This window comes from Hetaerina americana, unplaced genomic scaffold (genome assembly GCF_022747635.1).
Source record: "Hetaerina americana unplaced genomic scaffold, ioHetAmer1.1.p SCAF_11, whole genome shotgun sequence".
Taxonomy (NCBI): Eukaryota; Metazoa; Arthropoda; class Insecta; order Odonata; family Calopterygidae; genus Hetaerina; species Hetaerina americana.
The window spans coordinates 40,538,154-40,610,242 of record NW_027286181.1 but is presented as its reverse complement, the minus strand read 5'-3'; positions in this window follow the sequence as shown (position 1 = coordinate 40,610,242).

Genomic DNA, 72,089 nt, shown 5'->3' with positions numbered 1-72,089 from the left:
AGGGAAGGCCTGATTGGGATAGGTTGGCTAAGTGGAATGAAGGGTGGAAGCTGAGAAGCAATCCACTGATCCACCTTTATAAAAAACTGGGTATGAAATATTTCACTTGGCTAATAAAAACACATCTAAATTCAGGAAAATGCGTTATATGATTTGCAGTTGAGAAGATTTGATGTCTATATTATATGGTGCAAGAAATAACCTTTGATAATTAACTTATTTCGTGAACCAATACGAGTATCAAAAGTATCTTGCGGAACATGACAAAATTATAGAGGCTGCTAGGTCTGTTTTATATTATTCTATCTTATTGTGGAGATTATCTTGGGCATACAGGTGTGTATATGACGCCTTTGAGTGAAATATCACTATTATTTTGGATTAATTATTTAAAATAATGAAATAAGATTATCGTATAATGGTGAACGTCACCTACATTCATTTACGTAGTACTTACTGAAAAATAGTCCCCAGTGAGAGACCACACTAATTGAATTTCTGAGCATTTAAAAACTCTAATGGAATAATTAAAAGAACTGTTAATTTAATGCTACACCATATGCAAATGCAAGGTAACATCATCATTCGGTTTGATCAACATCGTTTTTGAAACGTTTAAATGTTTGATCTAACAAATTTGTTTAGGGTCGTGTTATTTTTTTACGTAAATATTTTTTTTATCCGTTTTTCATTTTGCTGAGACCGCGTGATCAACCAAAAATGAATAAATTCATGTTCGAGTGAGCGATCTTTTTCAAGCATATCTTTTGAAATTCATCTGCTGGGAGGCTGATGGAAGTGGGAACAAGCACGCTTCCGTCTGCTTCGTCGCTTTCTCGATTTCACCAGCGGCAGAGAACCCGCGTAAGGCTTCTGTTAAATGCTCCTCTCAACTATTCACCGAAAAATTAAAAAAAAGATTAAATCCGTCTGCCGAGATAGATAGACGTATCTACGTATGCTAAAGAGGATATGCATGCACGCATATAAATATAGGCATACGGTTATATTACTTTCACTAGGGCCTCAAAACACGATCGCGAAACCCCTGAATGTGAAAAGTAATAATCCCCAGATCAAAAATAACGCACAAAGTGATCCACTCAAGGGAAATTGCGGGCGCAAACACCAGAGCTGGTCAACTCTCTTCCATTAAAAGGGTGATGTTGACAACTTCATCTCTTCACCTCCCTTATCACTCCACCACCCTTGCTAAGTTTCCAGATAGGCGAACGAATAGACGCCAAGAGCCAACATGGAAAGGCTTGGGGTGTTCAGGATTCGGATGACAATGTGGCCAGAAAAAGTAGGGGTCTGGGTGTAAGAGTGGGTAAGTACAAAGGCGGGACGAGGATGAAAAAGGAAAGGAGTGAAAATGGAGTTAGATTTAGATTATTGGGGAGTGAGAGCAACTGGGAGTTAAATCAGGATGTAGATGAACTGACTAGCACTTACGCCCGCGTTGAAATTTCTCTTCCATTATGAAAATAACACATTCAGCCATCCTACAAAGCCTACAACAGTCCTTGTTTAAACCTCTCAGCTAGAGGGACCATTCATGATGAATCATAGTGAAACATGCGCTTACTCTTGCATTAATTAATTTTTGTTTCTAACGAACCAAACAAGCATCCTAGAAGAATCGTTCGTAATTATAGTGAATGCAAGTAGGAGATGAAATTATTCCTCACCATTGTAATTAAAGAACCGAATTAACAAATCTAGTAATTAAGAAACCTCAAATAAACTCATTAGTTTTAAACTATACTTCAAAGAGAGATCCAAAAAATCAATTGCAAGAGGAATATTCCTTCTCATAAAAATAGGAAAATAAGAGCAGGTTGATTCATAAATTTTGAAATGAAACTGATTTTTGGTGCAGAACATTTAACTCGCGAGACGAGTTACTGTGGATATCTTATAGAGAAATTGGTAAGAGAAGTCAAATGAATTTTCTTTCGTTCACAATCTCTTTCGTTTGGATGTTTACATTCAAGGTGGCGGCGTAAACTGCCAACAGCATACAATACTGCTTTCCGACATTATTAAATGATAGGGAATGAATTTGTTCAATGGAAAGACGTTCACTAAAATATTTTGCGTCGAATAATTTAAGCTGAACCGCGTTCTGCTTGAAAATCTATGAAGGGTGCCGAAATGAAAAATTTGTTCTTTGTACTATTTATTTGCCTATTTTTCTATAATAATATAGTTAACATGGACTGTGCGTGTGTGTGTGAGTATATATATATATATATATATATATATATATATATATATATATATATATATATATATATCTATATATATATATATATATATACATTCAAACACAAAATCCCGCCAAACGGCGAATAAATACTCATTTATAAAGAAACAGATATAAGGAAAAGGGATATATTGATTGTGTTTGTCCTTTATGTGTGTTCCTATCCCTTTTCCTTATATCTGTTTCTATATAAATGATGTCTGTTAGGAAAAAGTGTAAGGCAGGGTTAATTATTATTACCGGTGCTGTTCAACGTATATGTGGAGGAAATGATTAAAGAGGCATGGGAAGTATTGGAGGTAGGAATGAAAGCCGGAGTAGAATCCAAAAAATCAGTTAGGGTTGCTGATGACCAAGCTCTAGTTTGTCAGTCAGCCGAGGGACTGCAAGCATTGCCGAGTGAGTAGGAAATTCAGTGGAAAGATAAGATGTACGGCACAAACATTGTCATTGAAACAAGATGAGAGAGGTATATTAGAGGCTCTTGAAACGTGGTTGTGGAGAAGAACAGAGAAGGTTAACTGGACCGAAAGTAAAATAAATAAGGAAGTGCTAAGTACGGGGGAGTAGGAAATGAGATTGTTGGGAGAAATTCTAAGGAGACAGGAAAAATATATGAAGGGCGTATTGATCGGCAGTGGGATGCTGAAGACTGTGATGGAGGGGAGAATGTTATGGAAACGAGGAAAGTTTAGGAATAGGATAGGAATGCCGGACGGGATGAAGGGAGGAAAGATGTATACAAAGTTAAAGAGTGGCTTTTTTTATAGTTTGTTTTTGGGTAGTGTTTAATTAGAAGACACTTACTATTTATTTGGTAGTTGTGTCCATCCGAAACCTATATTAAATGGTAGATTACCTTATTATAAATTATGCATTCGCTATACTTGCATGCATAAACACTATATTTTTATGTACGAGTTCATGAACATGGACACAACTTTCTAACACAAACACACATACTCCCCCAAAGGTATTTTTTCTACTTTTTGTTTTACCTTACCATTTCCTTCGCCCAATATTCTACAAATACGTGCGCGTAGTTTAAATCGCTAAGTTTCCCACAATTATGTAAATATTTATTATACAAACGGAGATGAAACTCCAGGGCAATAACAATTACAGAAGTCTAATACCTATATATTTCAATTTAACAAAATTTGATGTTACAACCTTATTCGGGAGTGGTTTTTAGTTAATGAATTCATTGGGTAGTGAGCCGACGGCGAAGGGAATGAAGCAGGACGTCTCCGCTCGGCAATTCTGTAAGTAGGAAGTTAGAGGGAACGCCAACGGAATTTAATTTTGTTTCTCCACCCGTTCAAAAGGATATCACCTTACACTCTCTTGTATGCTTTAAGAGCGCACCTTGTTTGAGGTGAACCCTTGTATTTTGATGCCACAAATACAACATGGTGATGTCTTAATTGTTGTTACATGGGGAATGAGGGGATTGATGCAGCCATCAATAATTCGAATTGATATTTTAGCTAAGAAGCTTATTTTTCGATATATGGGTGTATAAAGACATTTAGGTAGACATTTGGTTATTAATTCAGTTTGCAATGGAAAACCATTAAAATTATCTAAAACTTGAATTAACACAAACCGTATTAGTAGAGAAATTGAAGAGATATATCTTGAGTTGTTAAATAAATACTTCGCCTAATTTAGCTCACATCTTTGAAGACGCTCACATCTAAGATAGGTAAATCATTGTTTAGTTGCACCACGTTATAATATTGTTTTAAAAAATGTTTTTCAATTCCTTTTAAGAAACTTATGTTGAGGTGAGAATAAAAGAGTGAAAAGATTTGCGTTCATTGGCCAAATTTTCATTCCTTTTCCTTAATAATTTTCCACTGTTCTAGACTTTGATTGATATCTAAAGGCCTGAAACTCGAATCTTCATGTCCATTGCTCATGATCTTACTTCCAAGTACGGCCGTAAAAAGTTTACATTTTTAAATTGTAATTATTACTAAATAGAAGGAATTTCCACTGATATCTAAGCACAAATTGTATGCTTCCGTAAGATATTGCAATGACTTTTAATTTCTTCACGTGATTATAATAATCAGAATAAGCATTTTTTTTGCATGAGAAATTAATCCGTCTCCCTAGGAGCCCGTCGGTGTGAATGATGCAAATGGAAATACAAACATTTGAACAATATACCAGTCTTCTTGGCAGTTTTGATTCATTTCTCATTTTCGCATTTCGATTCATTTCGCATTTATATATATACATATATATATATATATATATATATATATATATATATATATATATAACGATTGTCCGGAAAAACTCATACGAGCGGCACAATAATGGGCTGACACAACATAACACAAATAGAAAAGAATAGACACATATAAAAGAACACTTACACGGTAAATTGTTCGAGCTTTCGGCCCTCTCAGGGGCCTTCTTCAAGAGAGACTGAAAATATGCTATGGATCAGGAGAGGGGAAAGAGTTATCACTCTTTGATAACTCTTTCCCCTCTCCTGATCCATAGCATATTTTCAGTCTCTCTTGAAGAAGGCCCCTGAGAGGGCCGAAAGCTCGAACAATTTACCGTGTAAGTGTTCTTTTATATGTGTCTATTCTTTTCTATTTGTGTTATGTTGTGTCAGCCCATTATATATATATATATATATATATATATATATATATATATATATATATATATATATATATATATATATATAAACGTCTCATAACGCCCAAATAATACTCTTTGTTTACTGTCTGGCCTTCTGGCAAAAATTCATGATGCACTACACCGTTGTAATCCATGAAAACCGTCAGCATTGCCTTCTTTTTGACTGAAAACGACGTGGTTTTTTTGGTCTCGGCTCATTTGGTGAACGCCATTCACTTGCCTGATGTCTGGATTGCGTGTCGTACTCATAAACCCACGTCTCGTCTCCAGTAATGATCCTTTTGATGAATGTGGGATCGGATTCAGCCTCGCAAATCATGTCTTTTGCGACGTCAACACGGTCTCTTTTTTGCATGAAATTGAGGTCTTTTGGCACCAACTTTGCTGCTACACGACGGAAACCCAAATCATTAACCACAATGTCTTGGGCGGATCCATAGGCAATGTTCAAGTCCTCCGCTATTTCTCTGATGGTTAATTTGCGGTTATTGACCAACATTTCTTTTACTTTATCAATTTTTTCACCGACTTTCGATGTCGATGGTCTGCCACTGCGTTCATCATCTTCGATTGACTCACGACCACTTCTGAACCGCTCGTGCCACTGGTAAACGACCGTTTTTTTTAGAGAATCGTTGCCGAAACACTTTTCCAACATTTCCAACGTCCGTGCGCCACTAAATCCGTTTTTTACGCAAAATTTAATACAAGTTCGTTGTTGCAAATTTAAATCCATTTCTGAAATTGTAAAAAATCGCCAACACACAGAGAGATAGATGTACTCTTGGCTACGTAACTTTTGCAAATGTCAAGTTATGACACTAAGATTTAAAGGGAATATCAACAACAGATGTACCAATTTAACAAAAAAAACAGAACTCAAATCGGAACGATGGGAGCGCCACACGGTGGTTATTCCGGGAACTTTTTGATCAAGGTAGTATATGTTAGAGTTCTCAAGCGTTTGAGAGATCGCGTGCAACGTGTGCGAACAAATTTGACTCAGGGCGATGGCTTGATCCTTCACCATAACAATGCACCTACACATTCAGCATTGATTGTTCGCCAGTTTCTGGCAAAAAATTCAATCACCATCCTTGATCATTTTCCTTATTCGCCAGATCTCAACATCTGCAAATTTTTCATATTCTCAAAACGAAAAAATGTGATGAGTGGACATCATTGGGAATACATGGACACAATAAAGCAAGAACCGACGAGAAAACTAAAAATCCTAACTGCCGAGGACTTCCAAGGGTGCTTTAAACAGTGAAAAAGAAGATGAAATAAGTGGATAGCAACGAAAGGAGAGTAATTTGAAGGGGACAAATCGACGTAGACTAAATTGGGCAAAATAATGTTTTTATGGCCTCAGTTTGCGTATTTATTGGACAGACTTCGTATATCGACGCTAAATTCTCCATTCAACATTTCCTGTGCAAAAGAGTTAAATGTCAAAGGAACGCAATCTAAATATAAAAGCGAAGGGAATTAATGTGTACCTATTTTTAGAACAGCAACCTTAGTATAATAATAGCCGCGTTAATTTTTATTCAACGCTTTGAAAAAGTAAATTAATTTTTTCTTTATCATACTGGTATTACACATCAGGTGCAATGCTCAGGAAAGATTACAGATACAGACCATAAGTTTGATTTACTTCTTAATTTTGAGTTCATTTCATCTATATTGCGTATTTTGATTTTAAAATGATATTCAATATATTTAAATATAAGAAAATATATCGGAACAAATTACCTATAAAAAATAAGGCCTTATTTCTTTAAAATTTAGTCTAATATTTAGAACCACTAAGAGACTCCGAATACATTACTCAATTAGAAGATAAAATTTCTTAATTATATTCTTGTCGTTGGTGTTCTGCCGGTTAAAGTAGGGTTACACCGTTACAAAGATACAATACGCTGACAGCCGACACAACAATAAGCCCCTTTTCAGTTCCGCACACTTACTTCCTCCCTTCATTCAGTTAAACACACCAGTTCTATTCCTACTCTTTTCTCATTTGCCTAATGCTCTACCCTGTGTCACAAAATTGTGTAACAGAGATAAAAGGATTGTAATAATAGTGTAAATTAATTTGCATGAATTGTACAAAGTTTTAAACTTGAATGAAAAACTATGCCATGCACATTTTTATTAATTGTGTTTAAAATAGCACATACACGGTGCGGCAAACATGTATCATGAATTTTAAATTAAATTTTTTTTTCAACATATTATCCCAGTGCATGGACACAGTTTTTAAAACGTAAACGACATGAGTCCATTTCACAAAACGGAAAATTTCTGGAGACCTTAGTTATTGGGTTCTTTGTCACTCAATGTCCGATGTAGTTTGAAATTTCAAACTCACATGTGCACATTTTCCTTATCCATAACACCATCACCATGCTCTCATGCGCTTATGCGTCATTTAATGGAAGATGAATTTTTTAGCAAGCAAGTCAAGTCAAAAGCAGCAAAACTGATGATTACATGACGATGATTCTTCTATACCACGATACCATTCAAAATATTAAAAACCTCTCACGGTAGTGCAGGTTATCACGAAAATGGTGCGCTGTACGTTACATCCACCATAACAAGGATAATTTTAAATTTTTACCTAAACAATACACCAACATTTATACATCTCTTCAGAAATTCTCGTACCTACTAGAACTTTTATTTTAGGAAATCATAATCTTAATGGAGTCATGCTACGTTATTATGATGAGTTATAATGGTCAAACTTTTAATTTAAGGATAAGTGGCCGTTTCGGAATCTTTGTTATTAAACCTCAGAGGTACATTTTCTTAAAAAATACTGCCTATTGTGAGTAATACTATAGGAGATAATTTATGAGTTTTGAGTCAAGATTCTTTTTCTATTCTCGTATTTTTCTCAATTTGGAAGTATATATTTCATTCTCCCATTTCAACTACTGAGTGATTATTCCCTATTACCTACCCTTCGGTTACCTGTTTGCTTTGCGTAACACTAATGGGAGAATCTTTTCATCAAACTTTGCGGGAACAATAAAATAAGAAATTTCTCAAGAGCTTTCGAGGAGCAATGATGCAACGGTAGGCTTTTAGGTTGGCTCTAACTTCCTTTATCCACTTCTCTTGGTAAATTTTGGTACCAGAGATATTTATAATTCCTCGTGCGAGTTTTTTGAATAATACCGCAAAAGTGCTTTTCCATGGCTGTAGATACTAAGACGTCTATGGTGGAAGAAACTGGGAGTAACAGATTTGTCCTGTGAAAAATCAGGAGGAAGAGGAATATAAAATCGATTAAATGGTAATACATAAGAATTAACTAAGCTTTCATTGCATCTAATTGTTTTAAAGATTTAAAATGAATGATATTTGTCTCGCAAAATCGATAGACTATAAAAATTTGACAGATGTGATTAGATGTGGAAAACGTAGTGGAGAAACGGGAATAAATATATAAGGGTAAGGAGTAAGGCAGGGATACTCATTATTGCAACTGATATTTAATATCTACATTGAATCAATATGAGTAAACGTTGTACTGTTACTTTAATTTGTGTGATTTATTTAACAATTTTCATTAAAAAGAAGTCATTTTGAAAGGGTTAATTTATGCATACCCCATTGTATGGATGTACCTTTTCGGAGAATATATTTAAGCTCAATAAAGCAAGCATATATTACTTTAGGGTTGATCTATCATAAAGAAGGTACGTCTTGATGAAAGAAAAAAAATAAAAGTTTTCTGTTTGTAAACCATAGCCTATTTGTAATCCTTGAAGCGTCATATCCTTAAAATACGCGCACTCAATCGAGGTTTGAGTAAAATTAATATTGAATGTTAAACAGGTCAAAATACTTCTCTCAAAAATGTAAGTACTCAATTTTATAAACCTTTCTACAGTTTGAACTACAGTGTTTCTTTCAATTAGCCAAGAGAGTCAGGAAAAGGTTAATGACGGAATTCTAAATTGGGATTTCAAAGGTAAAGCACGTTTTGAGGGCACTGATAATGCTTTTACCATTTTACCGATCCATTCTGTTCTCTTTCTTGTGGGCACTTAATTGTACATTTTATTGAAATATTGCAGGCGCAAATACCAATACCTTAACCTGACCAAAACACTTAATTAAAGTAGCAAAAAACTGTGTTGCATTTTTAATCTGAGCAAATAAATTAATTAAAGCTAGGCGGCAATCGGCTTACCGAGAGATTTAGTTCTCCATAACTAATTGTTAATGGAATTCTATTCGATCAAGTTTTAATGAAATACCTTCCCCGGCCTCAAATCAAATTATGTAGGAAGGAGATACGCAAAAAAAATATTCGTCATTACTTTCCAATCAGACAGAAACCTTTACTATTTATGTTTCTTCGTTTGTTAAACCCGCCAAAGCACAAACCACCAAAAATTAAAAAAATGCTAGAAGGGATATTATATATAAATATAAATTTATTAATTTATTTATAATTTATTAATTTATTAATAAATTTATATATATATATATAAATAGGAGCAAATTTGGTCAAAAATTTGTAAAATAAGGGAGTTATTAATTGAAATGAAATTTATTAATGTGAATCAAAAATATAGTTCCACAAATTTTTCGCATGTAAAATTTAGAACATCGATTAGTTCCACTTTTTACAAGGGAATGGTGACGATTCTACCGTTATCTGGATCAATGAAATCGCGCGTAGGTTTAATAAAAGATAAATAATGAATATAGATTCTTTTACATCATAAATACATGTTTTTAGTATTTCAATTTCATTTTATATCGCCAGGAATAAACACTAATAAAAATATTAGTCTTAAAACAATTGAGAAGGGAGTTTGCTAGTTATTAATTTGTATTAGCTGTAAGTGTATGAAGAAAAACACAATTAATTTCAGAAATTAACTCTTCATCTTTATGAGCGAAAAAGTGAATTTCTTGTTACATCGAAATGGAGTTACTTTTCAAATGCTTAACCACATTTGACTCATTAATAAATGTGCAACTTAAAAAATAAATTGCAAAAACCATTTGTCTTTATTGTTTACTCTTTCATAACCATACAAAATTTACATTGCCTTAGAAATTATATTCAGAATAGTTTATGATGGAAAACATTTTCTCTGCTGCGTTAAAAACAAAAATTCTCGAATTGTTTTTACTGAAAAATATTTTTATAACAGTTGTCTGACCAATATTTATTTCTTCTATTAAATTAGTATAATATTACGATTTTTTGGACAATAGGTTTGCCCCAACATTATTCAAGGAATACGTTCTGGGAATGACAAGGTTACGACAAGACTAATAATAGAAAAGGTCATTCTATAAACAATCAAAATTCATAAATCACTACTTGAAAGAACTTATACTAACCAATAATATTTAATTTTCAACAATTCCATGTTTCCTTTGCCCGGGGTCGTTGAATGCACGCGCTGAATCTGCCGATATTTTTTAACTTCCATTTGAATGGATGCAAGATATTTCAAGAGCAGTAATATGGAAGGAATAGTCAAATAGAGAGCTCCCTGAAATTTGGATGTTTTGAAACTAAACTGTCTTGAAATGAATCACTGGTAAAAAGAATGACCCAAAAGTAAGAATTAAAAAGAAATCGATAATTAAAGAGGAAATAAAAGTTTTATAATGATAAAAAAGAGGGGTGTGTCTTCCATTACTGTTTATGAATTGAAATACCCCATATATAATTAAAAATATAATTACGATTCAACTATTATATGGAGTAACATGAGGAAAAAAGAAAACCATTCGGAGAACTTTTTATTAGTTAAAAGCGATAGTTAGATGTATCGTGGTATTTATATATACTACCTGTATGTGCGAATAACTAGAACACATACGTTATTTTCCCTCTTCTCTTAATCAGGAAAGAATAATATAAACATACTCTTAAATAATTTATTATCAATATTTTCCAAGGCCTGGGATCGTAATTATGTATGTTGCATGTTTTTAGGAATGAACGTGATAGCCTATATTGGATTACTTATATTTGATGTTGAACTTTAGATACTCACTGAACCAATTGTTTTGTTCATATACTCATTGAACGAATTTTACAGTGCAAAAATTATAATTCTGCAGATCGTAATCCAAGAATTTTAATGAAATTTCCACCACGGCATGACTGGAGCTTCTATAAAAATGGTACTTCTTAAATTCTTAAAAAAACTTTTTTATTTCACTGGAGGCCAGACATTTTGTTTAAACGTTATGGTAAATATGTAATTTTTTGATGATACTTTATTCATACTATATTCTGTCTTTGGATACGGTGGTCATAGTGGGCACACATTAATAGGGTAATCATCAGATCTATTCCTTTTGGCAATTCATCGAATAGCAGACCACTAACGAACCAATAGAAAATCTCCAATTTATGTTGCACCACGGTTTGATCTAAAAAGAAGAAACGCGGTACGGGCGGAAAAATAATTCCGCAGCCACACTCCAGACGACCGTGCGGAAACATTTTGCATTTAATAGCTCGAGAACTTCACTGGGTTCAGTAAGCATCTTCTTTCCAATTTCCTCCGGTTTTTTTTATTTCCTAACGACGGGGTAAAAGGTGACCTCACAAGGAGTCGTATAGAGCTAAACGGGCACTGAAGGAGGCAGCACGGTGGCAAAATACAAAAATAAATTCAGGCTCGATGATTTTTATTTCCTCGCTTGAAAGTGAGGAGGGGAGCACTTTTTTAGCCGTTCTTCTAAGGACAAGAGGAGGCATAAAAGCATGAAGCATGAGGAAATGAAAAAAAAGAGAAAGAGAGATAGAGAGATGAGGAGAGTGGGTGAGGAGTGGATAGAAAAAAAGACAAACATTCGCAAGAAGATCCGACCGAAACGCCGCTGAAGTGTCGGCGGAGAACCTGAGAACTAAGGAAGAGGAAAGAAAAGAGAGAGAGAAATGAGGTTGTGTGAGGGGTGGAAAAGAAGCGAAAAAACAAATGGAAAACGCAAAACCAAGTGCTCCACCGAGCCGCTCTCTCTTTCTCTGTCTGGCCATCGCGGGGAAAAAATTGCGCGGAAAAAGAGAAGAGCTTCACCTTTTTTTTTAATGATTCCAGGTGAACGGAATGTGAGTGGTGGTCGAAGGAAGGAAGGGTGGTCCCTTAAGTTCAAGCTCGGGAGAGAGAAGAAACGGAATGCGTTTAGAAAGGAAGAGGCTGAAGAAGAGCACGACGGAGGGAAAAACAATATTCTTCGACTCTCACATTACAAATACGGTCGAGGGAATACGTGAAACGAAAAAAAACGACAGCTTCGAATTTCCCCTAAGGCTACCAAACTGGGAAGATGAGATCAGATGTCGATAAAATCAGAGAAGCCAATTTTGGATCATCTGAGCACATAGATATTTCTATTCTTATGCATTCCAAATGTTTACAGGGTTGTAGGACTCATAAAAATTGAGCTCTATTGACACTGAAATCAGAGACTTGTTAGTTTGGATATTTGGGCAGCGGTTGATTCCTAAGCGGTGTGCCCTAGTATTATTCCTCCATGTATATTCGTTTTTAGGCCATCAAGGGAAAAAATGAGTGGAAGTTTAACTATTGAAAAATGATTCCCAATTTAATAATAATTTAAAGGCATAAAAATTTCATGCGATCTGCATGTCATGTACATGCAGAGGTAATATATATGTTTATTATTATTAAAAATACACATGTGCTGATAGACAGTGTTAGGTGACAAACAAGTCCCTAATGATCACAAAAGATAATAGATAAAATCAGACTTCAAAACACAAATATCTTTAACAAAACAAGCGAATCCCCATCTCATTTACATCCATCAATCAGCAATAAAAAAAGATAAATTTAAAAAAATTAAGCTACTACATATAATACAATACACCACACATCAATCAAATTATTACATATATTCCTTTTATGCATATGGATCTAGCCACATAAAGAACATAAGGGTTTATCGTATCAGCAAATACTCCCTGGAAGAGATATATAACTTGTATCCTAATTGTTTGGTACTTGTTTTGGATATGTTTAGTTACTTTGAAGAAATAGCAGTGTTTTCCCCATGTGACGTGAAATTTTTCCTCATGGGAATTAAACATTTTAATGGCGTTTTGCAAGATTCCAAATGATGTTGAAACATGTCAAATTATATGCATGCATGTATACTTGTCAACACAATTTTGCTTTGAGATTTCGGCTAAAATTTTAAAACATTTGAGTAGGAACGATAAACTGCTTTGGTCTAAAAGATTCATTTTTTCAATATATGGAAGACAGAGGGTGGTATTAACAATTTCAGTAGTATATTCATCAAATTGTAATTTTTGTGAAGAATTTTAAGGAAGTTCACTTTTTGACTTACTAACGGATATATAGTTATAATGGCACACTACATCATCACCAGAAGTGAATTTTGGGTAGCCTAGAAATGCTTATGAATCATTAATTTACTATCGATTAAGTTAGACACCGCCCTATCGGAATAATTTGCAAGTTATATATGTTGAAGACAGGAATTTTCCAAAAAGCATTCATTGTAATGCTTAAATCGATCTAAACCCTAAAACTATTACACAAAATATTCATGTCTATCGAAATATTCTTCCGTTTAGTTTATCTCGTAACATACATAATTTACCAATTTCGCATCATTTTCTTCTTTTGAACCGATGGGATGAATTCCCACGTGCCATTTTAATAACTTGTAAGGCCTCTGAATCAGCTTCGTATCATTTTTCGTCGAGGAAAGTAAGCCGCGGAGTAATCCTTTATTGATACGTTTGGCTATGCCCCTCCTTTCGCTCTCCTAGTAATTTTCAACCTGGGATTTGTCGCGAAGCGAGTAGAAATCCATTTTCCTGGAAATTCTCCCGTATAAATCTCATTTCTGTTCCTCAAATAAATTCCAAAATAACTTCGACAGATTTATGCTCTCATCCTAACTCGTTCCTCCTCCATCCTCCAGCATCAACCTTCTTGAAACTCGCTCTTGCGTGAAATTCCGTGGCAATATCACTTCTTCAGCACATGAGTTTCTCCCTCATACTTTTTGAACGATAGATGGCACTGGAACACAAGTCATCCCCGCTGATGTGTTTGGAATGGAAGGTAAATGAGGGGGGGGAGGCAGAGGTCGGTCATGGATCAAAAGTAGTTGCTGAAGGGATGGGGTCGGGGATGAAGGGTGGGAGGGGGTAAGGGAGGATAGCCAACGAATTAAAGGGGAGGGCAAGAGAGGTCAGGCGGTAAAAATCACTTTTTTCGTCCAGTCCTTTTTTAATCGTCGGGTCGGGCGGCTAAAATATAAACGCCGTAGGTTTAATTAACCCGCCTACATTCGGCTCGGCCCTTCCCCATCTCCCCTACTCTTCCCCCGTCCCATCCCATTCGCCTCCTCATATCCCTTCGTCTCTCTCGCCATGCCTGTGATGTCCATAATCTCCAGTCGTCCTCTCCCTCTGTCCGTTCCGTCCCTGCTTATCCCACCTCATGGATCTGTCCCTCCCTCTCTCTCACTCTCTCTCGCGCCCTTGCCTCCTCTCACAAAGTCACAACCTTTTCCTTCCAGTTTAGTTTTCCTGAATTTCTGCCTTTTGTTAGTGCTTTAGAAGGATGTTCTCATAGCGTGCGTGAGCGGACGTCGCTTGAAAAAGGTGAGACTCGATTTACGTTTCGTTTTTTTTTCATGTTTCGTTTTGGTGACGAAGCCGGAGCGCGGATGAAAGCGGAAAGGGATGACCCCAGGCGACGGTCTACGTTCACTCTCTCAACCTCTCTCATGCTCCGGCTGACAGGAGTTCCCTTATCGAGCCCGTTCTGTCATCTCGTCGCCCCTCTCTAGGGCCATCATGTGAGAGACGAGCGACGCCGTGCAGATGATTCTCTTTTCCTTGTTGTTTAACGTCTGTTTCGTAGTACATATAATATACGCCTATGTATATACTATAGTCATAATTGTATGGCGTCAGTCATTATACTCTTCTTGATGGAGCGCACTGAATTCGGTTCAATGGCTTCAGATTCTCGTGTCAATCATTGAATGGTGCCACATTGTTTTTATATTTTAAGATTAAGTGTTTTCGGAGTCCAAGGAACGTCTGAACACGCACCCATTTTTAACTTACCTGATCTCATGCGTGGTTAAATGGCTTTGGAACTCATTCATTCGTTGAAATGGTTACATCTTACAATGCAGGCGGTAACCCTGGCCACAGTTGTTCCATAGGAGTTTCTTGCAATGAAAATAGAGTCCCATTTTTACAATCTAGAATATAAGTCTCTTCTGAAATGTTATAACTCGTTTTAATCGAAGAAAAGCATATATTTTCTTTTTTCTTACATTTAGGTATCTAGAATTAGAAGATAAACGTTTCCAGTAGATTGAGTTCCTTGAAGTTTATAAGTCCTTGAACGTAGCTAATAATCTTAAGAGCATACTTATAATTCCTTCTATAGGTATCGTAGGTACGGAAATCAAGTATGGTTATATTGTTGGTATGGTGATAAAAGAATTAGCCCAAAGTTAACTTAGCGAGACAATATTTCCTTGTCTTACCAATGTGTATTTATCAAATAAGTAATTGTGAATGCCCCTTTAAGTTGAGAATATCCCTATTCTATTACTAGAGATTACTAGCATCAAATAAAAAAGCGACTGCCAATCTTACGTATCGCGGATGTCTTAAACCATATTTCGATGTGGTGAGTAATTCAGGTTTAACGATTGAGTTAACAATATTGGACGCCGCAGATAAATAAAATATGCACAAAAGTCTATCTATCATTTTATCTTCTTCCACAACGTAAGCATGCCATTGCCTCATTTTCAAGATACAATTAGTTTCCAGCTGAATTCTATCGCCCTTTGACTTCATTGAGGTAGTAACGCAACTTAGCCTCTCAAGAGCTTTCCATAAAACTTCAACATTCACTTATTGTATGCATCAGGCTTATCTTTAACTTCAAAAATCTTGTCAGATTGCAAAATATATTTACAAACCCTCTAGACTAAAATTTAGTTCTCAACTCCTACTACTTCTACTTCTACTTCACTCTTCCATGACAAGTTTCAATAACCAAGACGCCTCATCACCTTACACTCAATTTACTAAGTCTTCATAAAGTATGCGCAACAAACACACGAGTAATTCTAAATCAAAACCTTATAATTCCCCATCACCGACGGCTATGCATCCCAAATCGCTTATAGTTACTGCTTGTTGAGAGTGGAGCAACTTTAAATTAATCATCAGAAATGTAACTTCACCGTCATTTTTTAAAACAGCACTGTAAATAACACATCTTAAGGCACAACAGAATGACAAATAACCGGATATTTCATCCCTGGTGATTTAAATACAACTATTATAAATATAACTATAAATATTCCTTTACGGGTAAATAGGATTGGTAATCCTTTTTTTACTCACTCTATTCATGTATAAATTATATTTTTGGAGTTTTGGACATGTTTTATATGCATTAATTCGTGGTATACTCATTGCCAAATTGTTAATTTTATGTTATTTTATTATATTTATTATCTACTTTTCATTCTTACAAAGTATCAACAATTTAGCTGTCTCCTAACTTCCTTTTAGAGTGTTTTCTTGCAGTGCATTTTATTTTCATTGAGGATATCAGGACACAACCGTTACATTTCCCTCATAAGCGTATATATCTTTTCACACTTTAATCAATTATTGGTTTTGCAGCATTTTACTTTTATTTCTTTATTGTAACTCGCATTTTCCTTACCCTGACGACTATAATTTCTACACATTTTATTGCAGAAGTCGTTCTCGTATTTTTACATATAAATGACAAGAGATTAGGTGGAAGAACGGGACCATCTAATCACAATCTCAAAAAGAGGTTTTATTATAATAATCAACTCTGTTATAAAATATAAAAACCTAACTTCCCATCATGCTTCTTCGGAGGAATGGCCAGGACAGGAAACAAATAAGAAATATATACTTTGCGTATAGGGTACCGCCACCACACTTGGCGAAAAATCAGCTTCACTAACCAGTTACAGCAATTTCGTTTCTAAAATTGATTTGATTATTTTTTGCTTTATATTTGTCAATATAATCCATAGTCAGGTGAAACACAGCTAAAATGTTTTCATGCCAATGATAGCGATTAATAATTACCGATTTGCCGGCAGCGTGCAGTTTTGATGACCTAAAACACAATGTAGGAATTTTTTGTGCCAAAATTCCTACCCACGGAGACATCTACGTCTGAATTTTTAAAGCGTCCTCGCAATTTTTACCCAGGGACCCCTCGCTTTGGGACTTCTAGCAAAGTGTTTCGCCTCTGAGCGTGTCTGCTGTATTATTCCCACGCTGGAAGCCTTGGGGTTTCGCTGACAAGGGATTTTTTAAAGGAGGAATTTTCCCTACAATCACGTTGCTAAAACAATGATTTTCTACAGCTTCACAAAAACTTTTCAAATCAAAATTCACGCAGATGGTTTAAATAAGTTTCAATGTATTACGCTAGCGCAGGAAGCCATTTAAAATGATATTTAAATTTGCACTAATATGCTAATTTTTATTCTATATATTTTCAGAATTTTCCAAAGACTTAATAATCTTAATGTTAATTGTAGCTTCAGGTTTTGATACTACTGGGCCAAATAAGTTCCTACGAATCATTATTGTGTGTTCTGTTTGCATAAATCCCCTAGACCATTTTATAGTGCCAAAGACATTCATAAAAAGAATGATTTCATTTTTAATATGAGGCCAAAATAGACTTACAAAAATATTTTAATTCCATCCATCAAAGTATGGAAATAAAGTGTTTTATTTGATAGTGACAGACAAGGTTGTGAAAAATTTTACTTCGTTTTCACTCTTTTAATATGAGCAAGTACTATTTAATACCCATTATGAGGCGAAACCCCCGGCCGCCAACTTGAAAAAATTAGGTATCCACACATGGAGCAGGAGACTCGTCACTGCATGCCCATTGGCAAATAATGGAGAGTAATTCACAAATTTGAAATTCCTCTGCTATGAGTTGATTCTGAAACAGTAAATTTCACAGTAATTGTGTGGGCATCTTTGTAGTACATTATGCCCAATGAACATGAACTATACTAGGAACCAGGTGCATTTCGTTAATCCAATCTTGTCATTATAATTATGCTGATTTCATATTTTTACTACACATAATGCGGAGTAAAGGTTTTCTTTGTGAAAACATACGTTAAGCCAAATCTACATAATCAATGGCATATGGAGTACATTACACAAACTGCTTATAAAACGTTTACATTATAGATAGCGTATTTTATACTGCACTAATTTATTTATTATCGAAAAATTTTATCCAGTTTTATCTATATAAGGAATAGAAAGCCATTAGAAAAAGTTAATTAAGGAGGTCTGAGCATTTTTTCTCTACTCGTAGAGTCAAACATTGGAAACCCTGGTGAATTTAGTTGAAGAGAGTATTGATTTCATTTTTATTTCTTTTCTTTTTTATGACACACAGACCAACAGGAATTCAATTCACGGCATCATATGTATATTTAAATTAAGAGGTGCCATTTGCTTATTACGTTGAAATCCCGTTGAAATACGTTGGAATAAGATGTTTTATGCATATTACGGTTTCATACGAGATACAAGCCGACGTGTTTGCAGTAGTGCTTTTTCAAAATATCAAACTAAATTATATTAATCCTCATGCTCATTAAAATTGTTTCTTGGATATAAGTATTTCCTTATTTTCCTAAATCCATAGATTCTTTTACAGCACGGGTTAATATGAAAAAATGAAAATAGTTCTTCACGTAATGCACACTCTAGAAAGTCCGTCATCCCATTCAAAGGGACGCTACCGGCTAGAGACGCATTTTTTCCTTGAAAGACCCTCCCAAATAGTATTTTTTAATACACATGGTTAACAACGATTTCCAGGGTACTTGTTACAATATTTTTTTGGTTTTGTTATGGTTTACTTTATGATACGGTGAAAAATATTCTGAGATATGGAATTTTCGTGCCAAGTATTCTTAAATGAAATCGTCCTCCCAAAACTTTGATTATTATGAGATCAGAGGAAAATTTAACTTCTCCGCAAAATTATTACTAGCATACATGACAATGACACCGGGACACTCACCATGAAGGAGATGAGAATTCATATAATGTTACGAATGATTCGTCAAATTTTCAATTCATAGTAATTTAATCGAGTAGGATCTAGGATAAATTTCTCAGCGTTCTCTCACATCTCCATCTTCACTTTCAAAATTTTCTTGTCCGTTTCTCACTTTTTCCTAAGGAGATGGGACAAGTGACATGCAATTTATGTGACGGTGAGGGTATCCGTGTTTTCTCTTCTCTCGATTTAACTAGTAAACTAGGATTTGAGCACAGCACGGCTCAATGCACTTTGTTTCATCCGACACATTCGGTGACAAAGAGGATTCTCCCAAAGATTTCATTTTCACCGGAAGAGCAAATTCCTCAGTAGCCTTTGACTCAGTTCAGTGGGTATGAGGTTTTCCAGAAGGCAAACATGGTTCCGCCGACTCTCCTTTCGGGTTCTCAAGGAAATTGTTTGCCAATAATTTTTATGAAAGGAAATTCGGCTACTTTAGGAAACATTTTACCGTCGAATGAACAGTTACTGTCGCACTGGCGAAACAAATGTTTTTGGCTGATGAGGTGGAGGTAATGCGTTTGATGAAGTCAACAGGGAAATTGGAAGTCCAAGGAAATAAAATCTGTTTGTCTTTTGAAGAGTTAATTAAGTAATTTAACGCTCTATTGATTTTTGGAACGGTATTTTGCTGAGAAAAGGTTTTCTGATTAACGCTAACCTTCCCAAAAATGTTTGCAATAACTCACACTTTCTTCTGTGGTTGACAATATCGGCACCTGGGAGCAAACACCCATAAATTAAGTCTTCAAATGAAATATTATTTTGCACATTTATTGTTTGAAATGATTTCAATTAAAATTTGGTGTAAAAAGTTATCTGATACAAAGGTATAGTATTTTTTATTTTTAATTGCATGAAAATCTAATCAAACGTTCATATATTTACCGTCGTAAATATAAATTTTAGGCAAAATTACTATTTTCTTTATTATTGTTATTATTACTTTCTCACAAAAATGTAATCCAATTAAAAACATCTGTGATAACTTTTTCTCGCGTAGTCTGATTTTCGCGCATCAAAATTAACTGTGAAACTGCCGTTTTTATTTGAGAAATCGCTATCAGCGTTGATCCACTTCTGAGCAAAAACAAATTTGAATGAAGTTGGTGAAATTAACCAAGGCACAAGTGTCAACTGGATTCTAAACCTTAAAATTTCATTAATTTTTCATTCCTTTTGCCTTCCATTTGCAAACCTACAGTCAAGTTCCTTTCTCAGGTTTTGAAAAAAATTATTTTGTTCCAATTAAATAGAAAGTGGGAGTAAACCCTACGCAGAGAGAGAGAGACTTGATATGATTCCTGTTATTAAATTCCACGTCTTCCATTTGTTATATATTTCTATGCTCTCCTTTTGTTATTACTTCAGCAGTAAAATAGAATGATATTTTTAATTGCACGCCATTCACAAATCTGTGAAAAGACAGATTTTTATCCAAAATTAAGGGTCCAATAGTTTTAGAATTAGATTAAAAAATGCACGTTGAAAAATTATAAGTCATGTTTCAGGTTGGTGGTTTAGAGACGAAGACTTTTAATCTCACATATTTCGTGATTTTATTTTTTTTCTTAGGTTAACTCTAACATTTGGCATTTGTGTTCAGTAATATACACAAATTTTGTCGTAAATGAGTTTCTGCATTGGGTTTTCAAACTTCCGGTAACTTAAAAATATGAAAGAATTTGCCCATAAATTGATGATACCTGCTATACCAGGCTGTCTGCTTAAAGTGCTCTCAATCCAACGTATGCTGCCAAATCTTTTCGTTTTCTAAAAGACGCACTATTCATCACGGCTGAATAAAGTAGCAATAAATCAAATACAAATGAGGTACGTCGTTATATGTGCGCTGATTTTTTTGGCTTTAACAGATTACAGTTGCACGTGATTAGTTTTTTTCCTCTTTCATTCAATTTTCTTCTCCGTTCATTTTGAGTTTGCCATAGCCCGCCTCCACATCCATCTACACCTATGCCAAGAGTTGATAAATTTCAATGATTTCAGCGCTAAAAATCTTATGAAGAAAGTTTATTATTTTAATCAAATACCCAATTTTCAATGAGGTACACTTTAGAGAGCATGAGTATAAACAATTTTCTGATGATATGCGTTTGTCTTCATCAGTGAATCATTTGGTAGGAGTAACAGAATTCGATAATTATGTTCGTCAGAGTTCAGCTGGAAAGCTGCAATGTCCAAGAGCTTCATTAGAAATTTAATTGTACAATTAGGGAATATTTATTATCTGAGATTCCGCTGATGGAGGTAATCACAATGGGAAATTTAAAAAATATTTGACAATAAATGCATTTTTGAAACCACCTGTGCGGTAAGACAATTATTACAGCTCATAATTTACGACTCTAAATATAGGAAATGTATATGCAAATCCTCAAATAGATTCTTTGGAGGGATATCTATAAAGCCTTTGGCTTCTGAGAGGCATTCTTATTTCACTAAGCATACGCTTTCCTGCTCAAATATGAGAATAGGAAAAAGAAGGTGGAGCTATTCGGCTAATTGATTAGGGGACAAATATCTATGAGATACCTGGCTACTCGCTGGCATTATTTAGTAATTCAGTATGGATATTCTCGTCCACTCTACTATTAAATGTTTTAATTGTCGAATCGTTAAAGTTTCAGTGTACCCAACGTGTTCACATATATTTAAATTCAAGTAGGTAGCAACATATGAGAATTTTTGTCAGGCTTAATTGATACAAATGCTTGCAAAGGTTCACCTCGGCGTTCCCTGTGCTAGCTTAGAAAATTCAACGCCAGTCGGAGTAGCGGGTAATCCTCTTTGGGAGGGAGTAAGTCCATCGCAATGGGTGCGAATCTCTTGCAGTAGAGGTAGCGGCAGTGGGAGAGTTATGAGGCGTGTGGCGGAGACGGCGGGCGGGGTAGAGTGGCTTAGGGAGTCTGGGGAAGAGAAATGAATGCAATAGCCGAGCGTCGCTCTTTTCTCGATTCGGGACACCCCGACTCGGCTCATTTCGGAGGCGACGTGCGCGCAATATGCGACGGACTGATGTGAACTAATGCGGGGCCGTGTTGTGAGCTAATGAAGGCCTCGAGCCCGACGTTTGCTGCCAAACGGACACGGGGCTGGTTGCCTCCCCACCCCCCCTTCCTCCCTTCGCCATTTCCACCCGACACGGGTCGAAGCCGGCGCGCGGAGTGGGACGAAGAGTAAAAAAAATAATAATAAAAGAAATAAATGTCGGGTAGAGTTTGGGGAGGGATCGAATGGTGGGATGGGTCCAGAGCCAGGAGAGGCTTCAGGGGGCGAAAGGTATGGGGGTGGATGCGAGGAAAAGCAGAGTAAGGAAGGACGGACAAATGAACAACTTCATTGGTGAAGACGGGATATGGTGTCCTTGCGATATTGTGAAGTACAGGGTTCGTCCGGAAAATAAGTGTACTGAGCTCAGGAAAAAAATTTATTACACTTTTACATATCTTAAGCTAATATTCCTCAAAATAGGACCCTTGTGAGTCGATACACTTCCCATTCCTGGAACGCTCCCGCGAAGGCATCATCGGGAACCTCTCGAAGACTCGTCGTCGACCTCTTCTCTGCCCTCCACGAACATCTTGTGCCACCGAAAGATCATGTTTATGGATATGGCTGACTCCCCGTAAGCCTGGTTAATCATACCGACAGTTTCGGTAGACGATTTCCCAAGCTTTACCGCAAATTGGATGGAATAACGCTGCTCCAAAAACTTCGGCATCGCGTTCCGTGACGTGGGTCGAAGCGTGGAGGTTCGCGTTAACAGAGCTCCTCACTACACCACAGCTCAGAGCCGACTGCCTTTTTCAGCGTCGCTTGCCAACATACCCCCCTCCAATTGCAGCCCGTAAGAGCGGTGCTGGGCGCGCCTGGAGCGGCGCGCCCAGCCCAGGAGTCAGTACACTTATTTTCCGGACGAACCCTGTATCAAAGTATCAATTTCGATGTATATACGATATCACGATGTGTATTTGGGAAGAGAAGCAACGTAATGCGTCGCATTGCCATTTGAATATTTATCATGGGATAATTTGGTCGCTTTATCAAAAAGCATTATTTAAAATGAATTATATGAGGCATGGACAAATTTCTAAACAAAATTTTGTGGGAGCAAATTTAAGTGCATCTTATTGCATCTAAAGCTATATCTAAATCACTACATCCCTTACTAGATATTTTTAAACCTCTGCCGTCATCAGAGGAATACTCATGAAAACATTTCTCTTGGAAAACGCGAGTTTTAGCCAACAATACTTGGGAAAAATCATTTTTTCAATAGTTGTTATATTGAAAGTTATCTCCTGAGTCTTTATCTAAGCTTATATGTTGATATCTGAGACAATTAGAGGAGGTATTCAACAGCAATTTTGAAACTATTGGTCCCTTTTTAATGAACAAGCAGTATCTGTAATTTTAAATTTCCAAAGTCACACCGATCGAATATATACAAGTAGCGAGAGTCAGAAATAACTACAAGAAGCTGTAGGTGTACAATGTTAGGTTAGCGGTAAATTATAAACGTTAGTTGAATACACTCGTCTGTGTATGACCTTGGTATACTTTGGTTTGGTATATCTTTACAGATATGAGTTACTTTTAATAAACAATTCTGAAATATAGCGTTTTAAATTCTTATTGCAAATTGGTTTTAGTTATATTGTTTGAATTATTTCAGGTAATCTACCGGTTAAGGTAGGTTTTGGATGGACATAAATACCAGATAAATATCTTGTCTCTCCTAGCAAAACATAACCCAACAATTGTTCGAATACTATATATCATTTCAATTTTTCCCTTCCGTCTCTCGTAGTTTATTTAAATATAAAAACAGCCAACGAGTAACATTAGTCAATTATAGAATCTATGCGAATATTTTATACCCCACCATTTGTTCATTATTAGGTAGGCACTTAATGTGCAAATGTTTGTCTCATACCACTAAATTATAAATAAATCATACTTGTTATGAGTTTGGAAATTAATTTCATAACCCATTTAATGGCTGTTGAAAATATGAGGCAGGTTAACGGTTAATTAATATAATCCAAGGCATACGGAGCATTGAGAATAGATAAAGTCATTGCCAGAAAAGCTGTCCACGGAGTAAAAACTATATATCACACAGGGTATATTATTTATTGAATCACTAACCTTTTTGCGCATATTTTTATCGATTAATAGATATCAGAATTGCACTTAATTAACCCATCTGGTCCTGTTTAAGCAATGGTGTTAAAAATGGCGGTAAAAAGTTAGGAATATTTGGGTGGTACGGCGGCCTAGGTGTTAGCGGCGTAATGTCCTCGCTTTTGGATTCATTATTTGCGGGTTCGACTCGTAAACGTTATCTCTAGTCAAATTCTCCTCCTGGGGTGGTGGCGAATATCCTTACCGTATCATAAAAAATCTTCCTTTTCATGCCATCTAAATTTAACCAATAAAATAATGTATTTACCATAGCAAGGGTTCATTAGGAAATATTCGTTCTAAAGCTCCGTGATACATTCAATAGTTATGACTCTAATATTTTCCGATTTTCGTTGTAAGGGAGTTTTTGTAGCCTTAAGTTATGATGACTGCGAGCATAGAATCTGCTGTATCTACTATCAGATTTGTTTTTTGACCCAAAAAATGTCCAATTTTACCCAAAGAATTTAGAGCGTATTCAGTTTGTTCCATTATTTCGTTAGTGATTTATTTTTTAACCTTTAAACTATTACCAAAAGCAATTATAATCAAGACACAACTCTCGGCGCTCTTATCTTAGTGAATAAACGTAGAGGGAAATCCAGAGGCATTTTGTTAGGCATAAAATACCGTCTGATTCACGGGGACCATGTTGTACGTAATACGTGGAGCAGAAAAAGTTACAATTTCTTGTCTCACACATTTAAAAGGGCCCGGCGGCCAAAAATATGCACATCGTACAATCATATCGCCTTTGCACTTTGCGGTCTGGCAATATGCATATCGGCGATAAAGTTCTTCCCTCTCTCAATATCTCACTAGCATAACCTACTTACTGAAAAATGGTCTTTCATTTTTCATTTTCGTTCGTGCTACTGTACTGCGCAAAGGCATTCAAATAGAGGCTCTCAAAGGGATGTTCTCGTGCAGTTTTTAAAGCTCCATTTTAACTGGTTCGAGAAACTGCGTTGCAGGATCATAAAAGAGCCTCAATGTCTTTTTTGAAAAGGGAAAAATGAAAGGAAGATGGCGTCACACCCAAAGCACTCAGCATCTCGCGAAACATACAAAAAAAAACAGTGATAAAAAGACAACAGCCAAACCGGAGCTCTAAAGTTGCCTACGAGGTCTCCTACGGCATTCAATAGAAAGAGGAGACGGGTACTTCCCTGATTGAAAATTCACAGTGGTCGCTTGATGATATGTCACCGCTGGAATAATGTATTCCATCTTAGAGGAGGAGGAAGTTTATTAGATCTTACCGACCGACTTCCTGCTAACCAAAATCCGGATGAAGGACGTTTCCACGACATTAAATCGATACGCCCCTTATTGAGTTTTGAGAAAATGATTTGAAATCTCTTTTTCTGTGAGAATGAATGATATTTACCTCAAAGAAAAGACTACGGAGTTTTGAAAAATAGACAGTTTCTCCAAGAACTGCATCAACTCTGCTTCTAGAGTAATTTTATCTTTAAGCGAAAGGTTTCTCAAGTAGTGTTTCGCCTTGTTAAACCTCAATTAAAATTTAATTATGAACTTTACCGTAATCGCATGGATACGCGTTCAAGTTATTGTTTATATTTACTTTTTTACTCGAAATGGATCTCACAAAAACCGCGCCACCAATCACAAACAGATGCAGGTAAGATAGAGAAACTTGCCTCTTTTCAAACATATAGTAGCTCATTGATATTTGAGTGAGAATATTTTATGCATGTTTCAATAGAGCACCCGATTCTCGAGTCACTATGAATTTCCAAAGACCTGTACCTTAGGAAGGAATGCTCCAAATATTTTTCACCATCAAACCAATCCTCTCAATATTTAGGTCCCTATTATAATCCTATTCTTTTCTGAGATATTTTTCCTAGATGAATATACACTTGATACACTGCAAAGGATACACATTAGTTAATAAGTATTTGGAATTTTTATCTTTTGAAAGTGAAAAAAATGGTAAAAATATTGAGACTCACATAACGGTGATAGATAGTTATATACCAAGTTATCATTCAGTATTGGGAGGAGAAATATAGTTTTTCGTGTATTTATTTCAGAGTAATGTATTTTCTCCCTCGCAGCTCTTATAAAGCAAAGCTGTATGAGGATCGCTAAAAATGAAGAGGTTAGACATACTGACACCGACTGCAGAAATATAGCTGCACCTACATTTCATTGTGTTTATAATCTTCATATATTGTGACTCGATGAACTTAATTGGCCCTTCAGCAAAATACACCTGTCCCCTGAATCAGGGTCTCATTCTTCTCGAGGCTGTCCTAACCTTTTCTCGCATCTCTCAAGTGAGACGCTACCCTACCTCTTTACTCCCTCGAATCTTCTCTTAAACTACCGACTCCATTCGCCTCTCCATCCTCTTGGTCCGCCCACGCACGGGGCCGCGATGAGGTTGAGGCAGAGCTTAAATGGGACTTGCCGAGCTCGAACCTATATCACGACGCAAACACGCTTAACATATTCATCCGAGGGCTCAAGCGAAAGCCATTTCCGAGAGGGCACCACCGTGCATTCTAGACCCAGATGTTTATTGTTCTTTGAATTTCGTCAGCATCTGACTTCTCCGTTCGGTGTTATAGACCTCTGGAGAAGGAAAATGGAGACTTATATCTCAGCAACAACGGGTTAATTCGAAAATAGGTGGGCGTGTGGTATCTAAAATTTATATATTTGAGCAGGGTTTCCCGAATAATATAATTGATTTTACAAAAAAACATAAAATCATAAACACAGTAATCAACCCGAAGGTCGGTGATGGTAGATTTCACCCAGTACTAAGGCCGACGGCGTGTGAAATTCACACATCAGGGTAGGGGGGGCAGTTCCTTTCCCAATGCCAGTTATGGTTTTCTAGGAAGATCACATAGGTGGAACCGCAGGATCCTAAAGTGCCTTGCCCGGGAAACGAACCCGGGACCCTCCGGTCAGTAGCCCAACGCTCTACCCTCTGGACTACCGCGACCCACAATTGATTTTATAACTGAACGCTTTTAGTTATCAATAGGCTCATTATCCTCCGTAGTTTACCGATTTTGGAGGCATTCCAACCGCTGAGGGATAAATAGAGTTATGAAAATGGAGACGCATTACGCATTATTATTATTGAAAATGAAAACGTATTATATTTTTCAGATGTACGCACATGTATGCTCCATAAATAGGTTCTTAAGAGTCACACACGATATATAGACAAAATACATTAACGAATGAATATCCCTTGATCATATTTATATACTGGCATCGCGGTAACTGTATTTTAATTCGTATTAACATTATGGTATATATATTTTGTTTGCTTCTGATCTTTTCCTTTAAGCAATTTGTTCCTCTTCCTTTTGTGGGAATGTTCCTATTCTACTTTAGCCACTGATTTACACGTAGATTACGTAAACATAATATAGTGATTCCTTGTATTACTACCTTAGTGATAGCTTTTTTAAAACAGCATTCCATTTTTGGTCCTAATAAAGTACCTGTATTACGTATATGTTTCAATTAAATTAGAAAAATTCTTCTGCAAATTATACAAAAATAAAGAGTAAATAAATAATAAGAATCCTTAAATTATTCCCTCTGTAATAGGAATATACAAATCTGATTTTAAGTATGGTGCCTCACCATTTATTTTTGCACCTCCTGCTGAGTTTTCTTTTGTAACGGAGTAACTGAGCATAAATAAGCATAAATAGTTTTTATATTTGATAACGATTATTTGAATCCGCTTGGTAGGACTGTTTATCTGGTAGGCTCACAAAATGTCTGAACTCTTAGAAAATGCCTTTCAAGCACCTTTTTTTAAATATGTGGGGATTGTGTCCACATAGAAATACCCTTCAAATGATCCATACTACATGTACCTCAACTATTTGCAAAAGTACACAGGCAACGCACGTTCAAAGTATCAAAGAAAAACTTGTTTTTCTAAAATTTAAGGAAAAATATGCAAAATAAAACTTCATCTCCAATATCGTCATACACTTGTTGACTGTTAAATTAAAACTGACTGATGAAGCAGTAATTATTTTAATTAAAATGAAGTAATTTGAGGTATTATGCATGTAGATTGCGGTTGAAGAGCATTTCCAAGTACAAAGTGATTCCTTAGGAAGCATTCTCGCACCCTAGTGAGTAAATATTTAAGTTGCATTGTCCATCAGAACCGAAATGAAACAATTTTCACGTCAGTATCCTAAGATAAAACAGAAACCATGAATATTAAATCATCACATATTATAACCTGACTCGATTGCTATTGGCAGAAAAAGCATTAATTATTTGTGAATTGAGGAGCAGAGAAGGTATCATTTTAACGGAAAATTGGACCATATCTCCAATAAGAACTGTTTGGATGCACCTGCATTAAAGCGTTGTATTTTAATTATAGGAGCGCGCTGAATTGACTCAGATGCCGTAGTTTTGAAGTTCATGGCTTATTCCTTTCCTGCACAGCAAGCACATCTACTACCAAGAATGACGCACTGTTTTGATTCCATTACGTGGATGTTCATGACCTTTGCTTTGGACAAACAGTATTCTTTGTTTATAAGCTAAAGATACAATGTATTTACTAAATAGCCCTCTAGAAACGGGGGAATTTATCACCAGCAGCATGTTCTCCTACTTCAATTTCAAAAATTTCCTAATTTTAGTACGCAAGTACGCAGAATCGTAGAAAAGCATCAGATAAACTCATGTACTCGTGTTAGGAACTTAGTTGGTTCTTTTATTAAAAAGTTGGAAACATTTATTGGCAAAATTAAAAGAATGTGCATCCGTATTCCAAGAATATAGCTGTTGTTTGCTTTCATTTGGATATATATTTATTTTGTCTTTTTGAAACTTCATCTAAAATTAAGAATTCAGTTATTCTTAATTTTGATATTAGTTGCCGTACTGTCCAGTTTTAGAAACTAATATTAACATTAGATGCGGGAATCAAAGCAAGCCTGTTTTATATATGACCGTTTAAATAAGTTGTGTCAAACGTTGAAATAGCAATATCTATCTTCTTTCTGTTTAAACCATAGCTCTAAATTCCCAAAAACATTTTAAAGTAAATTATTCAAATCGAAATCACTGCTTTATTTTTGGATTAGATATTATCATTAATCGATTGCTGGGAAAAAACTGTAAAATAACACCTCGCATTTATTTATTTGGGCTTTCTTTCCCTTTTACAGGAATGCTTAAAATTTACATCATAAATTCTGTAAATCTATCAGGCCATGCGTTATTTATGTTTCATCAATTTTACCAGATTTCATAAATTACAAAGTAACCTCCCACATGGAAAGGTGAGATCGGTCTTCTATAATAAAGCAAAATTAAGCAATATGTTATGCCACACGAAGGACCAAGTTAAACCCCTGCACAAGAGTGGGGTGTACACACTCCTCTGCAAAGACTGACCTCGGATAAACATAGGCCAGACGGGAAGGAGATTTGGGACGAGAGTAAATGAGGACCGAGCATGCTTTAAAAACAACATCTCCGCATCGCTCTTTACCAAAAACCTAAGAGATTGTAGCCACAGAAGCGATTTCATTCCCGAAATCCTTCACATATAGAAGAAAGTACACCACCTCGATGCGCTGGAGCAATTGGATATACTTAAGCACAAGGATTACGGAGAAGATGTTTTGACCAACGATTTTCTTTACCCTTCACGTTCCCCGTTATTGTGTTTCCCTCACCCCTCAGACGACTAAACTGACAACAAGCAAACCTTTTCAACAATGTAGTAACCCCTCCCAGCCTGCTACTTAATCACCTGGCTAATTACCCAGTGCCGTTCTCCCCGTTCACATTACCCTTTCCCCCACTCCTCTGCCAACTAACCCGACGCCAAGCAAACCTTTCTCAACATTGTATTAATCCTTCCTCCAAGCCTGGTAACTTATCAATATTACCAATCCTCCTCCTCCGCTCTCTCTTCCTACCTCAACCGGTCCTTGCTTTCCTCCCTCCTCTTTCCCTCCGTCCACAGATATATACACTGTGTTTGACCTATATTTTTACCTGATGATGTTATACCATAACGAAACCTAGTTATTAAATAAAAAGTTTTCTATGTGGAAAATGCAAGTTGTTTATACTCAATTTCAATTGGAATAAAAGAGATTTATCTCTCCGATGGCATTTTGCTGGGGAACGCCTTAAGTAACTTCTACGGCGTTTGAGCTAGCTCCTTGTATCACAACTTTTTGAACCCGACCATTCCAAAATTCTTGAATCCAACCTCGAATTATTTTATCTATGCGATCTGCTTGTAGCTTTGCGAGTAGATTACTATGAGGTACTTTCTCGATTGCTTTCTTAAAATCTAGAACAACCCACTGGAACTTTGCTCTCTCCCGAAATAAGAATATCGTGAACAAAAAGCGCAAGTTGTGTCTCGCAGGATCCACCTTTTGGAAACCGTGGTGATTTTTCGGAAACAATGCTGATTATTGAGGTGTCTCATGGTTGAACCAATAACCATATGTCCCATAACCTTAAACGAAATTGATTTGAGGGAAATAAGTCTGCAATTTCTGCGTTTCTTTTAGTCATTTTAAATATTGGAGTTAATTTGTTTCTCGCAGGATCTACCAGGTTTCGATTTGAAAAGTCATGATCAGGATCTACCACATCGTAATCGGTAGATGAATTTTTAAGTCGAAAACCAGGTCGTGCATAACAAAATATATGTGTCATAACAAAGTATTTTCTTTTCCAATTTGAATTGCTTCCGCAAAGTGACACCTCAAACCATCCTATTCATCTCTGCTACTTGTCTCCGTAACTCCTTTAAGCAGTTTCTTTGAATTTTAGAGCGCTTGTCACTTCTGGGGAGGTAGATCGCGGAGGGTCGTAGGTCAGCTGCACGTGCCCGTCTTTTCCTCGCCATTCCTCAGCGGCCTATATCTCTCTCACCTCTTGAGAGCCCGGTTATCATGTTTATTATTTCCTTCCCTCTCTCCTGTCTTCTCTTCTCTCTCACTCTCCTTCTCCGTTACTTTGCCAGTCTGCCTCATTACCCTCGTCCATTTACTCCACCTTTCGCCGGCCCCTCTCCATCCCCCTATCCCGGCGAGCCAGCCAGCCAACCAACAAACCCATTCTCCGCCGCTCCGAGGAAAGAAACTCGTAAATTCCGAGACGGAAGAATGGCTCCGGGCTCCTCCTCTTCCCGCTTTTACACGCTTCGCGTCTCGTCACTCTCATTCCCCCTTCACTTCCATCTCTCCCCTTCATTCCTTTCTCTCCTCGCCTCCCTCCCTTCTTTCCACCTCCATTGTCTCCTACCATCCTCACCGACGAGTAAGTTCCTCCCCCACCCTCACTGCCATCCGCGAGCCCATTTTCTGTGTTTCCGTGCGTATATGCACGGGGATGACGCTCCCTCATGGGATATAAATATGCTCCCATTCTTCACTTTTTCCCTCCTGTCTTCCCCGGGATAAGTTTGTCCTCGTCATCATCATTTTCTTACTTCACGTTTCGTTTAACTTTCAGCGATGGGCCAAAAATTTTGCTGCGTATTTAATTTGGCGGCTCTCGGGGACAATTTGGGCCTCTTAGAGATCTGAGCCTTTAAATAATGTATCACTCAGTAGGTAGGTATTTTTTTTTCATCCTTTCGGTCGGATATTTCTTTTGCGGTATAGCTATTAGCCTATTACTTTAAAAAATTAAATTACTTGAGTTCCAAGCAACTCTGGAGGCCTTAGTACCTCAACTCTTTCGCCATACAATGAAATATTTTTGCTACGGTTGATGTTGAGAGCCCGTCACTTATGTAGCGACTTTAGGCGGACTTGATCCTTTTAATGGCGCTAGAAATATGGTTAAGAAATAAGAATTTATTGAACTCCTATAAAGCGAAGGACATTATCAATGACTTCTGGATTATTTTTTATTTTGTTTGATGGGTGAATCCTTAAGTATGAAATGGAAAAATTGAATCAAGTTGAGCGCACATTATGTTCCCATGCAAAATATTAGGAAACTCATCAAAACCCAGATTGATTGTAGGAAAACTGACAATATGAGGCTTGGGAATTTTTCTTAATTGATAGTGAAATACCTTCATTCCGCCCCAAGAAGTGGTAAAGGTTAATCATTGGAAGAATGTTTGGTCTATGTTGGAATGTATGGTGGAAAATTATTTTATTAAATTTGCTTCTTCTATTGGAATTATCCTGTTTTGTCAGAAATGCATCCCTCTCATAATTTCCTTTCAGTATTTTTCCTCGCTTAATGAAAGCTCGCGGTATATATTTCGGGGTGATGTTCATGCGTTCGCTCGAGCATAGGAAAAATTTAATAAGTATGTTATTTTGTTCCTATGCGCTTTAAATTTTCCTATCCGTTCCTCCTCTTAAAATCCCCATTACGCTTTCTCTCCGTTCCTCTCCGGACCAAGAAGTTCAGTATTGACGGGAAAATGTACTTATTGCCATGGTTCATAGGAGTCATTCTTCGGCTTATGCTACATCTCTGCAGCAACCTCCCGCTCGGTGTTCTCTTTCTTTATGCCGTCAGGTGTGCCAACCCCTCACTGCCACATGGGAGGCATGAATAATGAAAGTCTCGAGGAGCGGTGAATGGGGAAGTGATGACCCGGGTCTTGTTTTTTGGAGTTCCGCCGCCCATCTTTTATCATCCGCACGGCCCAGATTCGTGGCAGGCTTGTCCGTTCAAAATGTCATGCGGACATGCACTGTGGCCAGGCTAAGTCATCGAAACGTCTTGAGTCAAATTTTTCCAGTTTTAGGTTTGGATGAATGACATAGCTCATGATGAGTTCTGGGGTATGAATTCATCGGTGATGTTTTACGCGCAGTTACAAATGCATAGCTTTTTAGAATGTTACTAAAATACAGGCACAACATACTTTATATTACATTACCCTTCATTTACTTGAAAATTGTGAATTATTGTACAAGAAGAGGAAGTTAAATGGAAACTTATATCCCGCCCATTAAGTCAAGAGTATCGGTTGTGCGTGTAGTCCTTTTAAGAATATTAAATTTGGTATCCGGCAACATACTTTAAAATATTAATATTCATTTTTCTTGGGTTTTCAAAATAACTGTTCCACTTTCCTTCTTTTAATTAAATTAATAAGGCGTGTACTTCTTTCGTGTTCATGAGTAGTAAGCAATCATTGCTAACATTTTATACGATGTTACTTTCATTCCATTTCAATTGTTTTAGCTGGGAAAGGTTACTCAACCAAAAGGTTTTTTCTACTTTTTTGAACTCTAACTTTAAAACTCTTTTTCTTCGTAAAAGTTCTCCACATTCAATATAGGATATCAAATATAGTTTCTATGAATTAATTGATCGTTTAATAAATTTCGATACATTTAATAAAATAATAGAACAAATCACCCCTAAAAGCAGCGTAATTCTATAACCGATTATTGCAGGGCAGAATATGGGTGACAATAAATCAATTGTCAATTGAAATTATTAATTACGCTATGCAAATGCTCTTTGCTACGTTATGCAAATGCATGGCCGAATAGGTCATATTTGGTTTGGTTTCTCACTGATTAATTTAGATTTATGTGAAACTTAATTTAATTTCCCTTCAACAATTACGAAACAATTTGCGGAAAAAAGAAACTTTTGTTTACTTGATTTGACACTAGTGAGTAAAATCAACAAAAAACGGAACAGATTATGACAAATCAGGTTATTATTTTAAAATATCCAGTTCCAGTAGAATCATCATTTAGTTCTACCAGAATCCAATTTTTTTTTATTTCTCTCCAGAACCATTCCTTGATATTGTCGTAGTGCTGAAGTGTTTTTTGGAGATATTTACATAGGAGAAAATTCATTTTCTAATGTTTTACATTGATGTGTACAATTAATTCTTGGTATTCAAGTGTCGCCACGGCTGCCTAGTGATAGAGCACTAATATAAACTGAGAATTTATTAAAGTTTTCTTTGAAAGAAAGAAAAATGGGGAAAGGGTGAAGTGGTTATCCATTTTATACTACATGAAAGGGAAGGAAGTAAGAGAGTTCAAAGATCTAGAGAAGGTAGCAGGATCAATATTCTTATGCTTTGCGAGAAATCCTTATTTTCCACGATTGTCTAAATTATTTAGAGATGCAGTTAAACCTACCCCTACACAGTTATCTACAGCGATAAATTATACGCTTGGTTAACCTATTCAAATATGCCTCATGTTTAGATTGGAGCAAACTGTACCTGATCAATATTCTACTGAGTTAAAAAAGTTTCTCACACACTAGTTTTTTTATGAATTGAGTAATTTTGTTCACCCTGTCCACGTCGTGGTGGATGTTTCAATGTCTTTACAAATGGCCGAGAAAGTGACGACGGGAATTTTTTTGGACACTAAATGCATGTCATTTTTCTACAGGTCTAATGGTATAGCCATTCAAACTAAAGACATCTTATTAGTAACTTCCTTTAATAAATCTTATGGGCAAAGACCCTGACAGGTTCATTCATCAGTATTTTGTATTAATATTAATAATTTGAAATCACTAAAACATATTTCTCTCATAACTTTCCTTTCGTCAAAAGCATCATTCATCCATTCTTTCTGCGCAATTTCCCTATGGTGACGTCACGGGCGGAATAAACCAATGGTCGAAAAATTCCACCACCTCCATGCAGGAAAAAACAAAAATGCGATCAATGTATACGATGTCGTCCATTCTTTGGGAGCAATGCGCGTGTAAATCCTTCCTATCGGAATCCTTCCACAGATCTGTAAGAGTGGTATGACCTCTCGTACTTCGCCGATCCCCACGAATCCAGCCACAATAGTGACTTTAGAGAGCCGCGGATAGAAGGCAACAAAACCCTGCACACGTCCAAGTATATATACTCGTACAACAACCGATCCGTAACCTGACCCGGATCTTGCGGCATTAACTCGTTTCCTATTGCCGGTGGTATAAAAACCTGGGAGAGGAAATGCATTGGTAAGAGCAAGGATAAAGTGAGTTCAAAATATATCCGCCTTGATGAACTCCACTGAATTCTGCTGCATAAACCCTAGAGCAATGCTTACGAGGACGTGAGTTTTACCTCTATTTTTCTTGTATGCTTTCACCACTACCAGAACCTTAACACATCTGAGAACCCAATAGTCGTAACAATAGGAAAAAGATATCTTGGACTTCGAAAAGGAGGTCTTTAGGTCAAGATTGATGACCTCGGAGGCGCATTGCCTATTCTTAACGCTGGATTTTCTCACCTTATCAATGAACGTTTTTGATACAAAACCACACGTCGTGATACACGATGGGCAACGCAAATAGGCTTTAAGTTTTTAAAACTTACCAGTTGCAACAGTGTTAGTGTATTTGGTGACCATATTGTTGTGAAAATATATATACAACGAAGCTAAATATAGTTTAAATTTTTATTTCAATCCATAACTGAATAATACTTTCATATTAAACATTTATGAGAAAATAAATACATATTAATGCATACGAACGCCATGTTGATAGGTTGTCTTAGTAATCATATCACCCTTTCATGCGCTTCATGGGGTAGTTATAATGTTATTAATTTATCTAACGGTCATTCGCATCTATTTTCTTTCATGGGATAAATAAATAAGTTAATTTTTAAAGGTTCTATTCCATTCCAAATGCTATGATAATTAATATTGAGGTTCAAATATTTGCTCGATTTTCTGAATCATGATTCTATCAATGAGGTACATCGGTGATTTGTTCGTTAAAACGTTTTATTATTCAACTGCGGATGCCCCTAGAACGACACACTGAGTTCCAAATGAAATATTAGTCTATTTAAAATAGCCTTATTTATTATTTCACCTATTTTCATTGCGCAACAGAAACTTACCTGTCAATCTAATTACCAACTCATTGAGGTCTCTTACATCTCTTTCTTTTCTGATTTATTTTTATGGTTTTTTATCATAATTATTTGATCATTCTACATTAACTTCCATTAAATTTTGGAATATCACCTACAATACTGACTCATTGAGTCATCTAGCTTATTTAGTTTGGCGTTTTACTAATTTTTTTGCTGTCGCAGGATTAAGTATCTGCTATTCATAATCAAGCTCCCTTTCACGGAATTCCATTTACCCACTCTCCGTCCAGGAAAACATAAATTTAATCTCTTCTGTTTGCATTACATCCATGGTATAACTTATTCAATGCAACATTTTATCAAGCGTGTGTTTCCGCCTTTAATTGTATTTTATCAAAAAATCTATTTTTAATATTGAATATAAATATTTGTATATACATACTCGTACATTCGGTTTTTATTTATTATTTTCTCACGCATAAGGTTAAAATCATTTTTAATCTCGACTTTATCTTCCCCTCTTACTCTTGTGTTTTATGAATTCAACTTATATTATCAATTTTTCTTTGAACTTGTTTTGGTTTTCCAAAACGTCTCTGAATTTACGACATGCATCCCTTCCGATGCTTTTCTCTAAAAGCATTGGAACTTGTAAGTTTATTGTAAAATTAAACCTAAATAGGAATGTATAATCTCGTTTTAATAATAAAATATCTAACTTATACCCCTGCAGATACCCGTGTTAGTTCTCAATGCTTTTTCATTTCTATGGCGATTAACTTAATTCTAATGGAAAATAGCTGGAGTGTTTCGACTTAGTCCTTAGCGTGACTGCGGCCTTTCGCCTTTCCAGCCGCGAAGGCTACTAAGGCAAGGAGAATTCTTCTGCGTGCTCCAGACGGACTTATTTTTTCTCCCCGGGCAGAGCAGCCTTGGCCTCTTCTTTGCTGGTAGGGCTTCTGCTGGGTCCACGCTGAGCTATGGGGGGCTCATGACGGCCCCACCGCCAGACTTGGATATCGGGGATCTTCCGTTGGACAGACGCCTCCGATTATGCCGCTTTTATTTATTTATTTCTCTAACCTGCAATCCGTCGCTAGGGCGTGTGGTAAGGGGTGACTACCCACCAGAATAATTTTACCCGAACATGACCTTATCACGTTCGAATAATATTATTATTTTCCCTTATCGTTCGTGGAAAAAATGACATCTTAAATCTTTCTCTTCTACACTTGATCTCTCTAATTTCAATGGCATGATCTCTCCTACCGTAATACGATCGGGGCGATAATACATTATACATACCTAAACTGCTAAAGAGACCTTCCATTTATTCAAGAAATTTAATCTGTAATTTAACCTTCGCTCCGTGAGTAATTCCCAGCCTAGCTGTTCCAATATTTTGGATACGGTACTAAGTTAATCATGACAACGTTTCACAAATCTAGCTCCTCTACGCTGCACGCGATTCAATTCGGTAATTTATCCAACTCCGTGAGGATCTCATATCCTATTTGCATATTGTATTTGATGCCTGACCAACGACATATGACATTTCTCTTTGACCTCTTCGTGACATTTACCTTGTGCTCTTCTAAAAAATTCTAATTTTTTGTTAGCTTGTCCGCATGCTCCCGGTATGTGTTTCACCTAGGAGAGATCTTCAGTGAGGGTACCTCCTAAGTATTTAATTGAATCCATACATTCCATTTCGGTGTTCCCAATGCAGTAGGTGTTCGGGTGGGAATTGCTCTTTTCCCGAATATTTATGACTACGCACTTTTTTAAGTTTAATTGTAATTCCCAAGTGTAGCACCAGCGTTTTATAGCATTAAGGTCATCTGATAAGGCTGCTGAGTCCTTAGGATCGCGGACATCACGGTAAACCACTGCATCGTCGGAACATAAACGTATGCTACTAGTGACTACGGAGTTTATTTCGCTAACGTAAAGTAGGAATAAAAGAAAAAAAAATTAGTTTCTGACGTTCCATGGTGGAAAATATAAAATTCTGTGGAGTTTGTACAACCCCACAGAAGAGTGGGGTTGTACAAACTCATCTGCAAAGACTGCAACCGGATATGCAGGCCAGACGGGAAGGAGATTTGAGACGATAGATAGATAGAGATCTTTATTTGGGCGAAATTGAGACTTAATGGTACCTTCTTTCATTCAACCCATAATAGCGTAGAGAGGTGAGTAAAGGAGTAGCGAGCATGCTTTGAAAACAAAATCTCCACGTCACTCTTCGCCAAACACTTGAGAGATTGTGGCCACAACAGCGATTTCATTCCCGAAATCCTGCACATTGCGAAGAAAGGCCACCGCCTCGATGCACTGGAGCAATTAGAAATATTTCAGCACATGGGTTATGGAGAAGATGTTTTGACCAACGATTTTCTTTACCCTTCACGTTCCCCGTTATTGTATTTCCCTCACCCCTCAGACGATTAAACTGACACCAAGTAAACCTTTTCAACAATGTAGTAACCCCTCCCAGCCTGCTACTTAATCACCTGGCTAATTACCCAGTGCCGTTCTTCCCGTTCACATTACCCATTCCCCACTCCTCTGCCAACTAACCCGACGCCAAGTAAACCTTTCTCAACATTGTATTAATCCTTCCTCCCAGCCTGCTAATTTATCAATATTACCAATCCTCCTCCTCCGCCCTCTCTTCCTACCTCAACCGGTCCTTGCTTTCCTCCCTCCTCTTTCCCTCCGTCTACAGATATACTATATACACTGTGTTTGACCTATATTTTTACCTGATGATGTTATACCATAACGAAACCTAGTTATTAAATAAAAAGTTTTCTATGTGGAAAATCCAAGTTGTTTATACTCAATTTCAATTGGAATAAAAGAGATTTAGCTCTCCGATGGCATTTTGCTGGGGAACGCCTTAAGTAACTTCTACGGCGTTTGAGCTAGCTCCTTGTATCACAACTTTTTGAACCCGACCATTCCAAAATTCTTGAATCCAACCTCGAATTATTTTATCTATGCGATCTGCTTGTAGCTTTGCGAGTAGATTACTATGAGGTACTTTCTCGAATGCTTTCTTAAAATCTATAACAACCCACTGGAACTTTGCTCTCTCCCGAAATAAGAATATCGTGAACAAAAAGCACAAGTTGTGTCTCGCAGGATCTAACTCTTCGGAAAACGTGATGATTCATCATTATTAACTCTTGATATCGAGGTGTCTCATGTTCGTAATAGCAACTATATGTTCCATAGCCTTGCACGAAAGTGATTAGAGGGAAATAAGTCTGTAATTGCTTCGTTCCTCTTTGTCTCCGTCAGCCGTTTTCCAGTCTCTGGGAACCTTGTGATCTACCAGCGACTTCTTCAGTATTATTTCTATACTATTATACGGTGCAATTTTTAAAGATAGATCTTTAAATATGTGAGCGGGTATTTCATCAGGCCCGAAGAATTTATTAGGCCTGATATCTTTGAGGAAACGATTTAATCTATTATTTGGGACTTCAATTTTCATCGGCATCGGTTGACCGGCACGATTTGATAAGCTATCGGGGGTAATCTGTGAGATATTTGTGAAAACGCTTTGAAAGAAAGATTTCAATAAGTTAGCCTTATCCAAACTTCTAATTACTCTTTTAACTTTATTATTTTTGAGTGAATTGTCAGTTCACTTGTTTCTCTGGACTTCTCTAGCGTTTGTTCAAAAATCTTTTGGATTCTCTTTCAAATTTTACACTGACTGTTTTCTTTTTGAAGAATATACCCCAGATCTTCGGAAGAATGATGTCCAGCTCCCCGTTTTCGTGCATTTCGGAGACGCGACTGTAACGACAGCGTCCTAAGACGCAGCGCCACTCGGGCGAGACTCAATCTCGACACTTCTCTTCATACTGCGTACGTGATGATGGGCGACACGCATGCATGGTATCTATGCTCAGGATATGCGGGTGAATAATCGGCCAGAGCCAACTTATCCCCGCAAATGCCTTCTTACGAACCCAAAGCGCTGGTGTATTCCAAAATAATTACCGGTCTATCAGCACCCCGAGGTAGAAAATCTCGGATTCCCACGGAAGAACGACTACATTCACCGACCGGTCCACTCCTGGTGACCCTCAACGACCCGTGTAGAAGACAATCACCTTCGTTTTGTGTGCGTTGACTGCAAAGCGCCATCGACGATATCAGAGCCACAGGAAAGTGCTCTGCAGTCTCCGCACCGCGGTCTCATACCCACAGGATCTGAACAGGCCTATAGGGAAAGGATATCATGATTACCACGCCATGTGGGAACGACGAGGAAATATATGTTAGCAGGCAATAGCCCTGATACGGACCCATGAGGTACGCCTGCGGAGCTATCTCGTACCCCAGAGTAAGTCTCGAGCCATTCCACATTGATAGCCTTGTCCCGCAAGTAGGAGTGGACCAACTTGGTTACCCAAATCGGGAAATGTAGTGGTCTCATCTTCAATGGGAGTGCTGGGTGCCAGTCGTAATCAAATGCCTTGCTCCAGAAAAAAATGCTCCGGAAACCACCACCTTCCTCTTGAAGGTGTTGGTGATGAAAGCAGCTGCTCTCACCAGCTCATAGACGGAGGAACACTGCTCGCGGAAGCTATACAGTTCCTCCAGAGAGGTGTGTCTTTTGGACGAAATCAGCTTTCGGTCGCTGCAGCAGTCGCTCGAATATCTTGCCGAATCCGTCGGGAACGGAAATGGACCGGAAATCTCCTGGACCTACCTCCGATCTCTCCGTCTTCGGATGACATGACTCTCACTCTCCTCTAAGTGGTCGGCAAGTAGGATATTCTAACGCAGCCGTTTTTGATGCTAGCCAGATACCCCACGGCCGCCTTTGGGAACTCCCGGATGACAACATAAGGAATTTTGTCACAGCAGGGAGCTTTTCTTGGACGGAGGAGACGTATTGTCCCTGCTGCTGGAACTTGGGAGCATCCGCCTCGTCTTCAGATACAACAACCGCTGCTTTCTCCGATGCCGCGATGTCGTCTTCGATCTCGGTGGAATCCGCGTTCTCGGGATTCGGTGAGAAACTCCTCACTAGCAGTTCCAACTTCTCCCTGGAAGATCGCGCCACCACATCCTCGCTGATGACAATTGGGTCGAGCCTCCGAGGAGGTCTGCGGCCTCCTTCAAATGTTCCATACGCCTCCGATGCCTTCCTAACCGTTCTCCGAAATAAACTCCTCTCGCAGGTGCGCCTCCCAGTAGTCTGAACGGACTTCCTGGAGGGCATTCTGGATCACAATATTCAGTTCGGAAAACTGTTGAGCTGAGTATCGTCGGTTCGGTATCTCTGATAATACCGTCGAACGCTGTTTTGGTGAGTGATGAGCTCGTGAACCACTGAAGGAAGCGGAAATCGCAGGTGCGAATTCCGCGTTTCCCTCCGCGGAATAGCGACCTCGGTGGCAGTTGCAACAGTCTGTGTGAGATGGCCGACAATTTGATCAGCCTTTTGTGATAACTTTGGCAGCGGTGGCTACTTTAGCAGGTCTCCAGCATTGGTCCTGCAGAATGACTTCCAGTCAGTGGACAGCAAATTAAGGCGGCGTGTTGGATGCATGACAGTAACTCTTGAGCCCACCAATTGAAGCGTAGGGTTATTGTCCGACGACAATTCTACGCTTGAGTACATGCCAAAGGACATCCTGATACTGCAATCAATCACGAACGACCCATCACACATGCGTCGGTCCCAAATCCGTTAGCCATCTCGCGCAGAACTACTCCTGGATTTCAGGACTGTGTATGCCGAGCGGGATGCTTAATATTCAAGTCCCCCAGAATGGTGGCATGGTCACCGTCTCAAATCAGTACCATGACGAGATCCGCATCCTATACCTTCCCCGGAGGGCAGTATAGGGATGATACTTGGATCCATCCCTTACCCGTCCGGATGTTCACGGAAACAGCCTGTTCGTATGGGTGATGAATGGATTTGATTCCAAGTAATGGAGGAGAGCGTATTGATATTTTGGAGATATGATGATAGAACATACATTTGTACATGGCCAGCACTGGGTGGCTGTCAAAAGGAAAATAAGTAGTTGGTAATAATATAAGAAAAAGTTAATAGTTTACTTCAGCTAAAATCACTGACCAATAATACCTGAGGTTACCATTGTTGCATTGGCTTTAGCGGTTTTTCTACTGGATCAGCGTTTCATCTATTGAAATTTCGATGACATTATGCCCAAATTATGACGGATATGTGCTGAAAGGATTAAGGTAGGTTTGAAATATTGTATTCCTAACAAGTGGATTACCAATAATAATAAAGTTTGTTTACTGAATTGCTAGAATCAATATTAATCCGTTGTTTGTATTGACTTAGGATACTGTATGTATAGCTGAGGCAACTGGATGATATAAATTAACTACCATTATTTAATTGTCGGTTTTCAGAGCTTGTAAACATTATAAATAGATACTAAAATCTAAAATCACTCACTTAAAATCTAAAATCACTTACTAGGCTATTATTTCGATTAAATAAGGTAAAAATCCGATTGTTACAAGCCACGCACACGTTTTGTTTGTAAATGCTATTTCTCTGGTGCTGACACGGCTTATACGATTATTACCCGAAATCTTTATTATCGGCTTTGAACAGTCTTGGTTTAATTCCTTTGTTCCGTTCAGTAAGACCAATTAACAATTAAGAAAATGTCAGCGCTGCTTATAAATTTGTTTTAATTAATTCTTATTTGGCAATCCGATACATTGAGTTTAGTTGGTATGAAGCCGGTTTTTTAAATCATAACGTAATTGTAAGATAAAGCGATGTAACTAATAAGTACAATAATTTTTTTAAACAAGATTTGTTTCATAAAATTTTGGATTCTCATATGGCCCATGTGGCCATTGGCACTTACTAGATACAATGGTTTCCAACTTTTGAGATTGAGAATCACATGATTATCAATAACGAAAAACGTGCAGTGAACTACAAGATTCTTCCTGATATTTTATCGAGCGTTCAATTTTTCATTTCCGTGCATATATTAATTTTATTAGAATTGGCGTGATGGTGGATGAACAGAAATCACCAAGTCCTTTTTTTTGCTGATATTGAATTTTATCTGGGTAAAAATGGCATTTAACCTATACGCATTGTACGAGGTAAATGTCTGCTTTTTTTAATCGGTGAGGGTTAAATTTTGCCCTGTTATTACCAGATGCATTTCTTTGTATAATGATGACAAATTAGGATTTAATTTATGAAATTATTTGACAGCTTGTTTTGAGATTACGTTGAAAACCTAATAAGCTACGAGTATGAGTCGTTATATTGTTTACAATCGTACTTACCCTATTTTTAATGTTCTATTCTTCTTAATATAAAGAATATCTGTTATGCACGTGTGGCCTTCTATTTTATACAGTTTTCCATTTGAGGTCACGACCTAATGATACGCCTGCAGAAACGGGGCGTTGGAAAATTTATGCTAGAGCTCCTCCTATGATGAATGTAGATTGGCACACTTTAGCTTATATAACTAATCAACGGGCAAATTTAACATTATGGTCTATTTAGAATAAAAACTCGATATATTTGGATATTTAATCGATAGCAATGGTTTTAAAGAATGTCATCATATTCCTCCTACAAATGTGGAAATAAAAATTGAAGAAGCATAAAAGTGCAATATTAATTGCAAATTTGAAATAAAACCTTAGACATTTTGTGGAATTAATAGTGCTAGATATTGATTACTTTAATGCTCAGATTAATTGTTTTCCAGATGTAAAAAAATTTCCTGCAATTTTACTTTTTATTTTAACTCAAAATCTTGATCTTAACCATTCCTAAAAATGGAATATTTTTAAAACCTCATCATTCATGGAATTTGTACTCTTAGAGCCAATGACAATCAGAAGATCAAAGTGACATTGATCTAAGAAGAAGCTGACAGTAAAATTGGTTTTTGGGACCTATTTCATATAATATGAAGAGTACAAACCTGTATAAACTGCTGGGGAGTATAAATCTACTGGGGAATAATCAATTTTTTCTATTCTATTAATAGTTAACATAATTACTTTCATGTTTCCTATGTGATAATTCATTAGGAAAAAATATATTTAAATTCTTGTTTCTCGATCAAATATTGACTCGGTTGGTTGAATAGATTTCAAAAATTATTTATACAGGTATTGTTAAAAATAAAACAAAGAATTAAAAAAATGATACGCCCAAACGGTATAAAATTATTATGTAATTAAAGAACAGTGCTAGAGAAAATATTTTCGACTCCATTAAATGGCAATGAATGCATTAAGCATTGAAATTCTAAATTTCGAAAGGTAATATCATTTTAATATTATGAAATTGATTCCAACTTTGGGGGCAGTATATCAATGTTTTTGCTATGAAATTTCGAAATGGTGCGCGTAATTAAAAGTGCGACTATGCGTCAAACTGTTCTGATATGGAAATTATTTCACAGTTCCAGTGTTTGTTCCTCTCAATTAAGGCTTAAAGACTAATTTTCCAGTTGATGAAATGTGCAATGAATAATTTTCCAGATGGAAGCGTGGTTAATGGATAGAAAAACGGCAGTAACCGCCCTTTTAACTCTTTTTTTCCTGATCAGGCAAAATTTGCGCATCTGGGTCCGACAGTGCCATTTCGTTTCTCTCACCTCGATTTGCTCTTTGATCGGTGCCATACTCGGTAATTAATTTGACTACATATGTCACTCGCTATGGAAATGATTTTTGTCACATTCACATAAGTCATGTTTGTGTCAGGGACATAAACGTCATGTTATTCATTCTTTTTTTTTAAATCCGATAAATTATGTCGTTCCTTCATTTACTCTTGACTGCATTGATTTGATCAGCACATTCTAGCTTTTTTTAAAAAAGTAACTCGCAACATTTGTTAAAAATACATATTTCCGTTGAAAATTCCGTTGATGACTGCCGACTAGCTCTCATAGTTATTGCACAGAACTAAATAACAACACATTGTAGCATGATTGCTTAGAAAATATTTTTGTAGAATGTTATCCTATTGAATGCATAATGCTAGCTAAAGATGAAATCGTATTTAGTCGAACGTGTAAAAATAATAAGTCTATGAAGGTGTGATCAGAAAAGGATTATCACGTGGCTTGAAGCGGCATTTTTCGCTTTTTTCATTTACGTTTATTCTAGACAGACTTTTAACTAAGACATTGGTTATAGTTATAGTTAAAATTCGCTCAAAATATATGATGGGCATTGTGTGAAAATCTATACGGTAGTGTAGTATGCAGTTAGTAGCATGTTTATCTACAATTAGAACTTCATTCATGCATACCAAAATACCTACTGGTACAATACTTTGCGATAGGAATAAAATTCCTATTATAAAGTATTGTTTTGCCGTTCATGTTGTGTCTATCCAAATCCTACTTAAAGCAATAGCCTACTAATAAGAATGGAAAGAAAAATAGATGACAGGAGAGCCAGCCTGGAGTCTTCATAATGCTGAATAAGAAACGGGGGTATGAAATAGGGAAAAAAGAGCAGTTTATTAATTAAATTTCATTAATAGAGATGAAATCATACTTGACCATGTTAATGGTACCCCAGGTGAACATATAGGGAATTATACACAAAAAGAATCAAGTAAACGTTGTGATCGATCGATCTGTAGAAATGTTAAACAGCGTGCTTGAGGATAAATACTTGATCGGGAAGTGGGGTTTAATTTAAATATGGTGGGAGGATGTTTTTAGGTGATTTCCAAAGTGGACCAGACTTGTCATAGGAAATATTTTGAGCCATCGGAATGTTAAACGTAGTGATAAATGGGAGCTATATGCATAACCTAAGAGGAGAATGAATGAGAACAGTCTAGTTATGGTGGAATGTGGATGAAAAAGAGGAGATGGAGGGAGGTATAAAGAAATGAGTAAGGAAATATTAAAGAGCGGACCAGAGACAATGCCATATCAACTCAAAGTGTAGTGCTTTCAATCATTAAACTTCGTACAAAAACATTAGGGGATCGCGGTATACGGTGTTAGTAACAACTGCACCTCAATTCATATGCTAACTTGATCATGCCCAGTCTAATGGTGATTATATTTTTTAGAAAACTGGAGTAAAAGCCAATCCCATTGTTTAAATAGATTAGGCATATTAGAATTGCCGTGATCATTTATCCCATATCCCCTTTTTAAAATGTTGAAAATGGAAATGTCTCCTCAACTAATCGCTCATTTTCACCGAAGAGTTCTGACTGAATCTAAATAACTAATCGAAAGTTCAAACTGAATCCATTTGGATTCAGAATTTGTGGACAACTAATGCCTTGAATTAATAATTAATGAATTGCTGTTATTTTTGCGATGATTTAAATATAAATTGCAGTTTTTAATTTTAGTCGTAGAAAATGACTACGACTGTGGTGTACTACATTTTCGTTCTCTCTCTTTGCCTGTTATCGCTCAGGTTTCCATTTACGGCATATTTATTCAATTAAAAAAGTAGTACAAAAGTTAATTTTGGAGCAAATAGTGACAAAGCGAAATTAAAATACATAATAAAGACATAAAACACGAGCATGAATAGAAAGAAGAAAATGACTCAAATAAGAGATGAGGAATTTAGTTGCTCTGTTTATTCCTTGGGCTCATGACTCCCTGCCGATATAGTACTTAATAAAAAAAGAGATTAAGAATTATATATAAATGGTGAAACAGTAGTTACTTCTTTGGCGTTTAAGGAAGAAGGTAAATAAGATAATTTAGGATAAATGTAGGGCTTTCCGTGGTTATATTAAGGAGATAGAATGGATGGATTTGGAAAGCAGGTATTTAAAAGACAATGAATTTGTGTTGTGAACAAAATTAAATTTTAACATAGATGAAGAAGTCATTTTCGCGGAAAATTCATTTAAAATATCACACTAACAAATTCATTTATATTACTTCCCGGCGGTGTTGCATGCGGTAAATTTTGATTTTGGATGAAATTATTGAATTTGCTCAATTGTTTATGACAGGGATGCAACGGCAAGGTTTAGTTTTACGTCAGCTTCGTGATTTCACTTTCCATTCACTACGCGGCTGACAAGCTTCAGTTTTGTAAGTGAGACAGTTGATCAAAGTTCGCTCAATAATGAGACAGACAAGTCCAAGTAATATAGTAATCAGGCTTGTTGAGCCGTTATGAATAGACTGTGACCGATGTCACCTGTCAAAATCTTATTACTGCTCCTGGCCATGAAGGAAGAGCTTTTCATCAATATGCAAGCGAAAGTTAATGCTGGATTAAACAGATGGAATTGTATCTTGTGAGAGAAGGCATGTGAATACATGTGGCTTACCCTTCAATGAATTGGCATCTGTAATGCATTAGGCGTATTCATATGTAATTGCCATTTAGAGCATCAGACATAAATGTAATTTAATGCCGTTCATAGACTACGGTATAATTTCCACCATCTACTAATCAAGAATGTGCGGTTGGCAGAAAATAACAAATTTTTGCCAAAATATAGAATATTGCAAATAACCAATAACCGAATCAATATTAGGAGTAAACAGAACGGTTTTAATGACGCTTCTGTAAGATACGCAAAAGTATATAGGTGAAGGAAATACCGCATGTTACTACCCTCTGTCTGCTTGAACAAAGATAGACCTAGAGTACCAAAAATAAGGTTTCATCAACATTACGCCGACAGTTGAGCCTGTGGACTAGTATACAGGTACATAGGATCAACGATTTTGCGAATGCCAATAAATTTTTTTTCTGCGAATCTTTATTGAATGCCGATGTTGGATGATAGGGAATGGCAGCGAGATTAGTAGGACAACTGGGAAGGAAATCATTATGATAGAGCCCAGCTCAGAAAACATAATTTATTATGTTTTTAAATGCATTTATGATACTAGTTTTACTAATAATTTAGGCCTCGATGTTTAAATAATATTTTATTAGCTATTGTCTATTGATATATTCAAGAGTAAGTAGAAGTAAATAGTGCATTGGCTGAGCGAAGAGAATGGATAATCCAATATTTTATTATATTATATCTTCTTCATATTTTCTTGAAATATTCTTGGGAGATAGATACGAGAGACACGTACTCTTTCACACAGAAAAAAACATTTATTTATCATGCAATCCGTAATATCTGGGATTTTTTGTTATTTCAATTTTTTAATACCCACATTTAAAGTATGACTTCTTAGAAATGAATTGTAATGTCAGCAGGATTATCAATATAATTAGCATGAAACATAAAAATACAATTTGCTGTAGATGAAAATAAAAATATATGAAATCATATTTGCCCTTTGAACGAAGAGTATAACATCTCTTGAATTTTCTTTTTTTCACTGAAGTAGATAATCTCTTGCTGCATTATTTTGTTATATCCTCGATCTTATATCTTGAATTGTTATAAAAGAAGTATCAAGAGTCCTAGGTTCAATTTTTTGGTTCTATCTTTCTTACAAAAACATTTTCTCGAATAATCTTCGTTTGTGATAAACATCCTATTTAGTTGGGTTATTTGAAGGTGGCCTACGAAATTATGTTGTTTAAATCAAGTTTAAAGTCGTATAAACGCTTGAATCAATTGAATGAAAACACTTCAGCCGATTTAATCGGTTTGGTGACATATTCTAGGTCTTACCTTATTTAATTTACTGTAGATATCCACTTAAATTTCAGATAGTTTCTCTATCCGAAGATAATAATTTCTTTTGCAAAATGGCAGATGATAAGTCTTCAGCCTTCATCTTTAATATTTCTATTCGTTTCACTATTAATTTTGATTTTTTATTCATCTTTAAAGTGATTTTGATAGTCTTATTGGTTCCTTTGGGATTTAAATTCCATTTCCCTGTTTTTGTGGTGAGGTCAACACTGTAATAAACATTGTCGGAGATCTATTTCATTGGTCAATGAACAAGGTAAGATTGTAAGAAGTACTGACATTATTTTGAAACAATGAATCTAATCACATCTACAGATACTGTTCAGTAAAAAATATGCGCACATACTATTTCAAAATAATGGACGCAGGTGAATTGTTATTGGTGCAAAACCAATTTAAGCTTTTCAAGCCATTGCGCCGCAGGTGATGTCACCCAAATTGATGAAACTTACATCCTCTTTTGTTACTGGTCAATAAGATTGATGATCTCAAACCAGTCTTTGTTTGGATACCTTTTTAATCGGAGAGACCACTTCTTATAAGATTAATTCTCAAAGGAGATGTTATTTTATAGAAATGCTGATACGAAATAGAATCATGTACGATTAAACTTTCCTGATGGGCTTTGTACTCCTACTCGTTTTTCATCGGGCAAGTGCAAGACTTCCTCATCAATTAGGCCTAACATTTAAACCTACAGGTAGAATAGAAATATCATGTTCATTTGTTTTATTCCCTACAAAATAAAGTGCTCTTAATCTTTTGTTCTGCCTTCTGCTATACTCCTCCATCCGATTCCTTTCTTCTCCCTCCTCACGCGCCCCCTTTGCCTCTCTTTCCCCGTTTGCTTCTCGTTTCCCTCCCAAAATTCCTCCCTCCCACCCTATTTCATTCCGTCTTCCCTTTTTTTCTCCTTCAGACTTCCACCCCCAACCCACCCTCCACCCCCCACCCGCTACCGTGCACTCTCTATCTCAATCTCACGCGAACACTCCAGCCATCTCATTCCCTCAACAGTCTCACTATTTTATTTATCCTTAACTCGTTTCACCACCCCACCCCAGTACAAGGGCCCTCGACGTCTGCCCCGTCCACTCATTCTCTCCCTCCCCACCAAGTTCCTCTCATCCATTTCCAAAGGTGATGGTTTCCCTCTCCCATCATTCCGTCCGCCCCAATCATTCTTCGGGTTAGGGACCGAGATTTCGTACCACTCGCATCTTCTCTGGGATGTTGTTTTAAGTAGGAAAAGGAAGAATACATCTGAGTGTTAAGCAGAGCTCGTGATGGTTGGTAGGAATCCTTGATTCGTCCTTGTGTGGCCAGTCTCCACGTTGGACGCTACTGGAAACGACTAGGATATAACCCCGGCGATTCGTATGCCAAGACCTCCAGTACATTTTGTCCCATTTTGGAAATATTCCTCTACGTCGATGATTTCAGCGTAATCCAAAACTGAATGAATGCGCGATCTTGTGGGCTACGCCATTGAAAAAAAGCTCGAAAATGAAAATTATTGTTTTGTACATTCTACTTCCAAAATATGAGTCAGCAGAAACACTATAGATGCAATTAATCAATGTGAAGAGGGATTGATTTTATTTGTAAGTCAATATTTCTCTGACGTGAGCTAAATTTAATTGGCACTCAAGTAACAAATATAAATTAATCAATGATGTTTAGATTATTATAAATATTTTTTAAATTTTAGTTTCATTACATTTTTACGCACTAATGATTTTGTGCATTATCTCTAAAGGGCGCGTTGCCAGTAAATGAAGTATCAATTTCATAGGTATTATTCTATGGATGTCATCAAGAAAAATTAGAAACGGATTAATGGTTGCAGGTTTTGGGGCCACTTGAGTCTCCTTAGGATCTTATTCCAGGTAATGTGTGAACCACTTTGCCTCCATCAAATCGCTCAAAAACTCCGTTTTTACTACTAACATAAAAGCGCCTTTTCGATTAATTGGCTTGGTGCTACCCGCGTGGGTTCACGTAACATAAACCAGTATCTATGAAAATTTCGAAACCCTTATTCAATCACTCATTTTGTAGTCAAATAAATACCATAGAATCAAGTATTTTTTTCTGTTTTTAAATCGTATGATTATTATCCCTTATACTGCCTATTTTGGTAACCTATGTAATGCACTAATTGGTTTATGCGTGCGGGAACTGAACGATTGTTCAGAAAAGGAAACCCTCAGTGATAAAATAATCTGTGATTGGCGCGGACTTCTTGATTTCTTGCTTGCTGAGATCTGTAGAACACCAATACGTAGTAGTAGTAGTAGTAGTAAAGTTCTACCTTTTAAGCAGTAGCGTGAGTTTTCATGTGAGCATTGTTACCCGTTTTGCATATGAAGTTTATGAGAACAATTTGATTGTAATGCAATTCATTTCTTAAGCTTTCAAGTATTAATTATATACTTATTTAGTATTTAGTAGTTTTTCTGGAAACAATTAATAAGACGAAAAAGAGACTTAATTGTATCAATATCCTCAAAAAGTACAGCCCGTTTGTCATACGATTCCATTTTTACACCTTGAAGGAAGAAGTTGTGCAATGCGATTATTCACTTTTTAGGTTTCACATTGGACTTTTAAATATAACTGGTATTCCATATGTAATTTTAGAAAGGTTGCGACCTGGAGTGGATTTTTTCTCAACTTCAGAGGTGCTAGATCTTTCTGCATCATCTTTTACCATATTAAACGGTCTTGCTCTTAAAATTATTGATGCGACGTCATTTTGTCGAAGTGATATCAGACCGTTCACCTGCGTTGGACACAAGTGAAACCTATCCGTTCTTTCCGTTTAATGAAAACTTTCCCGTTTGTTCCGAAGACTGCATTGCCTCTAATGAATCACTCGGCCACTAGCTCCTATCATCGATTCCGCCTCTCTACCACCTGCTCCAGATGAAAAGTTTCATTCCACTCAGCCACCCATCTGAATAACTAGATCTCCTAACGATTCGGTCTACGGGTTCGTAGATGCGGCGCATCAACTGTACCGTTCAGTTCCTTACCTGCTTCCCACGCTGATTGAGTGGGCGATGTTTTCTTTACCCATCGTATAATTTCCAGGCATAAACACATCCCTTATTATATTTTTGAGGAATTCACCCACGGGGTCCTCCAGAGTAAACATTCCAGAGCTTTTCACCTCCATAGTTTGTAGTTGCAATATTTAGACTGTGTTAACATTTAAAATTGCTTTTTTAAACACTTTGAAAAAATAAAATTTAATTTATATGCAAAATATTTTATTTTTAAAAATTTACCTATCTGCTTTGTTCCAATGTATCCGCTGAATTGTTTTCCCATTCTCATATCCTCAGTATGATAGGGCGAAGTTTACTTTGTCTCTCCCTCCTCCTTCCTTCAATTATCAGCCTTCTTCACTTATCCTTACTGCGTAGCGCATCGGCCATCCCATCTCACTCCTCTCACTCCAATTTTCCTCCGTCTTTGCATTCTCATTTGGTCTCCTTTCCTACCACTCTTTTTCTCTCTCTTTCTCTCACCCCGCCTGTTTTTTCCCATCATATTCTCCCAAGCCTCTTTCCTTATTTAAACTGAAATTAGGATCTCCACTCCGATTTTTCCCATCTCCTTCCTCTGTTTTTGTCCCCTTATGTGGCCTCACTCCGGCGATCTCCACTTGCAGGAATGAAATTCGTGTTTTGTTTTTCTCAGGCCTTTCTAGATAACTATTCGAGTTAAGTGAAGGCTTGGCTTAAGTTTCAAGCTTGTAAATTAGGCTATCCTAGACTAGAGGTTAAAGCTTTCCACTCCATTACGTAGTGGAGAATTGCTGTCCCACGCATGAAATTTGTGCGTGTGGTTCTTTTTTTATTCACTACTATTAGAAGAGGAAATTAAAATAAACCCTCTTTTCCCTCGTAAAAAAACTGCTTTAACAATTCACCTTTGTAATTTAACGTTTTGTGATGGGATGCAATAAAAACAGTATCTTCTAAATTGCCTTACCTTATCCTTAAGAATTTGCTATGAACTCCAATGTTCTATCAAATATAAACAACCAGAAATATTATAAGGCGAAATGTACCCACTAGACTGATTTTTAGCCTTGCTCGCTATGCAACATTTACGAGCTATTTGGGGTCATTTAATGTATAAATGCTAAAATTTTCAGTTTTGTTCTCATTCTATTTAATAGTTTAAAGGTTTAGTTTAATGGTTTTTGTTTCCTCATTTTATTTTAGCGGAAAATAATGTATCTATACAATCATAATTCTATTACACGTGACTACTATGATAATTTTTTTCCAGAGTTTAAAATATTTTCCGCCATTTTCACTGTGTAATAATGAATTTAGTAGAGGAGAAATTTGTTAAAATTTTTTGCTACTAACTGAAAGTATATATTTGAAAGTTTTCCACTGGTAACCAAGTTCAAAGAATATCTTAGCAATATCTTGTTTTTTTTATTGTTGACATCCTCCCTTTGACTAAAGTCCGATTTTGCCCTTTCTTTACCAGTTACCTTTAACCACCATTGTCCTAGCAAACCGATCAACAGATAGAGAATAATTCGTTTGACTTTAGCATTCTTTTTCACAAAAGCCAGACCGTAAGCCGGGAGAATCGTTTGTTGGACTATCCTTCTTCTTTAACATTTTTTCCCGTCTTTCTTTCCGCTCCCCTTTCCTTAACCTTCTTACAGTTGTCGGCAGAATAGGCGGGGAAGATTGCGAGGATTGAGTTTTCACAGACAGGTCTGAGCAAAAGGATAAAGTGATCACGCAGTCAGTTCGGTGCCCAAGCACTCAAAGCCAATGATTTTTGGATGGCCGAGTTTTCCGGAAAAGAGCGCACGTACCATAATTTAGTTTTCTGAAGGATTTCAAGGAACTCTCCGAGTATGCCGAGCACTTGAATGGCTTGCATTTCACTTGATTTTGTAGTGACGCTCATTATTTGATGATATATTCCGGTGGTGAAGCGTCAGTACCCATATTTACCTTAGATAATTTGTAATTCAGAGTGGTGTGTGACGTTTGCACATAACAGATAACTTAGATTTTGAATGATATGATCATTTTTGTTTTCTGATGTTGTAAGAAAACATATTAGGTCAATTACTGCAAATATACGGTTATATCTATTTGGTCTCCTACAAAGTAATCCCCATTAGATATTCTACACTATACTTGTGCCAAAGTTTTTTCCATTCCTCAAAGCACTTCAAAAAATCATTTTTTTAGCTTGCTCTGCTCCTCCTTCGATGCAGTCTTAGCTCGTCAATCGTACCGTAGCACCGTTCTTTCGTGGATCTCTTCAGTTTCGGGAACAAAAAAAATTAACCTGGGGGCAAATTACAATTAATTTAATTCTTATCCTTTATGATGTTCTTATCCTATATTATGAATCGGGGCACTTGGTTGCATAAAGCATCGCAGATCTCAGTGTAAATTACGTTTCCTGGATAGCTCAAGTGGTTGAGAGTCTCCGCCCGGCTAGAGGAAAGATCCAGAGTTCGAATCCCGGTCTAGGAAATATTTTTGCATTCGTGATTTGCTTGATTCCGCCTTCCCCACCTCTCCTGTGTTCGTTCTTTATGTGTGTTCCTATCCCTTGTCCTTTTATCCGTTTCTATATAAATGAGTATTTGTTCACCGTTTGGCAGTATTTCGTGTTTGAATGTGTATTAGGCCAATGTGGCTAGTATCTTCTTTTGGCTATGCGTGCCACGAAACGCACTGTTCTTATCCTTTATGATGTTGTATGATTCCTTTACTACTATCCTTTCCTCTGTGTGTCTTGTCTATTTCTCCTTTGGTGGGTGCTCCCTACGCCATCTCTTGGCCAAGGAATCGGGGCAATTGGTTGCATAAAGCAACACAGATCTCAGGGTAAATCACGTTTCCTGGATAGCTCAAGTGGTTCAGAGCAACCGCCCGGCAAGTGGAAAAATCCGGAGTTCAAATCCCGGCCTAGGAAATATTTTTACATTCGTGATCTACTGGATTCCGCCTTCCCCACCTCTCCTGTGTTCGTCCTTTGTGAGTGTTCTTATCCCTTTTCCTTATATCTGTTTTTATATAAATGTTTTTAGACTTTTATGAAACATTATAAATAGATATTTCAGGCGTACTATAAGTAAAAGCGACATTAATATCCTAATTTAGTTGTATATAATTACAAACAATAGTCGTGCGCTTTAAGTGGTATTTTGAGAAATTTTTTCGATTCCCTTTACTACACCTATATCGGCGGACGAGAATACCTCTCACACATTAATAGGCATTTGAAGTTTCAGAACAATCCGTGCAAGCTGGCTCGTTTTTTCCTTGCAGTTTTCGCGACCACACAATATCGTGGCAATGCCTTGGTAAGCGAGTGGATCCAAATGATCTTCAGGTTGTTATGCAACATGCGAACCTCTACGTATTACCATTTGCCTATACATCGGGATACTTCGCATTTCGCTTCAGATGGTCGATTAATTAAATCAAGAAACGGGGGAAATTTTGGCGCTTCTTAAAGCTTGGCCAGTACCATTTCACGGTTTACTTTCAGCTCCCTTTAATCCATTTCCTTTACCCTAATCATCCGCCTCCACAGACCCTTTGCCTCCACAGTCCACAGACTTTTCTTGAGTGCAAATACGTTTTCGTCTTTTTGCCATAGGACGTTAACAGCGTTAAGGCGTCCGTGAGAATTTGAAGCGCTCGGTGGTAGGTTGTTTTCTTTCTCAGTCATAAAGGGAGAAATGTAAGGGTATCAAGGTATCAACGGTTTCCTTTTGAATAGAGGTGAAACCTCTTTTTACGAGGGCCAAACGAAGTCAAAATTCCGTGAGAGGCCACTCCATTGGGATGAACCGGGAAGGAATGGGAACAGTTTTACGAGCCGCGCTGGGGGCGACACTCGATGAGAAACCTTTGATCTGGAGTTTTCCTAGCACCCTTAGATTTGTTCTCGTTTATATACCCGTTGATGATCTTGATTTAGTTTTAATGTCGTTTTGGAACCACTTACTTGGAAAATATATGAATCTTGAAGGCACTTGGGGCACTTAATTTTAAAATTCTCTCAAAATATTTTATAGGTCCGTGAAAATGTGCTTTACACATAATTTGGGGGAAAAATGTCTCTGGTCCTGTGTTTATTTGAGAAGAAAATATTTTGATTTTAAAATATTTGGATTACAAATACAGTGAAAATTTCATTCTTTAATGCAGGACCACAATAAAAATAATAACCTACTCCTAAATTTTCTTTTTTATTGTATGATGTGATAGTTACCGTTATTACATTTATTCACTGTATGACATTATGGAATAAACCCAATCAAATTCATTGCACTTGCAAGGCGTGTTGCATTACAAATGAAGTAAATGCAAAATGCAAAAATACATCAAATGTTGGGTAGCATTGAATTGGATTAAATGTATGCATGCACATATATGCATCGCAGGATGAAATTTTTCTACACTTTGTTATTAATAGTTCAACTTCAATGAATTTTGTCAATTATTTGCCCTCGGGAATTATATTTAATGCTGCAATTAAATAAAAATATGGACAATTGTTTGACCCGCAAACGCCCAGCAAAAATTCCCTCCCCTACATTTTTTTCTCATCACCTACATGGAAAGTAAGCATTTTGTCATAATTTTCCAGTCAATCAATATTTGATTTATTTTTCATTTACCTAGACAATGAGCCCTTCCTCACTAAAATATTTTTTTATAAGTATCAATGTTGGGAAGGGCCAATATTATCCAAATTTTTCTTTATTCTTTTAAGAATTCCTTATGAAATAACATTGACGACTGTTTGAATAAGAGCATACTTAGCACTGAACGAACTTCAAATTTGACGGATATTGCAACTGTATTGTCCATTTTTAGTCGGTATTATAAGCAATCGACAAGGGGCAGCGCGACCTTCCAACCCCTACAGTTCGAGGCAGACTAACCTACTTTGTGCGCCAAACCAGCAGACATGCAGCTCCGTTCCCTAAGTCTCACGCTATATGAAAACGGAGCTTACTTTCTGGATGGGTCTGCATATCTCAATACTACAGTAATGTGTTGGAAGCAAAAATCAGATTTGTACTAATTGTATAACCGGCGAGTGATATGTGCATCAAAATATATTGCCTTTTATTCCATTCCATTTCTCTAACTATACTGGCTTATGGAGCTGCTGTTGTTTTTGGAAGTTTATAATAATTTTACGCTCATCTCTGGGCTAACTCTTGCATAGAATGCTGAAATATGTCCAGTTGAAATGATTATATATTCAATTTCATAAAATGTGGCAGCAATCACCGTGCCCCTAAATTGCTACTAGATAGGTTTTCTTGGGCGCAAATATAATATAAAGGCCCAATATCTTTTTCCGTATATAAATTATTCATTTCGTACCCTGGTAACGCACACGTAGAAAAACGCCATACCCCTGGCCGTCGTTACAAAATTTCTATCTCTTTGACTTTCCTTTTGGCTTGATCAACCCACTACCCACCTTAAATTACCAGAATAAAGAATAAAAAAATACCCGTTTACTGATAACAAAAAGAAAAATTATGTTACAATATCAATGTCACAATATGATAATATTTTCTAAAAGAGTTTAAATTTGAATTCGATTATGGCTCAAGATTTCTTCTTGTTGTTAAGATAAATGGAGCTATTGTTGAGGAATAAGGTAAAATTCTTTCCCAATAAAATTACTAGCACAGTACTACCGATTTCATCACGTCATATAAGCGACATCTTCAGTCACAAATTTCTTACAGGACACAATGACAATATAAATTCGTGAAGGCTTGGAGAATAGGATAGGGGAGGATCCTCATTTACCTTCGTTAAAGTCACTGTTGCGACATCTCCTGCAGTTCTTTTAATGTGAAATATTTAGTTGTGACAGTTGATTGGGGTGGGTGGACGAACGGAAAAACGATATTGATGAAGATTCGTTTTAAGAATAAGTGCCTAATCAGAAAAGATGAAAGGCAGCTGTAAATAAGAACTACTGAATAATAAGTTCCATTTCGTATGCAGCATAAAAGATGCTTCGAGTCATCAGTAAGATAATAGAGAAGAGGCAAATGGTCACTCATGGAAAGATCATATTTAGTCGAGAAAGGGGAGAAATCTGAAATACCATAAGGGAACAATTTTGCTGTAAGAGTTTCTCATATGAGTTTTGGTTCCTATCCCAAAAAAGGAAAGACAATCTGAGAACTAAAGAATAATGTTTTATTTTGCACGTAGCTAAAGTGGTTTTCAGGATCATCAATAAAATAATGAAGAGCAGGGAATATGAATACTTGGGGAATGATAAGTTTGGGCAAAGTAGGGAAGAGGCAGGCGTTGTGCCATATTAGTAATGAGTCCGCAAATATAGATGAAAATCAGAATGTATTGGCTGGTGTAGCATATTTCGAGAAGGCTTTCTATGGAAACATATTGGGCAGAAATATTAAATTGCTGCAGGAGATAGAAGTAAATGTTTTGGATTGGTAACAACCGCAACTAACTCTAATTCAGGCTGCTTAGTAACATGTAGCGAATGAGTACTTCGGATGAGTTGTGCTAGGCAAGGCATTAGGAAAAGGGTGCCCATCAGCACCCGTTCATTTCAACGTACAGACGAATGTAATAATATGTGACTCATTGTGAGTGCAAGAGTTAGAAATGGAAGTTGTTGGTGAATTAGTACAATCCGTTAAGCACGCGAATGGTCAAGCTCTAATTAGTCAGTCAGCCAGTCATTGCTGTGCGTATTAAAAAGTCATGTCATAAGTATGGCATTAGGATCAATGCAAGCAAAACGAAGTAAATAAGGTTTTAGAGGATGGTGAATGTGGAATTAAATATTAAAATATGAGAGAATAACTAAGACTAGGTGTAACACTTTTAACAGTCTTGAAATTTTCTCCACCAAATTGGTCAAATTATTATACCAGAAGAATTAATTCAACTTTATAACAATCAAAATGAGCACGTGAGCAAAGAAACTTTCACAAGAAGGTTGATAACAGGACCTCGAGGAAGAATGTTAAGGAATGATAAAATAAGACTTTTACTTGAAGTGTGGTTTTGTTCCGTGCGGAATCATGGTTGTGGAAGGAAAACGATAGGTTTACATTTAATGTTTTCGAGATACGGCTTTGGTGAAGGATGGAAGAGGTTAAATGTACGGAACGAAAAACAAGGGAGTGCTAGGCGTGGCGGGGGATAAGTAAGGATTGTTGGGAGAAAGCCAAGGAAGCCGGGAAGAGTGGTTTCATAATATTTAGATTGGTTATGGAATACTGAAGACTCTAATACAGGGTAAAATGTTTTACTCGCGAGGAAGAGGGATGAAGAAGATTGGCATGCTGGACAGAAGGAAGGGAAAAAACGAAGTGCTGGTTGCTAAAGAGCAGTTTAATGTGTGGATATCAAGTTATTTTTCATTGGGAGGAGCAAGGAAATATAACTCGGTACAGTTTGTTTCCATTTTTCATTCAAAACCCACTTTAAACGGTAGACTATGCAAATAAAATAAAACAACTGAGTTTGATTTAGATATCAATTAAAATTTGATAATAATATACACATCCAAAAAAACTTTTGAAACATAAAAATTGGTAATCTTGATAAACCCTGAAACTTATGGCTATCCACCCATTTAGACATTGACCCTTATAATTTGTGAATTCCAATTTTGAACTAGGTCGGCGAGGACACGCGGCGATAAATGGACCGGTGGAAAGAGAGAAATTTTTGATCCTCGCGAATGCTGCAGGACTGTTCCCGGTGGACCATAATGGGTCGGTACTGGTGTCGACACGTCGTCCAGCTAAAATGTCCGTCCTAGCTCGTCACCCTTTAAAGCAGGACATATTTCAGGCTGCGCATATCGCTCAATCAGCCCCATTTCAGCGTCCTGCATCCCAAATCTAGCCCCTGAGATTCCCCGACCGAGCCAAACTACGCTCTTCGTCACACCCGCAACACCGATGTATCATTTCCTGTTAGAGGGCCTCTTACCTGTCTGAAGATTACCCTTTTATGATTGCAATCACTGCCACCTGCTTGGTATCCTTCTTCATTTTTTTATAAAAAAACCCGCTGTAATATTTTGAACGAAATTTCAACCACACATTTTCCGGTCTCGAATTTTTTTTCACTTTCTCCTGAGGATTGTTCCACGTAAACAATCATGTAAAAAAAATTTAAATCACAGCGATTAAAATCATAATAACGTAACAATATGCAATATAAAATAGAAAATGAAACCAATTTAAAGAATGCTCTTTTATTACACTGAATGTATTGCTTTTATGACGAAATGTAACCATTGCGTCCTTTTATAAATTGCAGCTTTTTATACTGGTACTGCATGATTAACTATCTGATATATGTGTAGAGCTACATTTGAAATATGGCTGGTTATTGTAAATAATATGTTAAAATTGGATACTCCAAAAGAAAAAAGTTGTTATAGTACAATTTACCATTCCTAAAATTTTATAAACAATCTAAGTGGCCCGTTTTTAAGAGACATAAGTCATAAGAACACTGTCAAGTTCCAAAAAGATATTTTGGAACTTGACAGTGTTAGTAGTTTTTATCCGACCGATTTAAGGTTAAAATGTCCTTTTTGCAATCACTGAACTAAATAACGTTACGTCTACGCTGAAGTTTATTTTACCGTGTTTGTTCGAATTTAATTCATTATCACTCTTGGTGTATAGTATAAAAAGCATAAAACCCTTCAGTTTTAACTCATTATAGTTTTCTCTGTCAAGGTAAAACAAGATATTCTTTGCCCTTTTTCCAGCCAAGTCCCCTCTTTCCCACGAAACTCACAGCACCTTTATCCCTCAGGGGCCAGTGAAACCTTAGGTAACTCCAGGGGAAAACCCTTCCATTGTTTTAGCTTGGGTTGAAGAGGGCAATTTTTCACTCCTGATTCTACGCGCTGCGTGCCGCTTCAAGTGCTATATTTTTTATTTCAATGCTTCGCATCTCTCTGAGTTTCCCGTTCCTCTTAGTATTAAATGTCTTGCGTCTCCACCCGGAAGTTGGATTCAACTCTCAGGCAAGGAAGGATACCAGATAAATTACCATCATATTAAGTATTCATCATAAGAAAAATGCTTGTGACCGTTTGTCAGTGGTCATGAATGCATAATCTTCCTTCTCTCCTGGCGATAGAGCATGAAAATCTTTTCATCGATCATTTTGCAATCCTTATCCCAACGCCTTTTTTGAGAAATATTGTTTTCTTTTTAGAAAAACTGTGTGTTTGTCTAATATAAAGATTTTCAAGGATCAAAGGAAAAATTTGATGCACTATCTTTGTTTCAAATAGAGAACACAGAAACTGCACACTTTCTCAATGCATAAAATGAAAGTTCGTAAGACAAGATTTACTTTCTAAATTGTTCCTTATCTTGAGAAACAGAAGGTAACAATCGTAAACTTTGAATGAGGGACTGCTGTGCATTGAAATATAATATCAATAAATAAAATTAATCAATACTCAAATTGAAATGTTTTTAATAAATTTGTCAAACTCTGTACTTAATAATTTATTCCTTGTAATATTTCAATATATTCTGATAAAACATTGACAGTTATTTTTGTTCAAAATGTAGCCATATTTGTCTGTACTATAATCATTTTCAACTATTTATTCATCACTCTTTTGAAAAACAATTTCTCCAACCAAAAGAATTTTGTGACCTATTGTGCTAGAACTAATATAAGAGATAACATGTTTCAAATTCTTTTCTGAATATAATAAGATAGGCATGTACCCTGTGCCTTAAAATATTTCATATTTATTCTAATATTATATCTAAATGACGGACAAAGTTTTGTTTCCAACGAGGGGAAAAAGAAGGAGGACTTGACGGGATGGAATTTTTTTTAAAATTTAATTGGATACAGGAAAAAGAGGTAAAGTTCGACAATATTGGAGCTACACTCCTAAAATCGAATGCGGACACAAATGTTGTGCTATAAAATATGAGCCAACGTAATAGTTTTGTTAATTATTGTGACTAAAAAATAAAGTGGTGGGAAATGAAACAGTTTCTGGCGTCACTTGGTGGAAATTCTTCATATTGAAATTAAATTTAAAATACTTCGCCTTTCCACATTAACCACTTTTATTACGACCTAGGTTTCGTTATGGTGTAACATCATCATGTCATGACCTGATGATGTTATACCATAACCTGATGATGTTATACCATACCGACCTGATGATGTTATACCATAACGAAACCTAGGTCGTAATAAAAGTGGTTTATAAGGAAAGGCGAAGTATTTTAAATTTAATTTCAAATTGGTGGGAAATAAAATATTATTGGTATAGTAAAATATTTATTAATTATTAGTATTATTAAACATAATACCGTTTAAATAAAAATGCATTTTGAACCTTTTCTTCTTCTTTTGATCTTTACTGTTTTTATCGAGAAATTTTTTATGACTGTCCTAGGTTTCATTTGTAATAATTTGAGTGAATGCGTAGGTGAGAGTCCAAAGTTTAGACCTTCTCCCTTATATAAGTGTCGGGCAATAAAATTTAACTCCTAAGAACTGTGATTTCAGATGCCGATCTTATACACAAAATCCAAACTCAATAAATTGAGTTACATTTCTACTTACCTACTCTAGTTTTCACAATGCAAGTAGCATAACTGTTTAAATACCTTAATTGTAATTTCTGTGTAAATCATTTTAAAATCGTCCATTAAGTGGCTCTGCTTAGAGTAGAGAATTCTTAGCAATAAGTTCCTTGCTGTTTTTTTGTTAAGTGAATAAACACCAGAGCATAATAAGAACATTTCCTCATTGTGATTTTTTTCAGAATAAAGATTTGAAGATTACACTTTGCGGACACTCCCCCATGTTAAGGTGATTTGATTTTACAACCAGTAAAAACCCCGTCTTTAAAAAAATATTAGCATCTACCTGACAACTTAATTTAATACTTCTCTTTATAGCTAATAAAAAATCAGAAAAGCCTTAGGGAATAGAATTTCAGTAAAATATTAATATAACCGCAATATATTATGATGTTGAAAGAAATAAATGAGGAATGTCTCTTAACTCTTACTTAGATTGTCGTGAAAAGGAGGAAAATAGATCCTTTTGATGTAAAAACGTAGTTAGATTTTAAAAGGAGCAAGGGAAAAGGAAAGAAATAACCGTGCAGGAAACGGAAAGAATGAATTAACACCACCATGAGGGGGGATGTCAGGTAGCGAGCAAAATGGAGGAAGAATTGCCTTTTGTAGTAAGGCCTAGGCGAGGGAGCAGAGTGAAAGGAAGGGCTTATGCCCACAAGAGAGCCCCCTTACATTGACAATGGTAGTCCAGGCCTCGTCTGTGTTGTTACATGGCTAACTTCCACGTATTTCGACCAGAAAAACTACAGTATCGAGAAGTAAGCTATACTTAATCACCCTTTAGTTCTGTAACAGAATATCATAACTATTATTAAGCCCTCGTATACCACAGCTATACTTGTTATATATGCCTGGTACGAAACCCTACCTCTCTGATTTATTCCTCTGCGTAAATAAATTTTAAAAAGCTCTCTAGTTTCTAGCTTCTCGTCGTCATCGCTAGGCATCATTTCGGGACACATTCTTAAAATATCTCTAAATGGCCCCCCATAGAATTTTCGAGCTTATAAGGTTTATTTATTTGTTAATAATTTATTTTCCGTTGTTTTTCGCTGTGTTACAACCAAAACGTATTTTCTGAAAAAATAAATTTTCCATAAACGTTTCTTCATATGCACCCATAGTAGAAATTGAGATTCGTCAGTGTATTTTAATTAAAGTACCTCTGCAATTCAGCCAACATCTCTGTAATAGCAGCGCATGGATTTTGTTTGAAAGAAACGATTCAATTAAATTTTATCTAAAGTTATATTTTACGTGCAAACTACAATAATAATCATTTCACCATCCAAAATATTTAATGTTACGTAACCATAAAGGTATTACTTAACATTTTCTTGTTTTCTGAGTGGTTCAAATTTACCTTGTTTGCAATGTGTACAAAATATTATATTGGAATTCGAAATCTAACAACATTTTTTTCATTTTATGCTAGAAATAATCCATAAAACATTTCACCACGCATTTACACTGAAGAACCTACAGAGCATCACAACTGCAGTAAAATCGTGCCGTAAATTTGGATAAAACCCTATGGGGACTCAATGATTAAATATATGGATAGTTCCAGTGACAACAGTGGTGTGAATTCACAATAAATAGGCCGTTTATATGAAAATGACAAATGCACGTATAGATAAAATGAATCGATGAATTTAAAGCTAGATACATGGATAGATTTCACGAAGACATAAATTTAAAGTTCGTATATCACACAATGCGATATGTGAACACACATGTAATTAGTCTTTTCTCGCTTTGATGTCCTATTTACCTCCCACTTGCAAGGATGGAATCTTAATTAACGCAATGGAGAAGAAATACGGAGGCTTATCGGGCATATTCCTGCTCAACTGTTAAAGATAGGAGTTTGCTCCCTTTCCGCATATTGTTCTTTAATTTTGTTGTATTTCAAATTGCAACGCTCGTGCATGGCTGATTAAAATATTTCACCAAACGTGCGTTTGAAATGCTTGATTTCCTGTTAATATATTTGCTGATCCATGCTATTGCTGCTGCTTTTGTACTGTTCACATCCTCATTGTAAGTCCATCATTTTTATTACTTTATTCAAGATTTTCAGACAAAATTCATTTTTACTAAACTCTTGGCAAACCATAATTAATTCACTTCCCCTAAATGGGTGTTCATCAGTTTAAATAATATAAAAATGTATCAACTAAAGTTTCTAATACTTCTTTTAGTAAATTTCTAGGCAGGTTTTCGATGGCATAGATACTGAAGTGGGGAGAGGCGAGGATTGGGAGAAGGGAGTGATTAGGATTAGGAAGGAAAATGGTATTTCACGGAGCTTAATCGCTCGCTGGAGAACCCCTTGACGATGGACGCCTGCAGAATAGATGCCGGGTAGATGATAGCGTCGGACTGATGGAGGCTCTTTCACTGTGTTCGAGGAGCGCGACATAACGGGTGATCATCAGAGTATGGATGTGGTGTAACGTAAGTGAAAGGAGAGAAGCAGTGAGGGACAAAATGCATTTAAGAGAAGATCAAAGGGATAATAGAGAGAAAAAGAAGGACTTTACACTCTGTTTTCTTGGCAAGACCATCTTCACCAGGTAAAGAATGATTACACAGATATCAGGATAGCAAATTGGAAGGGGAAGAATTAGGAAAGAGGGGAAGGGACGGGGGAGGAGAAAAAGGAGTTCATTAAACCTGGGAGGATAATTGGAGATGGGAGAGTCATTGTGACCGAGGACTGAATTTAATATATTATCAGATTCGTTTTTGGTAATCTACTCGTCGGAGGCAAGGAAAATGCGGGGGAAAATCTCTTAAGAGATTAAAGTCTACAGGAGGTATAGATGAGTTAGTTCTATTGCATGTTTGGCGATGCTTGGTTTTCCAGTCTTTTGTATATGAAATGTGCTTACTATTACATTGGATCTGACTACTAGGGGGTGTTTTGTTGCCCTCTGTATGTTTTGTTGCAAAGTGCGGAATACAGACATGCCAATTGTCTAAATGGTAAGATTGCCATCATTAACACAGAAAGAAGATTTTTTAATTTTTTAATAATTTATTTTAAGTTTTGAAGTTTTTTAAATTTTAGCCAAACAGTTCTCGGTGAATTTATACGTATCGTTATTTATGACTCCGATGAAATTAAAAGGTGTGATCAAAAAAGACAGGACTGATTTTATAACTTTTTTATTTTGACGGATACAGTTTAATCGAACATGTCGCCCTCAAAGTGCATACCTTGGCTGACGACACACCTTTGCCAACGTTTCTTCCGGCTCTCAAACCCGGCCTGGTAAGCCGCCTTAGGGATCCTCAACAGATCCACCGTACAATCAGTTTTAATGCCCGCAGTAGAGTCGAAGAGGCGCCCTGTCAAGGTCGATTTTAACTTTAGAAACCTAAAAAAGTCTGATAAAGCCTCGTCTGGAGAGCAGGGTGGCTTCGGGATCACGGAAGTTCCGGTTCTGGAGAAAACCTCTGTCACGATCAGCGCCGTGTGAGCCGGTGCGTTATAGTTTCTCCACATGTCCAGCCTATTTCGGCTCACTGCGACCCTCAGCCTCTTCATAATCTGTATGTAGAAATCTTTGTTAACGGTTTGAATATGAGAGACGTATTCGCAATGAACCAGCCCTTGCCAATCGAAAAAACACACCGCTAAGACCGCAAGAAGCCGCCCCGTTCGCGATTCCTCATCTACCGTGGTTCTGCCCGATTTAAAACAACTATATCACTCAAAACATTGTATGCAACTCATAGCATCATTTACAAAGGCTTTTTGAATCATTTCAAATGTCTCCTCATCACGTTTGCTAAGTTTGAAACAAAATTTCACGCACACACGCTGTTCCTCTAGCTCCTTCATTGCTGCTACAAGCTACAAGCGGCGATGAACAGGTTAAGACACGTACCGCTGCTTCTGCGTAACGATTCCACATAAAGAAACGCAATACCTCTCGTTTTAGTCGATAGATATGTCGCTAGATGGCGCACTGTCTCGTTTCGATCCGTTGAACGGTTTGCGCAGAATAAAATCAGTCCGGTCTTTTTTGATCACACCTCGTACTACGATTCTATGCTATGTCTCTATTTTTGATTGTCCTTTAAACTGCCACTGATGTACCCTGCATTTATTTAATTAACTTAGTTTTTCCCTTTATGGTCAATTCATATTGAAAAACACCTGGGTTATGTGCACAATATTTTTCAATAAAAATAACTCTCTTATTTCCTTTTAATTTACCAATCACTTGAATTTTATCCAAACCCGTGAAAAATTAAATGTTGGTGCTTAAAATATAACTGAACATACAGCCGCTAATAGCGGATAAATGAGTTGAAAGACAATTTGGCTTACGTTGGTGATATTTGTTCTTTGTAAAAAAAGTTTGTTTTATTCACCATCAATTGAAAAATCAAATTAGCATATTTTCTATTGCCCACAAGATAATTACACTCTACTTATTCCCTGATGTTAAATTGTTTAGGTAGAGTAAACTTGTGCTTACTTTTCTTATTAAATAAAGTGATTAAGATTTCATACCTTGACTTAGATAGCTCCCGATACATGTTAAGACAGATAAAGTTATTTTGGACTTTTTGGAAAGATTTTTGAAGTCAACGGGCATTAAAGCAATAAAATTCACATTCCTAGTGCTAGGGTTGAAAATACTCCGTTTTATTTGAATTCTAAATGTATTTTCTCCTCCTGTTCTATTTTAATTTCTTATTCTCTTTTGTGTCAGTCTTCGACTCAGTCCGCGAAGCTGGAGAACTATTTTCTATATGACATCCCAGCGCCTCAAATATTGTCCTTAATTTTCTCCGCAATTGTGTCTACCTTCCCTTTTCTCTGTTCTCTTTTCATCCCCTCTCATCCTCCCTCTTCCCAACTCTCTCTGTGAGAACCAGCTTTCTTCTACCGACTCCTCATTTTTCCGTATCCCAGACAATGGGGTAGTTTGGTGTGGATTTCCCGTGGGTTGGTTGGGAAGACCCAATTGAACCTGGTTCACGCAACCACCACTTCGCAGCCTTTTTCTCTCTCTGCTCTCTCCTCACTCCTTTTCTGAAAACCCTCCTTAAGCTTCCCCCAAGCGAGTTCCTTTTGTTTCAAACCCCGGAATTCCCTTTTCCTATCTCCCTTCTTAGTACCCCACCTCTAGTTCCAACGCTTTTCCCTTGTTCGGCTATTACATTCCCTCAAACGATGATCCGCTTCCCGACCCGCAGGTTCCTCCTTCCCTTGGCTGCACTCTTGCGCCGTCTTTGTAATTGTCCGATGATAGCTCCACAACTGCATTAAATAAAAGAGAAACCACTTTTCAGCTCTTCAGAAGCAGTTCTTTGGCAGCATGATAGATTGATTTCTGAGATATATATATAAATAAATAAATAAATATATATATATATAGCCATGTATATATTATATATATATGTATATATATATATGATATTATATGATATAGCATGATAGATTGATTTCTGAGATATATATATATATATATATATATATATATATATATATATATATATATATATATATATATATACACACACACACACACACACACAACTTCACGCCAAATATACTAACTGCGAAAAAAATGCTGAATATTTTTATTAATTATCTCAATGGTTAAAATAATTTAATTATAGAGACAATTATGAACCGCACTAAAAGTGTAGCACCGACAACAACAATGATAAAAATACAATGCAACAATGTCAGAGTGTAAAAACCCTCCGCCTAGACCGGGATAACCGGGAGCGAGTGACTTCTACACTCTGATATTGTTGCATTGAAATGCATATTAGCGGATGACTCTATAAAATGTTACTGTTGCGGTATCTACCGCAGTTTCTTGGACTACTATATGTAACATATTTTTTTTGCTATAACTATAGATATTTGTAAAAAATAGGTAAAATCTATCATAATGATCGTACCTTTTAATTTTACAGGCATAAATATTCAAAAACGCATGTGGTTCTAATATACGAATTAATACAAAGGAAAAAAACCCTATGGTATGTATTCATAGATAAAGTCATTCATTTTACGTAATGATAAATCTTGCAAAGTTTAAGTAAAGATTTATTATTTTTTACTCGAGTGAATTTTAAATGAAAATTCTTTAAAACCTAGGAGAAAAATATTTTATATACACTTAATTTTAAATGTAATAAAATACTGTAAAGTGGAAGCATGTATATAAATGTCTAATATATGATATTGGATTCCTAGTGATAAATATTGTAACAGCCCCATCAAGTTTATGTGATTATCATCGATGATTGTTGTTGCCAGTACCTGAACAAAACGGTATGACGTCACCATCAATGAAATTATTAGTACCCCCTCATTCAAAAAGTATTGCATGTAATAAAATATTTTTATTGCATACGTTTGAGGAATCCCTCATCTTTAGAAAATCAACTGTGTCATAGTGATCGGTCGTCATTTCATTACTCATTTATAGAACACTTAACAGTGAGCTATAAAGCATGACCTGAATTTAAAAAAACAGGCAGATATCATGTGTAATAATTTTACTATTTCATTTTATTTGGATTTTCGAGTCCCGTTATTTCAATTATTTAACCCATGGGAAATAAATGGATTTAAAATCCGAAGGAGTGAGATGTACGAGCACTCGCTCGTATATTCGGAAGAAAATTAAGCTAGGTGTTTTCTAAAATGTTTAAATATTTTTAAATTTCCCTGGAGTGCATTTTAACCCGTTCCTGCAATTCAGAAAAATCACAAAAGTTCAAATGTTGTGATACATTTCCTGAGGGTGTATGGATTATTTACTTGACTATAAAACTGACATTTTATTACGCGAAATTATGACCGATCTGGGATATTTCTAACCCCATTCTCACCATCCCCGTTACATCGCTTTGCTGACTGAATTACGAATGTATGGTGACTTGATTTGTGTAACATTTCCAAAGTATATAATATAAACTAAGAGAATTTCTATTTCAAGCCTATCTCCTTCACGGTGGTTGACTTTAATTTAAAAGATATATTTTGGTCAAAAATTTGTGAGCATTCGTCGGCAAAAATTTGTACACATATACAACTTTCTTTTAGTGATGCGACAGAGTACAGAATACATTCGTAATAAGATTTCATTTTACTTAAGTCTCTCTGAAATATAATGGGGGGTAAGGAAAATAAGCGAAGTGCTAAAGGTGCAGAAAAGGTTGTTGGAAGTAATTGGAATAAGGCATGAAAAGTGAATGATGGCTCTAATTGGAGGCAGTGGGATATTGAAGATGGAATTGGAAGGAAAAACGTTGGAAAGCTATTTAGAGAGAGGAAATGAATACATATCATGGTTCGAAATTAGGGTTGTAGAATGGATGTAAGTCTGAATAGCTTGTAACATGCTTTAATGTGTACCATAGAGTTTTGAGGTATTCTAGGTCGGTCGGTCACGGTGTAGAAACAGAGTAGTGTGCAGAGTCAGGTTTATTCAAAACCTACCCTAATCCAGACTACCGCTGGTAATAGTCTATCACACAATGGGATTCAGTAAAGGCGAATCATATACACGAATTTGAATTCAGAGATTTTCAATTTTTGATTCAGAGATCGGGTTTCAAGGCCAATAAAATTACACACATCAAGTTACATCGTGACCTATGCCTGTTTTCAATTTTTTTAAATTTCTGAGCTGTGTACTAATAAATTTCTTGGGTAATCTTTCTTCGGCATTCAAAGGGAATCTGCATGTTGAAAACGTAGGGATAGCAAAATATTTCGCTTATATTTAAGCTTACTCGATATTTCAAATTTAAACTTACAGCGTCTCAGTTCGGCATCGATATAAGTACCCAACGATTCACCAAAAAGGTGTATGGGAGGGGGTGCAATTACCAGATGGGAAGGGTAAGTGATAAGGAAGGATATGCGAGTGGAAGGAAAAAGGGAAAATATTCAGTAAAAACTATCAAATAACGTGCAAATTTGTAAACATGCTGGAGGGAGACTTAATTCAAAACAACTATTAACTCACCTAATAAATTAGTTATCTGTTATGCGAAAAAATTAAATAAAAATGAATAATAACCTTTTATGCGACAGACTTCAACCATAACAAGACAGGGGGCAGAATCGAAAATTAAGGAGCGGGAATTCTACTACACTATCGTACTGAAATGCATAAATATGTTGTTTAAAGAGCGTTATTTCTGCTACACTGGTAGGAAGAGAATAACTCAAGAGACTTCCGCTTTCCTTATCATAAAAAAAACTTAAATTGAATGAAAATAAATCGTGAAATTACGGCGAATGTCTCTCTCTTAATCCCCCAAAAAGAATATAATAATTCACCTCCAGTGGAATAAAAATCACCACGACAAGGAACAAGTGGGTCGGTTAGGAATTCGTCTTATCGGCCGGCGTCTCTGCTCTTGTCGTAGAGTGAGAGAGGGACGAAGGTTTTCTTTCACTCGAGACGACAAATGGGTTACGACCTATTAAGGTGTTCATCACGGTGAGAGATGGCCGTATCCACAGTGGGAGACGGCGAGAAGGGAAGGAGGGACGGAGGCATGGATATCCAGCCGTGGGATCGGGGGATGTGGAAGTGTGGTGGGAGCGCGCTGGCGGGTGGCTGGAAGCACGCAGCGAGATAGGGACGCTGAGAGCGAGGTAGGAAGGGGGGAGAGATGGAGATTGGGTAGAGGATAGGCACGACGTTGGATGTAGGGGTCCTCCGCAAGTAGGTAGGTAGACGGGAGATAGTAGGCGGCGGGGGACATGGGAGCGAGGAAGGGACGGGGTTTTCGGAGGACAGAGGGGAGGCAGGAAGGGTTAACTTAGGATCCGGGAGGGTTCTCCCATTTCAGGCAGATGGTCACACGTCAGGTTTAATGGAGCGAAACTCGGAATTAGGGTAATGGGGAACCATTCATTTCTCATCTGGATCATCGGATGGATCTGTATAAGCCCGACTCCCTCCACCCCGCCTCCTCATCCTTCGAGTAACCCCCACACCGATTTCTCCACCCTCCCTAGCCCCCCTGCTTAAGTTCCTTTAGGCCCGCTCTGAAACCTTCTTCCTTTCCCCATCCTCCCGTTCCTCCCCAATCCTCCCCCTCCCCTAAAAAGTCCTGCGGCTCAACTTTTCCTCAAGGCCATCGAAAACTCCCCTCATCTCCTCCTGGGAAAAAGCATTCCTCACCTTATCGTCAGATTACCGAATTACGATGGAACCCCTTGAATCGATTATTGATGAGGGGCGCGGCAATGTTCCCTGCAAAGGAGCGGCGTGAGAGAGGGTATCACTGGCAGAATACTCCAGAATTAATTTTTTATTCCCCTTCTCAGATGTTTTTCTTTTTAATTTCTTGCTGAGGAGAGTTTACAATGGCCTCAAGCTGCAATTTTTATTCACACATTTCTACCACAAGTCTGATATCTTATCTATTCGCTGATCCACTGATGACATTTCAGAAAACGTTCTAAAATCATTGGATTATTTTTTGAAATCTTTGTACGGAAAGCCGTGAGTTTCAGGGTCAAACTC